The following is a 60948-nucleotide window of genomic DNA, read 5'->3' on the forward strand; positions in this document are numbered from 1 at the left end:
CTGCCCTACAAAACTGCCCTAACACAGCCCTACAACACTGCCCTACAACACTGCCCTACAACACTGCCCTAACACAGCCCTACAACACTGCCCTAGAACACTGCCCTACAACACCCAGAGCGGTCTCCTCCAAGTCCCCAACCATTAACGGGAAGAGAACCCGAATGTGGATCTAAATGTGTCCCCAAAATGCCCGAAAACTTTTCCACTTTCATATCCTAAACAATAACAATAAAATAGTAATATGTGGGATTTAAAGAGCCTTTCAGAAGGCTGTGTGGGTCGTGATTGCCACAACTGGGGCTGGGTGCAGGCTGGGGGACATCTGAAACTGCTGTATTCCATTTTTGACTGAAAAAAAGCCCAGACATGTATTACAAGGCTGTAAAGAGCCAGCGAGGGGGAGGAATCCAAAGGCCTGAGTAGTCTGTTGATGGTGGAGAAAGGGGTTCTGGGATTGCCTTGGCCGTTATTGATGAGGTTGGAGTAGTAGATTGATTTGGCCTGGGAGAGAGCACCGTTTAGTCCTCCAGGTCTCTGAGTGGACTGTGTGACCAGATTTTTTATAGAGCCTCTCCAGTTGTCGGCCAGTGGACTTCACAGAATGCAGCTCAGAGGTAAACTAGGGAGCAGAGAAGGAGAAGGACACAGTCCGTGTTATCAGAAGTGCAACAGAGTCAAGGCTGGAGGAGAGGAGTGTGTCGTAGGGAGAACCCAGCTCCTCGGCCGAGGAAAGAAGATAATCAGAGCTGTTGTGTATTTGAACCGCAAGATGGTTGGAGATGGCAAATCCAGACCATGTGGATCGAGGGGGCAAAGCCTGTCGAGCATCCTGTATGAATACTTTTCATCCTTTATATTTCTGTTCAAGCTGGGCTGAAGCACGTTTGGGTACACCTTTCATGACACAATATTTGTTTTGACCGTATCAGCGACTGCAAAACTCCCTTACCATGCAGGACAAATGTAAGGCCATTATTTTTGGCAGCGATGCATCACAAAGTAGCAATGTAACACCGACAGCATGCTGATATAAGATGAAAACTAACTCTCCGTGCTAACTCTGTAGCCGCCAAGTCTGCAAGGTTTTGAGGCATCAGTCAAACGCTTCCTGTCACACATTAACTATTCCTCGTGAAATAATCTGCATCGTTTGACTTGTGTTTTGTTTTTCCATCTGTCTGTTGATTTCTCTAGATCAGGGCGGCTTATTGTGACAGGAAGGAAAGGTGCTTCACTCGCTCAACGACTCGGTACTTTCTAGAAGGGCAGATCAACACAAAAGAGCTGAATCCTTGAGTAAGAGGCCAATACGAAGCTCTACAAAGTTCGGAGTGGAATTTCACTCACGGCTACCGCTCTGATCCAGAGGAATGCCTTCACTGAATTAAATTAGAGTAGTTAGTCAGGTATTGAAGTTCCTGGTTTTGGTGCTTGACCATAGTAGAGTTCGTATTTGATGACCCCTTCCACAGGTTTCATGGTCTTGTATAGGAAATAATCATATGTGACTTGATGGGGTTTGAACACAAGACTCTGTTAGCCCTCTGAGCTGAAGCCTAGGCATTACAGCTACCATAAGTCTTTAGTCTCAGACAAGGTTACTCACCACTCATTCTCCAATGTCTCCGTTACACAAAATGGATACCCCCCCCCATTCTCTTCCCTATTCTAGTGTGACTCAGACATGGCTTCCCATCAATATGAAGCGTATGGCAGTTTGTAAATCCCTCTCTCTGCTGACTTGACACTCAGCAGTTGTGATTGTGTATTCTGCTGGACCGAACAGGACCCCGGTTGTACTGTTAGGAGGGGGGCATAAAAACACAGTGACAGCCATGGCTCTGGGCCCTCCGCTCCTCTGTAACCAGGAGAGGAAAAAACAGGCGGGTTGCCAGGTTTGCCACCACTTTGAGAATGAATGAGGACCAGAAATGGCGTGTTGCCAGATTAGTTTCCTTTTGCCTTTAAAACTAAGAAGAAGTTTCCTGCTGCACTAGCCTAATGTATCTGCTGTATGGGTCTAATTACATTAAGGTTCTTTACAGTTATTGTGTCAAAATAGATTCAATGATCAATTATTATAGTCGTAGATCTGAATTAAAGACTATAGAGTGGGCTACCTTGATGCTTTTCACCATTGGATATGTCAATCAGGCCGAGCCCGAGGGCCTTGTGCTACAGTGTACTGTTCAGAATAGACGGAGGAAGTGGAAAGATGAATATTCTCTCTGTCCATAATAGGGCTGTCAGAGCTCATCAGTCAACTCCAGTTAACTTGTTTAATGTTATTGTACTAATATTGTGGCAGTGACTAAACGGCATTGTCTGAAATAGTTGAAAATACATTCAAAACATCCAAAATACATCATCTATACAGCTAAAAACAACAATACAATGTCAAAACAAGTTGACTTTGAGGTTAAAGAAAGTGGGCTTTTTTCAATTTACCTGATTTTCATTTGGACAAAATCATGACACCAATATTCTTGTAATGGTCCTTCTATAAAAAATCTTAAATTACAGCTAAACTGGGTTGGCTGGATCCTGACAATAGGGTATATTCTTGTATGTGAGTTGAACCTTTCCTCCACTTCCTGTAGAAGTGATGGAAGTGTCAAGGGAGTCCTCCATCCACTATAACTCCTATCAGATAGTTTACATCCTGTTGCATCACGTTGTTGTGTCTCTGTCTGCCTGTTTTCATGTCTGCCTGTCTGTCTGTCTGTCTGTCTCTCTCTCTCTCTCATATCCCAGTCAATTGGTAAATCCAACTCGAAACACCAAAGAGAGACCCACTGCTCACAGGCACCTGCTCATACATATGCGTGCGCACGCAAAATATATGAGCCATCACAGTACGGTTGGTTTGGCCAGCAGAGCTTCCTAGACCCCTTCAGATACAACAGTCCAGGGACCTCCCCTGGGAAACCTCCCCTCACTTTCCTCTCCAGAGGCATCAATGGAGCCCTTGTCTGACAGCATAGCACTCCACTGTGAGCCAGGGGCCTCGCACACCAAAATATTGTCTTTGACTTTTACTTCAAACATTGGGATAACCTGACTTCAACAAGCGTGGCTGTGTAGCCTTTGACCCACCTCTTGGGAGTGTCAATGTTTATCTTGTTACTCTGGTAATATAGCCGCACATACACACACACACACACACACACACACACACACACACACACACACACGCACACACACACACACACACCATATTTAGCTCACTGATTGTTACTCATTTAAAGTTCAAATTAAATGCTGAGATTCGATACCAGGAGACATTAGTGTTGGCTAAAGTAAGCTGATTTATATCAGAGTAAAAATCTATTTCAGCTGAGTATGGATTATTAAACACACAGGCAATCCCTAATATCCATATCTCTTTAAGTGCTCACTAAACATTATTTACTGTTGGGACGGATCCTGGACTGATGAGTCAGCAGAATCTGCCGTTTAAGTCATTGGCACTGATTTCTTCCACTGCAGACAGAAATAGATTTGGGCTAAGTAGGGGACTGATGAGGGGACAAAACGTAATCACTCAGGACAATACTTAATCACTTAGGACAATACTTAATCACTCAGGACAATAGTTAGTCACTTAGGACAATACTTAATCACTTAGGAAAATACTTAGTCATTCAGGACAATACTTAGTCACTCAAGACAATACTTAATCACTCAGGACAATAGTTAGTCACTTAGGACAATACTTAGTCACTTGATACAATACTCAAGACAATACTTAGTCACTCAGGACAATACCCAAGACAATACTTAGTCACTCAGGACAATGCTTAGTCACTAAGGACAATACTTAGTCACTTAGGACAATACTTAGTCACTCAGGACAATACTCAATTCAATACTTAGTCACTCAGAACAATACTTAGTCACTCAGGACAATACAATACAATACTTAGTCACTCAGAACAATACTTAGTCACTCAGGACAATATTTAGTCACTCAGGACAATACTTAGTCAGGACAATACCTAGTCACTTAGGAAAGTACTTAGTCACTCAGGACAATTCTTTGTCACTCAGGACAATTCTTAGTCACTCAGGACAATACTTAGTCATGTAGGACAATGGTTAGTCACTTAGGACAATACTTAATCACTTAGGAAAATACTTAGTCACTCAGGACAATACTTAGTCACTTAGGACAATACTTAGTCACACAGGAAAATATTTAGTCACACAGGACAATACTTAGTCACTTGATACAATACTCAAGACAATACTTAGTCACTCAGGACAATACCCAAGACAATACTTAGTCACTCAGGACAATGCTTAGTCACTAAGGACAATACTTAGTCACTTAGGACAATACTTAGTCACTTAGGACAATACTTATGTCACTCAGGACAATATTTAGTCACTTAGGACAATACTTAGTCACTCAGGACAATACTCAATTTAATACTTTGTCACTCAGAACAATACTTAGTCGCTCAGGACAATACAATACAATACTTAGTCACTCAGGACAATATTTAGTCACTCAGGACAATACTTAGTCAGGACAATACATAGTCACTTAGGAAAGTACTTAGTCACTCAGGACAATTCTTAGTCACTTAGGAAAATACTTAGTCACTCAGGACAATACTTAGTCACTCGGGACAATTCTTAGTCACTCAGGACAATACATAGTCACGTAGGAAAATTCTTAGTCACTCAGTTCTTAGTCAGGACAATACTTAGTCACTCAGGACAATACTTAGTCACTTAGGACAATACTTAGTCACTCAGGACAATATTTAGTCACTCAGAACAATACTTAGTCACTCAGTACAATACTTAGTCACCCAGGACAATACGTAGTCACTTAGGAAAGTACTTAGTCACTCACGACAATTCTTAGTCACTCAGGACAATACTTAGTCATTTAGGAAAAGACTTAGTCACTCAGGACAATACTTAGTCACTCAGGACAATTATTAGTCACTCAGGACAAAACTTAGTCACTTAGGACAATACTTAGTCACTTAGGACAATACTTAGTCACTCAGGACAATACTTAGTCACTTAGGACAATTCTTAGTCAGGACAATACTTAGTCACTCAGGACAATACGTAGTCACTTGGGAAAATACTTAGTCCCTCAGGGCACTATTTAGTCACTCAGGACAATACTCGAGACAATATTTAGTCACTCAGGACAATACTCGAGACAATATTTAGTCACTCAGGATAATACTTAGTCACTTAGGATATACTTTGTCACTTAGCACAATACTTAGTTCGGAAAAGCTGACCACGACTCCATTTTGTTGATCCCTGCCTACAGACAGAAACTAAAACAAGAGGCTCCCACGCTGAGGTCTGTCCAACGCTGGTCCGACCAAGCTGACTCCACACTCCAAGACTGCTTCCATCACGTGGACTGGGACATGTTTCGTATTGCGTCAGATAACAATATTGACGAATACGCTGATTCGGTGTGCGGGTTCATTAGAACGTGCGTTGAAGATGTCGTTCCCATAGCAATGATTAAAACATTCCCTAACCAGAAACCGTGGATTGATGGCAGCATTCGCGTGAAACTGAAAGCGCAAACCACTGCTTTTAATCAGGGCAAGGTGTCTGGTAACATGACCGAATACAAACAGTGCAGCTATTCCCTCCGCAAGGCTATCAAACAAGCTAAGCGTCAGTACAGAGACAAAGTAGAATCTCAATTCAACGGCTCAGACACAAGAGGCATGTGGCAGGGTCTACAGTCAATCACGGACTACAGGAAGAAATCCAGCCCAGTCACGGACCAGGATGTCTTGCTCCCAGGCAGACTAAACTCAGGCCCGCTTGAGGACAATACAGTGCCACTGACACGGCCTGCAACGAAAACATGCGGTCTCTCCTTCACTGCAGCCGAGGTGAGTAAGACATTTAAACGTGTTAACCCTCGCAAGGCTGCAGGCCCAGACGGCATCCCCAGCCGCGCCCTCAGAGCATGCGCAGACCAGCTGGCCGGTGTGTTTACGGACATATTCAATCAATCCCTATACCAGTCTGCTGTTCCCACATGCTTCAAGAGGGCCACCATTGTTCCTGTTCCCAAGAAAGCTAAGGTAACTGAGCTAAACGACTACCGCCCCGTAGCACTCACTTCCGTCATCATGAAGTGCTTTGAGAGACTAGTCAAGGACCATATCACCTCCACCCTACCTGACACCCTAGACCCACTCCAATTTGCTTACCGCCCAAATAGGTCCACAGACGATGCAATCTCAACCACACTGCACACTGCCCTAACCCATCTGGACAAGAGGAATACCTATGTGAGAATGCTGTTCATTGACTACAGCTTGGCATTCAACACCATAGTACCCTCCAAGCTCGTCATCAAGCTCGAGACCCTGGGTACCTGCCCTCCAGGACACCTACACCACCCGATGTCACAGGAAGGCCATAAAGATCATCAAGGACATCAACCACCCGAGCCACTGCCTGTTCACCCCGCTATCATCCAGAAGGCGAGGTCAGTACAGGTGCATCAAAGCTGGGACCGAGAGACTGAAAAACAGCTTCTATCTCAAGGCCATCAGACTGTTAAACAGCCACCACTAACATTGAGTGGCTGCTGCCAACACACTGACACTGACTCAACTCCAGCCACTTTAATAATGGGAATTGATGGGAAATGATGTAAATATATCACTAGCCACTTTAAACAATGCTACCTTATGTAATGTTACTTACCCTACATTATTCATCTCATATGCATACGTATATACTGTACTCTATATCATCGACTGTATCCTTATGTAATACATGTATCACTAGCCACTTTAACTATGCCACTTTGTTTACATACTCATCTCATATGTATATACTGTACTCGATACCATCTACTGTATCTTGCCTATGCTGCTCTGTACCATCACTCATTCATATATCCTTATGTACATATTATTTATCCCCTTACACTGTGTACAAGACAGTAGTTTTGGAATTGTTAGTTAGATTACTTGTTGGTTATTACTGCATTGTCGGAACTAGAAGCACAAGCATTTCGCTACACTCGCATTAACATCTGCTAACCATGTGTATGTGACAAATAAAATTTGATTTGATTTGATTTGATTTAGTCACTTAAGAAAATACTTAGTCACACGGGACAATACTTAGTCACTCAGGACAATACTTTGTCACTCAGGACAATACTTAGTCACTCAGGACAATATTTAGTCACTCAGGACAATATTTAGTCACTCAGAAAGGCCTTAAAACACTTTTGATCTTGACTAAGGGCCTATAATGCTGTCCAGTTCTGGACTGCATTGTTGCTATTACAGTATACACATAAACTTGAAGTAGGCTGCACCACCTTTCCTCCAGTTTGGAATTCTCATGAGACATTTTTAGGTAATATCCGATGATATAAATGCAATTAAAGTGGTCTATCATGGTCCACTGAGCGATTATGCTGACACATAGGAGGATGACAAGCTTACAGACTAAATCTGCAGACAGTTGATTCCCAGATGTGTCTGCTCGGGGTTAGGATGGGGACTGCCATATCGACTCATCATCAGTGTGTGGTGGTGTGTGTGTGTGTCTGTGTGCATGCGTGTGAGTGTGTATACAGTATTCACTTCTGTATGTGGGGTTCATGAGGGTTTCACGTGAGTTCCATGCGTGTAAAATCAAATGAAATCAAATTTCAAATGAAATCAACAGGTAACCCTTAACCAACAATGCAGTTCTAGAAATAGAGTTAATAAAATATTTACTAAATAAAATAAAATAAAAAATAAAATAAAATGGGTATAGGTTAGTCGAGGTAATTTGGGGGGTGGCGTTCCGGTGACGCTTGCCGTGCGGTAGCAGAGAGAAAAGTCTATGACTTGGGGGACTGGAGTCTTTGACAATTTTTTGGGCATACCTCTGACACTGCCTAGTATATACTGTGTGTCCTGGATGGCAGGAAGCTTGGTCCCAGTGATGTACTGGGCCATACGAAATACCCTCTGTAGTGCCTTACGGTCGGATTCCGAGCAGTTGCCATACCAGGAGGTGATGCAACCGGTCAGGATGCTCTCGATGGTGCAGCTGTAGAACTTTTTGAGGATCTGGAGACCAATGCCAAATCTTTTCAGTCTCCTGATGGGGAAAAGGTGTTGTCATGCCCTCTTCACGACTGTCTTGATGTGTTTGGACCATGATAGTTGGTTGGTGATGTGGACACCATGGAACTTGAAACTCTTGACCTGCTCCTTTGTCTTCCTCACGTTGAGGGAGAGGTTGGTGTCCTGGCACCACACGGCCGGTCTTCGACCTCCTCCCTATAGTCTGTCTCATCCTTGTCGGTGATCAGGCCTACCACTGTTGTGTCGTCAGCAAACTTAATGATGGTGTTGGAGTCGTGCTTGGCCACTCAGTTATGGGTGAACAAGGAGTACAGGAGAGGACGAAGCACGCACCCCTGAGGGGCCCCTGTGTTGAGGATCAGCTTGGCAGATGTGTTGTTGCCTACACTTACCACCTGGGGGCAGCCTGCCAAGAAGTCCAGGATCCAGTTGCAGAGGGAGGTGTTTAGTCCCAGGGTCCTTAGGTTAGTGATGAGCTTTGTGGGCACTATGGTGTTGAACGCTGAGCTGTAGTCAATGAACAGCATTCTCACATATGTGTTCCTTTTGTCCAGGTGGGAAAGGGCAGTGTGGAGTGCAATTGAGATTGTGTCATCTGTAGATCTGTTGGGGCGGTATACATTGGTGGAAAAATAACTCAATTGTCATACTTGAGTAAAAGTAAAGATACCTTGATATAAAATGACTCAAGTAAAAGTGAGTCACCCAGTAAAATACAACTTGAGTAAAAGTAAAAAAGTATTTGGTTTTAAATATACTTAAGTATCACAAGTAAATGGCATTGCTAAAATGTACTTAAGTATCAAAAGTAAAAGTATAAATCATTTCAAGTTCCTTATATTAAGCAAACCAGACGACACAATTTTCTTGTTTTCTTTTGTTATTGCCGGATAGCCAGGCACTCCAACATTTACGAACAAAGCATTTCTGTTTAGTGAGTCCGCCAGATCAGAGGCAGTAGAGATGACCAGAGATGTTCTCTTGATAAGTGTGTAAATTGGACCATTTTCCTGTCAAAATGTAACGAGTACTTTTGGGTGTCAGGGAAAATGTATGGAGTAAAAAGTACATACTTTCTTTAAGAATGTAGTGAAGTAAAAGTAAAAGTTGCCAAAAATAGTCAAGGAAAGTACAGATACCCCCAAAAACTACTTAAGTAGTACTTTGAAGTATTTTTACTTAAGTACTTTAAACCACTGGCGGTATGAGAATTGGAGTGGGTCTAGGGTTTATGGGATGATGGTGTTGATGTGAGCCATGACCAGCCTTTCAAAGCACTTCATGGCTACCGACGTGAGTGCTACAAGGTGGTAATCATTTAGGTAGGTTACCTTTGCTTTCTTTGGCACAGGGGCTATGGTGGCCTGCTCGAAACATGTAGGTATTACAGACTTGGTCAGGGAGAGGTTGAAATGTCACTGAAGACACTTGCCAGTTGGTCCTCCGCATGCTCCGAGTACACGTCCTGGTAATCCGTCTGGCCCCGCGACCTTGTGAATGTTGACCTGTTTAAAGGTCTTGCACACATTGGCTGCGGAGAGCATGATCACACAGCTGTCCGGAACAGATGGTGCTCTCATGCATCCTTCAGTGTTGCTTGCCTCAAAGCGAGAATAAAAGGCATAAAGCTCATCTGGTAGGCTTGCGTCACTGGGCAGCTCACGGCTGGGTTTCCCTTTGTAGTCCGTAATAGTTTGCAAGACCTGCAGGTGTAGTAGGATTCAATCTTAGTCCTGTATTGACGCTTTGCCTGTTTGATGGTTAGTCTGAGGGCATGGCGGGATTTCTTATAAGCATCCAGATTAGTGTCCCACTCCTTGAAAGCGACAGCTCCAGCCTTAAACTCGGTGCGGATGTTGCCTGTAATCCATGGCTTTCGGTAGGGATATGTACGAACGATCACTGTGGGGACGATGTCTTTGATACACTTATTGATGAAGCCGGTGACTGAGGTGGTATACTCCTCAATGCCATTGGATGAATCCCAGAACATATTCCAGTCTGTGCTGGCAAAACAGTCCTGCAGTGTGTGTGTGTGTGTGTATGTGTGTGTGCGCATTTGTGTTTGTGTGTGTGTGCTCACGTGCCTCTGTCGCTCTCTCTCTCTCTCTCTCTCTCATCCTCATTCAAATTTGACTCTCTGCCTTATATTCTGATGGTGATGGTGTTCGCTCATCTGAAGGGGATTCACAGAGGAATGAGCAGGAGGTCAACGTTTCTCTACTTTGAGTGTTTTACCTCTCCCCCAACCCCTATGGCTCTTAATAATTCACACTAAAAGACAGGCGGAAGGTACTGAGGCGAGACAAAGAGGGGTAGCTGAATGGACGGGCATGGGTCCACTGTTTGAACGCTTGCACGAGTTCTAAAAATGTTTGTATTCATATTTTATGAAGACGGTTACAGGGATGTGGACTCTTGAAAGTTCTCACTCTCCACATGGGCTGTGTCCTCTGTCCACACAGTTTCATGTGTTTTGGTACTATGTTTTACGTCACTTTTTGGAAACCGACGGCTCTTGTTCATGTAGGCTACTGTGAGAATGTTTGGATTCATGTCATTGATAAAACAGTGTTTAATGTGTGAAACAAAAATTAACCTGAACTGTATGACGATTCAAACATGCTCTAACCCCCACAATGTTTTCGTAATTACCGGCAAACAGTCATTGTAGATTAATGAAATTGAATGTAGACGATCAAAATCCATTCTTATTTCCCATGACCTTCTGTTCATTACATAACAGTGCATAGACATGCATGACCCTTCTGTTCATTACATAACAGTGCATAGACATGCATGACCCTTCTGTTCATTACATAACAGTGCATAGACATGCATGACCTTCTGTTCATTACATAACAGTGCATAGACATGCATGTCATTGAGGTCACGTTAAAGATTCCTATTTCCTCCATCCGTTTTTTCATTTGGTTTAAAGGAAAGCTCCTACATTAGTAATAATAGAATTACAGTGCCTTGATCGAGTTCATCCCCGGCGGGATTAACACTCCTGTGGGATAAAAGGGAACGTCGGGAACGTCTGGCTCCGGTCCAGTTCTAGGAAATCCAGCTTTCCCTAGACAAGGCCTTAACCCACGGTTTGTGTTTCCTATAGACACTGGACAGGTGGCTTAGAGGAGAGGCTCAGCCGTGGCCATTCAGATGTACTGGCTTTCACTTGGAGACTGGCATAAAGTACTGACTCACACACACTCTCCTACCTAGTATAACTTTACCTGGTAAACTCTCCTACCTAGTATAACTTTACCTGGTAAACTCTCCTACCTAGTTTAACTTACCTGGTAAACTCTCCTACTTAGTATAATCTTATAATCTTGACTCACACACACTCTCCTACCTAGTATAACTTAACCTGGTAAACTCTCCTACCTAGTATAACTTAACCTGGTAAACTATCATACCTAGTATAACTTACCTGGTAAACTCTCCTACCTAGTATAACTTAACCTGGTAAACTCTCCTACCTAGTATAACTTACCTGGTAAACTCTTCTACCTATAGTATAACTTAACCTGGTAAAGTCTCCTACCTATAGTATAACTTAACCTGGTAAACTCTCCTACCTAGTATAACTTTACCTGGTAAACTCTCCTACCTAGTTTAACTTACCTGGTAAACTCTCCTACTTAGTATAATCTTACCGGGTACATACCCACTCCTGCCCAGTATAAACCTACCACACATACTGCTGTCTAATATAACTTACCACACACACACACACACACACAGTCCTACCCAGTACATCCCTACCATGTAGGATTATACAGGGCACAAATACTATTCTTTCAGCCTTACTCTTGCAGGGAAAATACCATATAAATGCTAACTTTTGTTTGAAATGAAAACAATAAAACATGTCTGGAAGTCATTATGGGTTACCATGGAACCACTTACAGTTTGTCCCAACACCACACCATCACTAATTTGTTCATCAGTGTTTAGTGACGCTATCACCTGCGGGGATGGTAGAGAACTCCATGGCACCGGTGCTGACCGGCCTTAACTACAGTACGTTCCTCTATCCCCATGAACCGGTGAGGCTGATTTTGGGGTTGTTATGGCACTATTCCCAGTCCTCATTCCCTAAGGACTTGACACAAATGGCACCCTAATCCCTACATAGTTCACTACTTTTGATGAGAGCGCTATGGGTCCTGGTCAAAAGTAGTGCACTATATAGGAAATAGGATGCCATTTAGGACGCAGACCCTATCTCTGTGCTGGGATTTGGTCCTGAAGTATGACATCATCAGAGGAGAGGGACTCAAGAACACAGCAACAACCAAACCTGGTCTGAATCATCGATCCACCAGTGAGACAGAGTTCACTTTTATACAGGAGATGTGTGTGTGTGTGTGTGTGTGTGTGTGTGTGTGTGTGTGTGTGTGTGGTTTTGTGTGTGTGGTTTTGTGTGTGTGTGGTTTTGTGTGCGTGTGTGTGTGTGTGTGTGTGCCCTCCAGGCGGAGCTCTCATGGATGAGCAATAAGAACTCAGAATAAAGTTCTTTACCTTCTATCAGATAATTTAGTTGCTGGCCTGGCAGCAATATAACCAATAGAATAGTCCCAAAGGTACAAACTGCAACCCCCCCCCCCCCCATCTAGCACTACAGTCTGGCTCAATCAAATGCTTGAGCGAAAAAACAAACTATTTGAAGTCCAAACTTTGCAGAACTTTTGAAATGGCACCAGAGGAAGGTCAGTGAGTGAGATGATTTGTTCCATTGGACGAGGATGGTGCTCGATATCGTAAGTAAACAATAGGTCGACCTACAATGCAATCACCCTGCAGTAGTGTGTTAATGGACTTTCTATTTACGGTGATGATGCTGTAATGACCCTCTAATTACCAACTTAATGGAGTGGAGATGGAGAGATGGGGTTGAAAGAGAGAGAGAGGGGGGAGAGAGAGAGAGAAACAGAGAGGGGGGAGGGGGTAGAGGAGGAGGAGAGAGAGAGGGGGAGGAGGAGAGAGAGAGGGAGGAGGAGGAGGAGAGGGTGGAGCAGGGGAGAGAAAGAGAGAGGGGGAGGAGGAGGAGAGAGAAAGAGAGAGGGGGAGTGGAGGAGGAAGAGGAGGAGGAGAGAGAGAGGGGAGAGGAGGAGGAGAGAGAGGGGGAGAGAGAGGGGGGAGAGGAGGAGGAAAGTGAGAGGGGGAGAGAGAGAGAGAGAGAGAGAGAGAGAGAGAGCTGATGGCCCCAGTGTCTGAGTCACATTAGTGGGGTTTAGGGACTTTGTGAAGGACACAGGTAGGACTGAGTGCCTCACCTGACCATTCATTAACAAGTCTCTCTGACAATGTGGACACACTCCTAGGATAAACACATATCCAATTATTTGAGGAATTAGTCAAATAAACACAGCTAATTGGAGAAAATGGATTAGGTGATTGGGTGGTGTTTGATATGGAGATAAGGTTTACTCTTTGCAGAAGAAGTGTGTGTGTCTGTGCTTGCATGTGTGTGTGTGTGTGTGTGTGTGTGTGTGTGTGCGTGCGTGCGTGCGTGTGTGTGTGTGTCTGTGTGTGTGTGTGTGCTTGCGTGTGTGTGCTTGCCTGTGTGCCTGCCTGTCTGTGTGTGTGTGTGTGTGTGTGTGTGTATGTGTGTGTGTGTGTGTGTGTGTGTGTGTGTGTGTGTGTGTGTGTGTGTGTGTGTGTGTGTGTGTGTGTGTGTGTGTGATAACAGGATGCTATCAGAATGTGGTTGTGATTAAGTGTGTGTTGATATGATGTGCCTCTGTAAGAGAAGACCAATACAATCAGCAGATCAAGATTAAATATCACCACAACCCAGTCCTTTACAACTGTCTCATCACCAGTACATTGGTAGTATGTGACCAGTACATCACCACAACCCAGTCCTTTACAACTGTCTCATCACCAGTACATTGGTAGTATGTGACCAGTACATCACCACAACCCAGTCCTTTACAACTGTCTCATCACCAGTACATTGGTAGTATGTTACCAGTACATCACCACAACCCAGTCCTTTACAACTGTCTCATCACCAGTACATTGGTAGTATGTGACCAGTACATCACCACAACCCAGTCCTTTACAACTGTCTCATCACCAGTACATTGGTAGTATGTGACCAGTACATCACCACAACCCAGTCCTTTACAACTGTCTCAACACCAGTACATTGGTAGTATGTGACCAGTACATCACCACAACCCAGTCCTTTACAACTGTCTCAACACCAGTACATTGGTAGTATGTGACCAGTACATCACCAGTACATTGGTAGTATGTGACCAGTACATCACCAGTACATTGGTAGTATGTGACCAGTACATCACCACAACCCAGTCCTTTACAACTGTCTCAACACCAGTACATTGGTAGTATGTGACCAGTACATCACCACAACCCAGTCCTTTACAACTGTCTCAACACCAGTACATTGGTAGTATGTGACCAGTATATCACCACAACCCAGTCATTTACAACTGTCTCAACACCAGTACATTGGTAGTATGTGACCAGTACATCACCACAACCCAGTCCTTTACAACTGTCTCAACACCAGTACATTGGTAGTATGTGACCAGTACATCACCACAACCCAGTCCTTTACAACTGTCTCAACACCAGTACATTGGTAGTATGTGATCAGTACATCGCCAGTACATTTGTAGTATGTGACCAGTACATCACCAGTACATTGGTAGTATGTGACCAGTACATCACCACAACCCAGTCCTTTACAACTGTCTCATCACCAGTACATTGGTAGTATGTGACCAGTATATCACCACAACCCAGTCCTTTACAACTGTCTCAACACCAGTACATTGGTAGTATGTGACCAGTACATCACCACAACCCAGTCCTTTACAACTGTCTCAACACCAGTACATTGGTAGTATGTGACCAGTACATCACCACAACCCAGTCCTTTACAACTGTCTCATCACCAGTACATTGGTAGTATGTGACCAGTACATCACCACAACCCAGTCCTTTTCAACTGAGACATCACCAGTACATTGGTAGTATGTGACCAGTACATCACCACAACCCAGTCCTTTTCAACTGAGACATCACCAGTACATTGGTAGTATGTGACCAGTACATCACCACAACCCAGTCCTTTACAACTGTCTCAACACCAGTACATTGGTAGTATGTGACCAGTACATCACCACAACCCAGTCCTTTACAACTGTCTCAACACCAGTACATTGGTAGTATGTGACCAGTACATCACCACAACCCAGTCCTTTACAACTGTCTCAACACCAGTACATTGGTAGTATGTGACCAGTACATCACCACAACCCAGTCCTTTACAACTGTCTCAACACCAGTACATTGGTAGTATGTGACCAGTACATCACCACAACCCAGTCCTTTACAACTGAGACATCACCAGTACATTGGTAGTATGTGACCAGTACATTGTTAGTATGTGACCAGTACATCACCAGTACATTGGTAGTATGTGATCAGTACATCACTAGTACATTGGTAGTATGTGACCAGTACATCACCAGTACATTGGTAGTATGTGACCAATACATTGGTATAATATGAGCAGTACATCACCAGTACATTGGTAGTATGTGACCAGTACATTGTTAGTATGTGACCAGTACATCACCAGTACATTGGTAGTATGTGATTAGTACATCACTAGTACATTGGTAGTATGTGACCCGTACATCACCAGTACATTGGTAGTATGTGACCAATACATTGGTATTATATGAGCAGTACATCACCAGTATATTGGTAGTATGTGAGGTAATATACTGTGGAACAAGGACACCGATGGCTAGTTCACAGTCAGATTAGCCCTACTGTAATACAGTACATATTTACAACTTTAACCCTCCTGTAAAGTACAGTACATATTTACAACTTTAACCCTCCTGTAAAGTACAGTACATATTTACAACTTTAACCCTCCTGTAAAGTACAGTACATATTTACAACTTTAACCCTCCTGTAAAGTACAGTACATATTTACAACTTTAACCCTCCTGTAAAGTACAGTACATATTTACATATTTACATATTTGCTGTCTCTGACAGCAAAAGACAGCAAGGGCGGTTCGTTGCTCCAGAGCCTTTCCGTTCACCTTCCCACTCCTGGGCCAGACTACACTCAATCATATGACCCACTGAAGAGATGAGTCTTCAGTAAAGACTTAAAGGTTGAGACCGAGTTTGCGTCTCTGACATGGGTAGGCAGACCGTTCCATAAAAATGGAGCTCTATAGGAGAAAGCCCTGCCTCCAGCTGTTTGCTTAGAAATTCTAGGGACAATTAGGAGGCCTGCGTCTTGTGACCGTAGCGTACGTGTAGGTATGTACGGCAGGACCAAATCAGAGAGATAGGTAGGAGCAAGCCCATGTAATGCTTTGTAGGTTAGCAGTAAAACCTTGAAATCAGCCCTTGCTTTGACAGGAAGCCAGTGTAGGGAGGATAGCACTGGAGTAATATGATCAAATTTTGGGGTTCTAGTCAGGATTCTAGCAGCCGTATTTAGCACTAACTGAAGTTTATTTAGTGCTTTATCCGGGTACCGGAAAGTAGAGCATTGCAGTAGTCTAACCTTTGCAATGTTACGTAGATGGAAAAAAGCTGTCCTTGAAATGGTCTTGATATGTTCTTCAAAAGAGAGATCAGTGTCCAGAGTAACGCTGAAGTCCTTCACAGTTTTATTTGAGACGACTGTACAACCATTAAGATTAATTGTCAGATTCAACAGAAGATCTCTTTGTTTCTTGGGACCTAGAACAAGCATCTCTGTTTTGTCCGAGTTTAAAAGTAGAACGTTTGCAGCCATCCACTTCCTTATGTCTGGAACACATGCTTCTAGCAAGGGCAATTTTGGGGCTTCACCATGTTTCATTGAAATGTACAGCTGTGTGTCATCCGCATAGCAGTGAAAGTTAACATTATGTTTTCGAATAACATCCCCAAGAGGTAAAATATATAGTGAAAACAATAGTGGTCCTAAAACGGAACCTTGAGGAACACCGAAATTTACAGTTGATTTGTCAGAGGACAAACCATTCACAGAGACAAACTGATATCTTTCCGACAGATAAGATCTAAACCAGGCCAGAACTTGTCCGTGTAGACCAATTTGGGTTTCCAATCTCTCCAAAAGTATGTGGTGATCGATGGTATCAAAAGCAGCACTAAGGTCTAGGAGCACGAGGACAGATGCAGAGCCTCGGTCCGATGCCATTAAAATGTCATTTACCACCTTCACAAGTGCCGTCTCAGTGCTATGATGGGGTCTAAAACCAGACTGAAGTTTGTCTTCAGGAAGGCAGTGAGTTGCTGCGCAACAGCAATTTCTAAAATTTTTGAGAGGAATGTAAGATTCGATATAGGCCGATAGTTTTTTATATTTTCTGGGTCAAGGTTTGGCTTTTTCAAGAGAGGCTTTATTACTGCCACTTTTAGTGAGTTTGGTACACATCCGGTGGATAGAGAGCCGTTTATTATGTTCAACATTGGAGGGCCAAGCACAGGAAGCAGCTCTTTCAGTAGTTTAGTTGGAATAGGGTCCAGTATGCAGTTTGAAGGTTTAGAGGCCATGATTATTTTCATCATTGTGTCAAGAGATATAGTACTAAACAAATTGAGCGTCTCTCTTGATCCTAGGTCCTGGCAAAGTTGTGCAGACTAAGGACAACTGAGCTTTGAAGGAATACGCAGATTTAAAGAGGAGTCCGTAATTTGCTTTCTAATAATCATAATCTTTTCCTCAAAGAAGTTAATGAATTTATCACTGCTAAAGTGAAAGTCATCCTCTCTTGGGGAGTGCTGCTTTTTAGTTAGCTTTGCGACAGTATCAAAAAGGAATTTCGGATTGTTCTTACTTAATTCCTCAATTAAGTTAGAAAAATAGGATGATCGAGCAGCAGTAAGGGCTCTTCGGTACTGCACGGTACTGTCTTTCCAAGCTAGTCGGAAGACTTCCAGTTTGGTGTGGCGCCATTTCCGTTCCAATTTTCTGGAAGCTTGCTTCAGAGCTCGGGTATTTTCTGTGTACCAGGGAGCTAGTTTCTTATGGGAAATGTTTTTAGTTTTTAGGGGTGCAACTGCATCTAGGGTATTGCGCAAGGTTAAATTGAGTTCCTCAGTTAAGTGGTTAACTGATTTTTGTCCTCTGGCGTCCTTGGGTAGACAGAGGGAATCTGGAAGGAATCTTTGTGTTGTCTGTGAATTTATAGCACAGACAGTACACATTTACAACTTTAACCCTCCTGTAAAGTACAGTACATATTTACAACTTTAACCCTCTTGTAAAGTACAGTACACATTTACAACTTTAACCCTCCTGTAAAGTACAGTACATATTTACAACTTGAACCCTCCTGTAAAGTACAGTACATATTTACAACTTTAACCCTCCTGTAAAATACAGTACATATTTACAACTTTAAACCTCCCGTAAAGTACAGTACATATTTACAACTTTAACCCTCTTGTAAAGTACAGTACATATTTTCAACTTTAACCCTCCTGTAAAGTACAGTACACATTTCCAACTTTAACCCTCCTGTAAAGTACAGTACACATTTCCAACTTTAACCCTCCTGTAAAGTACAGTACACATTTACAACTTTAACCCTCCTGTAAAGTACAGTACATATTTACAACGTTAACCCTCCTGTAAAGTACAGTACATATTTACAACTTTAACCCTCCTGTAAAGTACAGTACATATTTACAACTTTAACCCTCCTGTAAAGTACAGTACACATTTACAACTTTAACCCTCCTGTAAAGTACAGTACATATTACAACTTTAACCCTCCTGTAAAATACAGTACATATTTACATCTTGAACCCTCCTGTAAAGTACAGTACATATTTACAACTTTAACCCTCCTGTAAAGTACAGTACATATTTACAACTTTAACCCTCCACTTCTCCCTCTTCCTCCTGTCCCCCCTCTTCTTTTCCACTGACCACTCACTCACTCACTCACTCACTCACTCACTCACTCACTCACTCACTCACTCACCTTGTGTAAAAGTAGAGCACCGCCATATAAATATTGAACATGTGTTGGAGGACGTGGAGTGTTTCATTCAGCTGTTTTGTCTTCACTCTCCCTCCCTTTACTCTGAGTAACTTCATTGAGATGGATGGCCATACTACACGTTGCCCTTGGACAGGATTGTATATCAGTCTATAAAGCTGGAAGCACCACTGTCATCACTCAGAGTTTCACTGTGTCGTTCTCCTGCGTTTAAATGTTAGTTTAGCGCTTGTCCTCCTTGAAACTCGTGTCAGCACTTCCTTGACAAGTACGCACACACGCACGCACACACGCGCACACGCGCGCACACACGCGCAAACACGCACACACACGCACACGGTCAAAAGCAGAGAGGAGCGCAATAAAGCTTTTTACTGCAGAGCCATTAGAAACCTAACCTGTTGTTGTTTACATAATGGCTGAGGTACTGCAGGTACAACAACCTTCCTTTTGCCTATGCACCATCTCCTGCCGTTATGCCCTTGAGCAAGGCACTTAACCCCCCCACAATTGCTCTGCATTCAAGGGCGCTGCATTGCTGCTGACCCTGTGCCTTTCAACGTGCTTCTCAACATGCCTCTCAACGTGCCTCTCAACGTGCTTCTCAACGTGCCTCTCAACGTGCCTCTCAACGTGCCTCTCAACGGGCTTCTCAACGTGCCTCTCAACGTGCCTCTCAACGTGCTTCTCAACGTGCTTCTCAACGTGCTTCTCAACGTGCCTCTCAACGTGCTTCTCAACGTGCCTCTCAACGTGCCTCTCAACGTGCCTCTCAACGTGCTTCTCAACCTGCCTCTCAACGTGCCTCTGAACGTGCCTCTCAACGTGCCTCTCAACGTGTGTGAATCCTGGGTTTATTGGGATAGGCAGAAGATGAACTGCCGTTCTAACCAGTGGACAATAAAGTAATATTCTATTCTGTTCTATTCTATGTCAAGGTTGACCCACTCACCTGACTGAGAGTACACCACACTGCCAGGGAGCGAGAAAGGGGATACTTGGTCAGTTGCACAATTGAATGCATTCAACCGAAATGTGTCTTCCGCATTTAACCCTCTGAATCAGAGAGGTGTTGCCTAGTCTATCATGGCTGAGTGAACGGAACAAATGTTTAATTTATGTTGTGGCACAGATTTCCACCTGTGCTTTGATCTGTGCTCTCAATTGTACAGACTAGTTACAATTTACAAAACAGCTGACACTTTGGCTATTGCATGTGTTAACATGTTGGCACAATGACTCCACTAACCCCACCGAAAGACTTTAAAAAGGAGAACAAAAACAGATTAATCCTTTACTTGGAAGTTGAGTAATCCACGACTCAGCATCCGCTTGTTAGCAAATGTGTCTGATCAAACGTTCTCTTAACATGGGAAGACATAATGCTCCCAGCACAGGAGGCTGCTGAGGGTAGAATGGCTCACAATAAAGGCAGGAAGGGAACAAATGGAATGGCATCAAACACATTGAAACCATGGAAACCATGTGTTTGATGTATTTAATACCATTCCACTGATTCCGCTCCAGTCATTACCACGAGCCCATCCTCCCCAATTATGGTGCCACCAACCTCCTGTGGCTCCCAGACAATTATGTGAATAGTGGAGAGAGGGTGCTATCCCCCCTCGCACAATAACAACGACCATGTTAAATCACTTGAAGGTTTCGGTTCTAGGGGATTTCTCAGCTAATTACATATTCCATGTCATTTTATTAGGCACTAACGTATGATTTGAGATCAAATTCAGTTAATGACTTTAAAAGGCTTAAAAATGGAGAATGGCGAGGCTGACCTCTAATGTGGGTTTGCTTTCCAGCAGCTTACCGATGTGTGGATTTCATTTAATTGAATGTGAATTTGTATCTGTTTTTTAAGGTAACTGAGGCCAGACTAGCTGTCTCACTCTTATCAGTATCTGGGGAAAAGAGAGAGGGGGGGTTGATGTGATCTTGGGCAGCTGTCATGTTGGATTGGATCATAAACCTAAAAGTAATGAAATCAAAAGGTGAGCAAAAAGACAGAAACAGCAGAGGTTCAGAGAGAAGACTTCATTTGACTATTTACAGCAGAGGTTCAGAGAGAAGACTTCATTTAACTATTTACAGCAGAGGTTCAGAGAGAAGACTTCATTTGACTATTTACAGCAGAGGTTCAGAGAGAAGACTTCATTTGACTATTTACAGCAGAGGTTCAGAGAGAAGACTTCATTTGACTATTTACAGCAGAGGTTCAGAGAGAAGACTTCATTTGACTATTTACAGCAGAGGTTCAGAGAGAAGACTTAATTTGACTATTTACAGCAGAGGTTCAGAGAGAAGACTTCATTTAACTATTTACAGCAGAGGTTCAGAGAGAAGACTTCATTTGATTATTTACAGCAGAGGTTCAGAGAGAAGACTTCATTTACCCATTTACAGCAGAGGTTCAGAGAGAAGACTTAATTTAACTATTTACAGCAGCGGTTCAGAGAGAAGACTTCATTTAACTATTTACAGCAGAGGTTCAGATAGAAGACTTCATTTAATTATTTACAGCAGAGGTTCAGAGAGAAGACTTCATTTGACTATTTACAGCAGAGGTTCAGAGAGAAGACTTCATTTGACTATTTACAGCAGAGGTTCAGAGAGAAGACTTCATTTGACTATTTACAGCAGAGGTTCAGAGAGAAGACTTCATTTGACTATTTACAGCAGAGGTTCAGATAGAAGACTTCATTTGACTATTTACAGCAGAGGTTCAGAGAGAAGACTTCATTTGACTATTTACAGCAGAGGTTCAGAGAGAAGACTTCATTTGACTATTTACAGCAGAGGTTCAGAGAGAAGACTTCATTTGACTATTTACAGCAGAGGTTCAGAGAGAAGACTTCATTTGACTATTTACAGCAGAGGTTCAGAGAGAAGACTTCATTTAACTATTTACAGCAGAGGTTCAGAGAGAAGACTTCATTTGATTATTTACAGCAGAGGTTCAGAGAGAAGACTTCATTTGATTATTTACAGCAGAGGTTCAGAGAGAAGACTTCATTTGATTATTTACAGCAGAGGTTCAGAGAGAAGACTTCATTTGACTATTTACAGCAGAGGTTCAGAGAGAAGACTTCATTTGACTATTTACAGCAGAGGTTCAGAGAGAAGACTTCATTTAACTATTTACAGCAGAGGTTCAGAGAGAAGACTTCATTTAACTATTTACAGCAGAGGTTCAGAGAGAAGACTTCATTTGATTATTTACAGCAGAGGTTCAGAGAGAAGTTTTAATTTGACTATTTACAGCAGAGGTTCAGAGAGAAGTTTCAATTTGACTATTTACAGCAGAGGTTCAGAGAGAAGACTTCATTTGATTATTTACAGCAGAGGTTCAGAGAGAAGATTTCATTTGATTATTTACAGCAGAGGTTCAGAGAGAAGACTTCATTTGATTATTTACAGCAGAGGTTCAGAGAGAAGTTTTAATTTGACTATTTACAGCAGAGGTTCAGAGAGAAGACTTAATTTAACTATTTACAGCAGAGTTTCAGATAGAAGACTTCATTTGATTATTTACAGCAGAGGTTCAGAGAGAAGACTTCATTTAACTATTTACAGCAGAGGTTCAGATAGAAGACTTCATTTGACTATTTACAGCAAAGGTTCAGAGAGAAGACTTCATTTGACTATTTACAGCAGAGGTTCAGATAGAAGACTTCATTTGACTATTTACAGCAAAGGTTCAGAGGGAAGACTTCATTTGACTATTTACAGCAAAGGTTCAGATAGAAGACTTCATTTGACTATTTACAGCAGAGGTTCAGATAGAAGACTTCATTTGACTATTTACAGCAAAGGTTCAGAGGGAAGACTTCATTTGACTATTTACAGCAAAGGTTCAGATAGAAGACTTCATTTGACTATTTACAGCAGAGGTTCAGATAGAAGACTTCATTTGACTATTTACAGCAGAGGTTCAGATAGAAGACTTCATTTGACTATTTACAGCAAAGGTTCAGAGGGAAGACTTCATTTGACTATTTACAGCAGAGGTTCAGAGAGAAGACTTCATTTAACTATTTACAGCAGAGGTTCAGATAGAAGACTTCATTTAACTATTTACAGCAGAGGTTCAGATAGAAGACTTCATTTGACTATTCATAGCAAAGGTTCAGAGGGAAGACTTAATTTGACTATTTATATTTCAGACGGATATGTGTCTGGATCGGACAGAAGCCTCATTGTCAGGGAGAGAGACGTAGGCAGTAGTTAATTACATTTTTCTACTTAAGAAATGAAGAACCTTTCTATGAACGGGCTCTTTCAATCAGACTTTTGTCTCTATTCTCTCCTGTATCTAAGACATCCTCTTACAACAAAGATCATGGCTCCAGATACACACACACACACACACACACACACACACACACACACACACACACACACACACACACACACACACACACACACACACACACACACACTACTCAAGTCTCTTATACATCACCAACTCTACTAATAACCCAACTCCTTTCACCTCTGGATCACTCTGTCATTCCTAGAACCTTTGGTATTTGGTATTTTATTAGGATCCCCATTAGCTGTTGCAAAAGCAGCAGCTGCTCTTCCTGGAGTCAGTGGATATGACTAGCTTGTATAGTAACACACCAGGCACACCAATCACACCTCTTATAGTCATCTGGCGAAGTAGGCCAATTTATCTGGCAAAGTCCCTCCCTAGTGCTCTTGAGAGGTGGAGGGATACAGTCTGAGCTCCTAATAGACTGGACAAAGCACTGCTTTTGTGTTCCTCCTCACATTGTCACAGCAGCACACTGTGCAGGGACTGAAGCCAATGGAACTTTTTTCTCTCACTGAGATGATTAGATCAGACCATCCACAGGCAGACCTCCAGTCTAAGACATATTGGTTTTGGCCCTTTACTTATCTGGTCAGGGTGTGAGGTTCAGTTTTGAGTAGAACGGAGGGCTCACACAGCCTAATAGAAATGGCACCCTAAAAGTGTAGACTCGGGGGTGTCAAACTCATCCCATGGAAGGCCGAGTGTCTGCTGGTCACGTTCAATCTGTGTCCAATTAAAACCTAGACAACCAGGTGAGGGGAGTTCCTAACCAATCAATGACCTTCATTGACCAATTAAGCACAAGGGAAGAGTGAGAACCCGCAGACACTCGCCCCCCCCCCCCCCCCCCCGTGGAATGAGTTTGATACCCTAAAGGTGCAAGGGGACTCAAATCTTCTGACAAAAGTCAGAAAATGATGTCTTTCAACAGATGTCTTGATGTCATCATGAAAACTCCAGTTTTTGGGACTTTTCTGAGAGTAAAGGAATAGATTTCTTCACTCGGTTTGATTAGCTTTAATCTAGAGCACAAAATGGTTGCTTGGTAAAACACAACATGCCTTTTCTACAGTATATACAGTATGTGAAGCCATGCCAGGCTTTATAGCCTACACATAACACAACTTTATAGCCTACACATAACAACACAACTGTATAGCCTACACATAACAACACAACTTTATAGCCTACACATAACAACACAACTTTATAGCCTACACATAACAACACAACTTTATAGCCTACACATAACAACACAACTTTATAGCCTACACAACTTTATAGCCTACACATAACAACACAACTTTATAGCCTACACATAACAACACAACTTTATAGCCTACACATAACAACACAACTTTATAGCCTACACATAACAACACAACTTTATAGCCTACACAACTTTATAGCCTACATATAACAACACAACTTTATAGCCTACACATGACAACACAACTTTATAGCCTACACATAACAACACAACTTTATAGCCTACACCTAAACAACACAACTGTATAGCCTACACCTAAACAACACAACTGTATAGCCTATACATAACAACACAACTTTATAGCCTATACATAACAACACAACTGTATAGTCCACACATAACAACACAACTGTATAGCCTACACAACTTCACAACTGTATAGCCTACACATAACAACACAACATTATAGTCTATACATAACAACACAACTTTATAGTCTACACATAACTCAATCCTCTTCCAATTCCTCTTTCTTTGACTATTTTCAACTGTCCCAGACAGTGAGAGCAGGATCAAACGTAGCTTCTTCTCAGAATTCATGTGAATAATACTGTCAAGACAAAAATGGCCCCTCTGAAACAAGCAGGAATTTTATAATAAAGTCAGTCTTTGTTGGGCCTTTTAGAGTAAGAGAGTCACTCTACGGAGTGCAGACATTGCACCAGCAGTCCATAGCGAAACCCCTCTCCCCAGTCAGTGAAAGGCAGACCAAGTTCAGCTACGGTCCCCCTCTGACAAACACCCAACTGTGTGAATATAAATACACACCCAGTCCCCATCACACTAAATAAGACATGGACTAGACCTGTCATCTCTACTCAACCTGACACACTCTGTTAAAGGAGCAATCTATGAATTCTACATCCATTTTTGGACTTGTAAATGATTTATATATTAGCCATGATTCTTCAGGAATATAACCTATAAACAAACGTCTCGTTAGCTTTGTTCAACTGTCTAACCCCCCTAGAACCAAACATATAAACATGTTTTACTCCTTTGTTTGTAAACAATTGAATTGTAAACAAGCACTGTATATTTTTTTTTTTACTATAACTTTGATATTATGGAGTCAGTCCTTGCATTCATAGCTCAAATCAAATCAAATCAAATGTATTTGTCACATACACATGGTTAGCAGATGTTAATGCGAGTGTAGCGAAATGCTTGTTCTAGTTCTGACAATGCAGTAATAACCAACGAGTAATCTAACAATTCCACAACTACTACCTTACACACACAAGTGTAAAGGGAGAAAGAATATGTACATAAAGATATATGAATGAGTGATGGTACAGAACGGCATAGGCAAGAGGCAGTAGATGGTATAGAGTACAGTATATACATATGAGATGAGTAATGTAGGGTATGTAAACATTATATTAAGTAGCTCTGTCTATGAATTTGAGAGTGGTTACATTTCTCCAGCTCCATCCCCATGCTTTTTTCCCCCAAAATAGTGGCAGGGTGGTGCTTTGTTATTGTTTGAATTGGAGATTGCCCCTTTGAAGGGACAATCAGATTCTCTAGCCCATCGCTCATCTTACCAAGCAAAGGGGTGGGGTAAAGGCTGTTGAAATTGAAGATCTTGGTTATCACTCCTCCTCTGATAAATGATTTAATTGTGTTCTTCTACAGAGAAAGAAAAGAGTCTCCCTGTCAAAGGGGAGTGCATTGATCCTATTTCTATGGTGGCAGACTTAAGCCCTAGGCTGGAGGTTCAGCCAGTCATATTACACTGTGATACATTGGCCTACTTTGCCAGCTTACCTGACAAAAGTTAATTAATCTCAAATCAAATCAAATGTTATTGGTCACATACATGTGTTTAGCAGAGAATGCTTGTATTTCTAGCTCCGACAGTGCAGTAATATCTAGCAAGTAATATCTAACCCTTTCACAACAATACACACAATACGCACAAATCTAAAGTAAAGGAATGGAATTAAGAGTATATAAATATTTAGACGAGCAATGTCAGAGCGGCATAGACTAAGATACAGTAGAATAGAATACAATACAGTATATACATATGAGATGAGTAATACATAGACTAAGATACAGTAGAATAGAATACAATACAGTATATACATATGAGATGAGTAATGCAAAATATGTAAACATTAAGTGACTAGTGTTGCATTATTAAAGTGGCCAGTGAGTTCAAATCTATGTATATAGGGCAGCAGCCTCTAATGTGCTAGTGATGGCTATTTAACAGTCTGATGGCCTTCAGATAGAAGACATTTTTCATTCTCTCGGCCCTAGCTTTGATGCACCTGTACTGACCTCACCTTCTGGATGATAGCGGGGTGAACAGGCAGTGGCTCGGGTAGTTGTTGTCCTTCATATTTTTTTTGGCCTTACTGTGACATTGAGTGATGTAGGTCCTGGAGGGCAGGTAGTTTGCCCCCCCCCGGTGATGCGTTGGACAGTGCGGTTGCGGGCAGTGCAGTTTCCGTACCAGGCTGTGATACAGCCCAACAGGATGCTCTCAATTGTGCATCTGTCAAAGTTCGTGAGGGTTTTAGGTGTCAAGCCAAACTGAGGTTGAAGAGGCTGAGCCTCCTGAGGTTGAAGAGGCGCTGTTGCGCCACCCTCTGGAGAGCCCTGCGGTTGCGGGCAGTGCAGTTTCTGTACCAGGCTGTGATGCAGCCCGACAGGATGCTCTCAATTGTGCATCTGTCAAAGTTTGTGAGGGTTTTAGGTGTCAAGCCAAACTGAGGTTGAAGAGGCTGAGCCTCCTGAGGTTGAAGAGGCGCTGTTGCGCTTTCTTCACCACACTGTTTGTGTGGGTGGACCATTTCAGTTTGCCAGTGATGTGTACGCAGAGGAACTTGAAGCTTTCCACCTTCTCCACTACGGCCCCGTCGATGTGGATACGGAGGTGCTCCCTCTGCTGTTTCCTGACGTCCACGATCAGCTCCTTTGTTTTGTTGACGTCGGGTGAAAGGTTATTTTCCTGGCACCACACTTCCAGGGCCCTCACCTCCTCCCTGTAGGCTGTTTCATCAACTGCAAAGTTGCCTAGGAACTAAAATCACGGCTGCCCTACCTGTCGGCTCAATTTTACTCCATCTTACTCCACCACTCCATTAATTACTCCATTACTGGACAAAACAAAGATTAAACCCATTTTCCTCAGATCTTAGTGTTTATAGCAAACAGTCATTTTTAGCCTTGCAATAAACCAAAACCATTATTAGATACTCTACTGCCATCTACTGAGTATGGTTCCCATTGTCACAGTCGTCAAACAATACATTTAGCATGTCCTTTAATAGCTTTTGTAATACTGCCCTCTTCTGGCAAAAAGGTTTGGCCTAAATCGCCAATATTGGGGGAAAATTGAAGAAAGAAAACCTTCTCTCCAAACCTTCACAGCAACTGCCAAATAAGAAATAAGCTAACAGACTAAAAAAGGAAATCTCCCAGGGCAATGTCTCCCAGGGCAACGTCTCCCAGGGCAACGTCTCCCAGGGCAATGTCTCCCAGGGCAATGTCTCCCAGGGCAATGTCTCCCAAGGCAATGTCTCCCAAGGCAATGTCTCCCAGGGCAACGTCTCCCAGGGCAATGTCTCCCAGGGCAATGTCTCCCAGGGCAATGTCTCCCAGGGCAATGTCTCCCAGGGCAATGTCTCCCAGGGCAACGTCTCCCAGGGCAATGTCTCCCAGGGCAATGTCTCCCAGGGCAATGTCTCCCAAGGCAATGTCTCCCAGGGCAACGTCTCCCAGGGCAATGTCTCCCAGGGCAATGTCTCCCAAGGCAATGTCTCCCAGGGCAATGTCTCCCAGGGCAATGTCTCCCAGGGCAACGTCTCCCAGGGCAATGTCTCCCAGGGCAATGTCTCCCAGGGCAACGTCTCCCAGGGCAACGTCTCCCAGGGCAACGTCTCCCAGGGCAATGTCTCCCAGGGCAATGTCTCCCAGGGCAATGTCTCCCAGGGCAATGTCTCCCAGGGCAATGTCTCCCAGGGCAACGTCTCCCAGGGCAATGTCTCCCAGGGCAATGTCTCCCAGGGCAACGTCTCCCAGGGCAATGTCTCCCAGGGCAACGTCTCCCAGGGCAAACACCAGACTAGGCCCTGATCCAGTGCTCTATCTGAGTCAATAGATGGATCAACATAGGAGTGAAATACATTGGATTCAAGGATATGATTTTGTAACAGGAAAAATAATTCAGGCATTACATTTCTACAATACCATTATAGACCTACATTTAACAAAAATATATGTTTAATAAATGCACAATCTGAACGATGTTCTATTGATATTGACATTGATTAAGAATTACTTGGCTAATGATCTTAGTACAAGTAAGCTAAGGAGGCCTGCACCTACACTATCATAAACAATATATGAAATGTTATTATGAGTCTTTATGCCTATTGTTTGTTTGTTATCCTCAGACATTTGTAAACAATGTCTACTCAGGTTAATCTCGTTGGCACTCCTATCTATAGATGCGCAATTAGCCAGGGGAACAGTTTAGGCTACTTATAGCCTATGTTTAAAACAATCATGTTGATCTCATGGATGGACTGTCAGTCCTTGTATCCATACAAGCTGTCTATGACTTTGAGCATGGTTAGGTTACAATTCCACAGCTCCATCTCTCAGCTTTATAGCAAGTGGCAGGGCCGCTTTGGGGCTGAAACAGACAAGGGATTGTCAATTGTTTAGGAAGATGCCTTCGGCAAACCGATAATAATTAGCCTAGTGACAAAATGTACAACTTTTTCCACAAGAATAAACCCACTGACGCGCACAATGGGATTAAATCCCAAAAGACGCTGCTAACCATATTTTCTCCGGTGAAGATGTAAAGAAGTCATCTCCTCTCACTTCCGCTGTAGAGGCTCGAGCGAGTTGCAGTGGCGCGAAGCAGCAGTTGCAGCCAGTGCGCGCGCGCCGTGAGCACCTGTCACAAGGTGAAGAGCAGAACGAGTTGTTCGACTAGTACAAGAGGATATTGCAGGGGCTTGAAGCTGGAGCAAGTACACCACACTCCACCACACTTCCACTGGGCTGGGCCAGAGAGGCAGCAACCACCCATTTGGACCGATGTTCTGGCCGAAATGCAGTCTCGACACATCTACATTCGGAATAAGATCGGCGAGGGCATCCAAGCGACCAGCTTTCAGGTAGGTCACACCAACGGGAGAAGATAGACAGTTGTAACTATTCTCCTCAGAAACAGTTTTGTTTTCAAGCAAAACAACTTTGGCACTTTTTTAATTCCTTGTTTTACTACACACCGTGCCTCATGCTGTTTTGGAATGTTTTATCATACAATCTCAATATTTAGTGTCTAGGCTACTGAGTGTTGTTTTAAATCAAAGAAGAGTATCCAACATATCCTAGCTTCACCTAGTAATTACTAGACTAAGTAATACATGTGTTCTAAGTCACATTTGGTAAGGTGTTGAACAGACAACATGCCCTATTTTCTATTTTCTGGTTTTATGAAACATGTAACGTGTTATTTCCTCCCCTAGCCTATGTGATTTCTAACCAAGTGTTTTCACCTAATTATGGCCACACCGCAGCAAGATGCAATACAAGACAAAGGGACACCCAGTGACTAACGTGACCCAGTTAAGATGGCCCTATTTGGTGTAGATTCATGGGAAAAGTAGGTTCTGATATTTTAATAGTGACATTGCTACTAACTCTGGAGACTTAGCCATAAGTGGAGCAAATCACTGCTAGATAATTAACCTGCCCCTTAGAGGTTCAGGATGGGCCTATATTTGGCCCTTTTAGAGACTTGCTAATGAAAGTCGGAAACAGTGAAAGTCTTCATTATAGATAGGGTTGAAAATTTCCGAAAATCTTCCCAAAATCCTCAGGGTTTTCATAAATCCTGATTGGAGGTTTTTGGATTTCTTGCATTTTCCCTCCTGATTCCAGGAATGTTCCAACCAGGATTTTGGGAAAGTTACCAGAATTTTGCAACCCTTATAGATCATTATGTTTCCTTGAATTTCAATGTTATCGTGGACATATTGCTAGCCTACATAACATTACTAGTACTACTACAGATCTACAGTAAGTTACATCTCTCCTATGTTGGGATGACATTGGCTGGCTAGAGACAGAGTGGGGGGTTGTGATTGGGGGGTTGTAATTGGCCTGTAGGTGTCATGTTGCCGTCAGTGTCATGTCTGCCCTATGGGGGGCGATGTCACCGGGCTGCTCTGATAGTTCTCACACTGAGACTCCCCTGCCTCATGTGCACACACACACACACACACACACACACACACACACACACACACACACACAGTCTTCCATAGCCTGACAGGATCACAGAGGACAAATGCGACAGGAATCTCCTGACATCAATATATAGAATAGATAGACTAATTGATACTCCCAGTTGGTATTAAATAGAATGTTGCGGCCCCGCCCACCAGTGGGGAAAACAACCCATGGTTACCTTGGTTACCCCATTGGTTCACAGGAAAAACTAGACTTATTCAAACACAATTATCTTGTTGTCTGCTTGTTTTAAACAATTACAAAACTACATTTAAGAAAAGTACAACATGTCTAATGATAACTTTTCAACATTGCCTGCTCCGAAGCATTCTCACTACTTAGAAAAACCTAATATTGTAGAACTTCCCTCATCAATCAATCAATCAATCAATCAATCAATCAAATGTATTTATCAAGCCCTTTTTACATCAGCAGATACATACAGAAACCGAGCCTAAAACCCCAAACAGCAAGCAAAGCAGATGTAGAAGCACAGTGGCTAGGAAAAACTCCCTAGAAAGGCAGGAACCTAGGAAGAAACCTAGAGAGGAACCAGGTTCTGAGGGGTGGCCAGTCCTCTTCTGGTTGTGCCGGGTAGCGATTATAACAGTACATGACCATTAAGGCCAGATTGGCTTTTCATAGCCCGGCATTCAGAGGTTGAAACAGCAGGTGCGGTAGAGCGAGAGAGTTGAAAACAGCAGGTCTGGGACAATGTAGCACGTTCGGTGAACAGGTCAGCGTTTCATAGCCACAGGCAGAACAGTTGAAACTGGAGCAGCAGCATGACCAGGTGGACTGGGGACAGCAAGGAGTCATCAGGCCAGGTAGTCCTGAGGCATCGTCCTATGTCGCTAACGTTAGCCATGTGACTGAGTGCCAGCTAGCTACCAACCAGAACATTAAGCTATCCAAGACCAACAACACAAATGAATGGACTATAAATTTACAAGTAGTGAGTGGAGATAAAAACGGACTACTAAACAAGTTAAATGTCTTACCTGTGATGAAATGTTATCCACACACACACACGTGTCGTCTACTTGGACACTGGGTCTCCACAATTCCCCACTCTTCCACAGTGAATAGCCTGAAGCCACAGAGGTCTTCTCGCAGGCTCGTTTTCCATACATGGGAGCATTGCAAACCATAGGCCAGGATTTTTGACCTGGTTACTTGTACATTGAACAACACAGCAGCTCTTCAGATTGTTTTGTTATTTCTGTATAACAAAAAAATGGTGACTAAGTTGACTCTTTTACATTGGGGGTCAATGGGAAATACTGTTTTCCCCAATTTGTGGTCATGTTTGAGGGGAGTTCATTCTTAGGACATGAATACCGACTCGGAGTACACATACCAAGTTATAGAATAGAACAGAATATAATATAATTAAATAGAATACAACTATGTAATATAGGTAAGATGTAACACGGAAAGCAAGTCCATCAGCAACTGCTGTCTACTGTACCAATATGTATTGGTTTTTTTTTTCTGTTCATGTTTGTGTTGTTCTTTAGCTTGATTCCCCTTGAGAAGGACTTGGTTGGTTGTGCTGTTTGTCTGATCCCACACAGGTGAACCGAGGGACCTACTCCAGGCGAAGCCGATTGAAGAGGTCTGATGGCAGCACCACCTCCACTAGCTTCATCCTCAGACAGGTAGGGCCCCTGGGGTTTCCCCTAGGTACAGATCTAGGATCCCCTCCCCCAATCCTAACCTTAACCATTAGTGGGGGAAATGGAAAACTGACTGAAGATCAGCGTAAAGGGGCAACTTCACCCTATACCACAGGTAGGCTGGGATGGGTTAAATTCCAGAAAGATGATCCCTTCCCAATGTCCTCCTTCACTACCTCTTCACAGATCTGATAGGACTGGATAGGTGAAAGCAATATGGCGGAAACTAGCTGGAGCTGTTGCTAGCTTACACCTAGCCATGTCTTCTCGGATCTGTGATGGGGAGTGACCAAGGGCATAGGGGAGTGGACAACTTTCTGGAAGGAAACACAACTTTCTGGAAGGAAACACAACTTTCTGGGATGAAACACAACTTTCTGGGATGAAACACAACTTTCTGGGATGAAACACAACGTTCTGGGATGAGAACCCACACTGACAGAGAGACAGATTCAGCCACAAACAAACACGCACACAACAAGGACACACATCTTGGAAGCATCTGAGTAGTGCTTTTACATAGCCCAGTTGAATTGAACCATGAATTGGTCCTTGAGGCATACTACAGCAGGGAGTTAACAGCTAACCAGGATGAGGGAACAGCCAGAGAACAGTCACTGGAAAAGCAGTCATCCGTTCAGTCATCCATATGTTGCTGACCTGGGGAAACCAACCAAATCACCTTCATTGTGCAGCCCCAGGACAGATCCTTCTAGAGCAGGGGTGGGCAACTCCAGTCCTCCAGGGCCTGATTGGTGTCACACTTTTTCTCCATCCCTAGCAAACACAGCTGATTAATCAAATGTCATTCTAAACTGAAGATCACGATTAGGTGATTATTAGAGTCAGGTGTGTTAGCTGGGGCAAAACTGTGACACCAATCAGGCCCCCCGAGGACTGGAGTTACCCACCCCTGTTCTAGAGAGATAGAGAGCAACAGAGTATGCAGGTTGTTTCTTCAACCCCACTCTAACGCAGCCGATTCAGCTAATCAAGGAGCTGATGAGCTGCTGATTAGTACAATGATGTTTCATCAAGGCTGGAGCAAAAGCTTACTGTACCTATCTCTCTAGGAGGAGGGTTGGCCAGCACTCATCATTTTGTTATTATTTCATGAACTTATTATGCAGATACACTTACATATATTTTTATAATATAAATACTGTGTAAAATATATCTACAGGCCAATGTCTTTATTTAAAATATTTCTACTAGTGTGTCTTTCCATAAGAAGGTCCAGTAGATTTTATGAACCTGCTATTTTCTTATTTGTCTTTTGCCCCTTGTTTATTTTAGAAACGGATACACTTAAATAAGCATCAAAATGATAATGTGACTATCAGAATGAAAGCTTACAATTATAACATGCAATACATTGTGGTACAGAAAAACATTTTGGACTGAGTAAATTATATTCTGGTTATCCACTATACTCTATACAGCTCCTTTTGTTTTATATTCTGGTTATCCTCTATACTCTATACAGCTCCTTTTGTTTTATATTCTGGTTATCCTCTATACTCTATACAGCTCATTTTGTTTTATATTCTGGTTATATCTGTGGTGCTTAGCCTATACACTGGAAGAGAGAGAGAGAGATGGATAGAAAGAAAGAAGGGAGAGAGAGAGATAAATGGATAGAGAGGAAGGGATAGAGATAGATGATAGAGAGAAGAGGGGAGAGAGAGAAAGATGAGGGGAGAGAGAAAGATGGATGATAGAGAGAAAGAGGGGAGAGAGAGAAAGATGAGGGGAGAGAGAAAAAGGGGAGAGAGAGAAATATGAGGGGAGAGAGAAAGATGGATGATAGAGAGAAAGATGAGGGGAGAGAGAGAAAGATGAGGGGAGAGAGAAAGATGGATGATAGAGATAAAGAGGGGAGAGATAGAAAGATGAGGGGAGAGAGAAAGATGGATGATAGAGAGAAAGAGGGGAGAGAGAAAGATGGATGATAGAGAGAAAGAGGGGAGAGAGATGGATAGAGAGAGAAAGAGGAGGCGAGAGAGCGAAAGACAGATGATAGAGAGAGAAAGAGAAGGGGACAGAGAGAGATGGATGGATAGAGAAATAGATGGATAGAGAGAAAGAGAGGAGGGGACAGAGAGATGGACAGAACGAGATAGATGGATAGAGAGAAAGAGGGGAGGGAGAGAGAGATGGGTAGAGAGAGAGAGAATGATGCTGCTGTCATCCCCCTCTTCCTATACTCCCTCAGTCAATGAGAGAGTGCGTGTGCGTCCAAGCTGAGTGGAGGGCAGCACAGCCAATCGGCTTGCTGCACAGCCAATCGACTTGCTGCACATTGGCTTTGTCATCGGGTGCTGATATTGAGGAAGGATTCTCTATGCTGCTCCGTTCGGTGTGCTTAGAAGGGCTGATGAAATGCCAGGATTGGGCTGCCTCTAGGGAGAGCCTCTCTGCTTTATAATGTGAGCCAGTAGCATCCAGGCTCGGGCTAACGCACAACCATCGACCAAGCAGGCCTAGGGAAAACCAAGCAGGCCTAGGAGAAACCAAACAGGCTGGCTCTGCTACTGCTATTACCCCTTCTCCTCTTCCAGCCGAAAAAGGAGGGATTTGTTTTTTACCGTCATCCCCCCATCCATCCTGTGTTCTGTGGTGGCTCCCTCCTCCTCCTCCTCCTCCTGTTCCCCCTCCTCCACTACAGCCTCCTCCGCTCTCTCGGTTTTTTCCCCCTCTTCCTTTTATTCTTCTAGAGGTGCTTTTGGAAATAGCAGACCTCCATGTATGACAATTTGTACCTGCATGGATTTGAAGACTCGGAGGCGGTGAGTGGTGGGGGGGTTTAGCTTCAGATCGTGTGTGTGTGTGTGTTTGAGCATGTGTGTGTGTGTTTGTGTTTGTCGATGGAGGTGGCTCAGCTGTGGTGCACACACAAACACAGGGCTTACTGTAGGTAAGCTGACGGTCTCATGCTGTAGATGGAAGGATCGCGGTCTCCGCTGGGGGGGGTTCAATGTAAGGAGAAGACAGAGTCAGACGTGTGTGTGTGCGCGCACACAGTCGTGAGAGTGTAATTAGTGATGATGTGTATAAGAATAAGTAGCAATATGTGTCTGTCAGCATCAGCCCAATGCATCTGAATAGCTGCATCATATCATCAGCACATTTCAATGGGTGATGATAGCTATACAATGTACACTGTAGCCATCCATTTAATGCACAGCACACGTAGGAGCACAAAGATGGAGATAGCATTATATAGCGAGAGAAGAGCAGTGTGTAAATGCTAATTCCTATCCCCCAGAGGGCCGTGTCGCTCCCTGCGTGAGGTTATGATTGTATAATGTATCCTCATATCACAGCCTCTCCAAATGTAGGGTATAGCCCTGCTGCATTTACTGCCTTTGTTTAAAGGGCCAAAGCTTCTATTTTTACACCCGGCAACAGCAGTGTGTTGTATTTCTGCTGCTGAGGACAGAGAGGACAGAGAGGAGCGTGCGTTGTGATGTCATATACTGGAGTCAGATAGACATGAGTCACGTCAGTGCTCCGTTGGAAGCCCGGCAGTCATACAATATGGCCGTGAAGAGATTCTGTACCTCAAAATGCACCCATCTAACTACCCATATACCCCGTTATCCATTTTGTATATATCGGCTGATCAGCAACCGGCTATAATGATTTATTCAGATATATAATGAATATATATAAAGGAACATAGTATTTGTTGAGGGGGGCGTGAGAATAAATGTTTACAAAAACACTAGAAGAGCTGGGTGGTAGTATGTGTGTGTGTGGTGTGTGTGTGTGTGTGGGGGGGGGGGTTGTTCTAACAGGGTGTTCTTATAATATACTGTATGTCAATTGGGTGCTTGTGAGTGCTTCACAAATAGCACACCGTTATAAGACAGAGTGTGAAAACAGGGAGCTTTTACTATTACTAACAGAAATACTTTGAACAAGAGCCGTGCAGGTTGATTTGTGTCGTGTGTTTGTGCCATAAAGGTTACACCCGGTAAAAAACATTTAATGATTGTGATTAATAATTAGGCTCATAGTACTTTTATCACAGAACCTTAATGTGATCTATTAATTTATATCAGCATCTGTTTCTTAATAGCATTGACTCAAGATGCAATTTCTTTTTTTTTTCAGAGCAATCACTTATTTTTCTAAATAAGCAAACCTCCTCGTTTTTTGTTTCCCAGACCTGGCATTTAGTGATTGGCCCACACAATTCAATAGAGCCCGTGCTGAAGTAAGCCCAAGAAATAGCTTGTCTGTTGTAAAAAAAGTGCTGTACTATGACTAGCGTCTGTGGATTTTAGCAGACTGCGAGACTTTCTACGTTCCTAAAGCGATATTGACACACATACACAGGCACACACATACACACACACTTGAGTTAATGTTGTTCCCCAATTGGATTATCTTTAGTAGATTCACTCTCTGTTCTTCTAAGGCCAAGGCTTGGGTCAATACTTTAACTCACGCTCCAGTCACAGCCAACCTTTGGGGACAGTTTGCCTAGTGGTTAGAGTGTTGGGCCAGTAACCGAAAGGTTGCTGGATCGAATCCCCGAGCTGACAAGGTAAAAATCTGTCGTTCTGCCCTTGAACAAGGCAGTTAACCCACTGTTCCCTTGGCGCCGAAGATGTGGCTGTCGATTATGGCAGCCCCCCGCACCTCTCTGATTTAGAGGGGTTGGGTTAAATGCAGAAGACACATTTCAATTGAATGCATTCAGTTGAACAACTGACTAGGTATCCCCCTTTCCCTTCCTGGTCAGTCTGGCTACCTATGGGCCACTGCTCACATATGAGCGTAACCGGTGGTAATGTGTAAGCAGTGGTCATGTGTAACCAGTGGTAATGTGTAACCAGTGGTCATGTGTAACCAGTGTGTAACCAGTGGTCATGTGTAACCAACTGGTGGTCATGTGTAACCAACCAGTGGTCATGTGTAACCAGTGGTCATGTGTAACCAACCAGTTGTCATGTGTAACCAACCGGTGGTCATGTGTAACCAACCGGTGGTCATGTGTAAGCAGTGGTAATGTGTAACCAGTGGTCATGTGTAACCAGTGGCCACCAACTGGTGGTCATGTGTGGTAATCAAACATCTGGGCAATCAAGTCTCAGGTGGTGCTAGCTCATCACGAGACATGCTCTTCCTGGTACAAAAGTGCCCCCAAGATAATTAAAAATAAACTGCAGTCATCTCAGAATATATTAGTCAGGATTATTCTGAAACTTCCAGCACGTACTCATCTTGACCATTCCCACTTTGAAAGCCTCCGATAGGTCAAAGTGGAGGAGAGAGTCTCTCAGATTAAAGTGAGTCTCGTACATCAGCTTGTCCACAGACCCAACAGTATTGTCCCCAGGTACCTATTTAACTACTTTAACTTAGTCCGGGATAACCATAACTATTCTACTAGAAGGAGTGAAGCTGACGTTGTTCTTTTTAGATGTAATAGTGGTATTAATTAGTGGTATTAAATAGTGGTATTTGTACTCAGCTGCCATTCTTTGAAATAGTCTTCCAAATCATTTGAAACTATAAACTCCATGGGCAGTTTCAAGTTCTCACTGAAAAAAGTCTCAAAAGTGACCTTTTGTACGTGGGTGAGAAGAGTAGAAAATGCTCCCCCCACATTTTTTTTTTTTAATGAATCAATCAATTCCAAATCACCTCACCTCTGTTTAGTAAGATAAACTGGATACAGTTACAGAGCATTATGGGTACTGTAGAACGTCATCCTACAACCTCCTCCACCTGGTGACGTCCTGGTGATGATGATGCTGGCTGTGTGATCATGGTGACAGCTGCTGTCTTCCTGTCTGTCCCTGTCCTGTTGTATTGTAGGGCTCAGCTGATTCCTACACAAGCAGACCATCGGACTCGGATGTCTCTCTGGAGGAGGAGCGGGAGGTGCCGGGGCAGGTCCAGGGCCAGAGCCCGAGCCAAGGGGCCCCGGGGACCCAGGCCCCGGCCCAGACCCGAGAGCAGAAGGAGCAGCAGGCCACCGTGCAGCTGGAGAGAGCCAAGGTGAGACCCAGAGAGAGAGATACCTCACTAGGTTGTGTTCAGTAAGGATAAAACATTTTTTTTAAGTTTTAAGTGAAATATGAGGGTAGTAGCTGGACTTGTGCAGCAAGAAGACTGTACTATGTAAAGGATGGTAGAAGGGTTATGCCACAATTGGCAAAGAAGCAGATGTAAGGATCTGTTATAGCACCCTTATATTGTATGACATTTGCTTATAAATGATTTGTGAATCATCCATGTAGGCATTATAAAGGGTTTATGAAGGCTTTATTAAGCCTTGTAAGCCATAGTTCATTCATGTGAACTGAAGTTCATACTTTGCGGCTCTCTGACTGAATCTTGTCCCTCTCTCTCTCCCAAAGGCTAAAGCCGTGGCCTTTGCTGTGAAGACCAACGTCAGCTACTGTGGAGCATTGGACGAGGACGTGCCGGTGCCAGCAACCGCCATCTCATTCGATGCTAAGGATTTCCTTCACATAAAGGAGGTAATGTTTTTTGTCAGAAGAGGCAAGGTTGAACTGTGGCACACAATCAACCAGATTTTAATAAAATACATTTGTGAAGTACTTTTCAATGTCAAATGATGTAGGTCAGAGTGTGCAGTTTTCGGACTATACCATTGTACCAGACAAGCTAGATTTAGCATAGCAATCAGAATCAACGGAGGCTGCTGAGGGGACGGCTCATAATAATTGCCGGAATGAAACAAATGGAATGGTATAAAACACCTGGAAACCATGTGATTGATGTATTTGATACCATACCTCTCATTTCACTCCAGCCATTATCACGAGCCTGTCCTCCCCAATTAAGGTGCCACCAGCCTCCTGAATTTGATATGTATTTGACCCAGGGCCGTTATCAACCACTATTACAACAGTGTCGTGACTTGACTTTAACATTAATCTGAAGACATTTATCTAATTACCTAACTATGTTTAATTGTTATCCGATTAAATTTGTCATGTAACAATTAACTCATTAGGATCTGGGGCACCACGAGAGCGGTTCTTTAAAGAGTTACCATCTCCCGAATTAAACACTGAAGGTCTTTACCTATCACATCTATAAACTTATTAATCATAACCTCGTATCATATCTTCATTCTGAACAGTCGTAACCTCCATGCATCTGCAAAAACCCCATCCTTACTTATGATTCAGTACTACACAAATTGGTTAAATTATTTATTTACTAGCTAATTAAATGAGAACTCAGGATAAACATACACACTTTGCATCGGTTATTGACTGGAAACCTAATACGCTCAAAACAGGTCCCTAGCGGAATGACAACAACGTGGCTGCTTGTTACAAAAGAGATGGAGGGAGAGGGGGGGACAGAGACACTTAACATTGGTACTTTCAGAAACTATTCTCACTTACAGTAACCATATACTTTGCACATGACCCGCCGCCCGCTTGGTTTGCCGGATCTCTCGGTGGACATGGCCGACTTGCAAAAGGAGTTGGGCCTTTTTGTGACATGCTTTTAAGGCTCTGATTTTCCAAAAGGGTTCCAACAAGTCTACTGTTGTTCTTCTTTGTAGTTTTCTGGTATCCGGTGACTTGTCGTGCAGTCCTGCACAGAACTACACAGTTTATTTTCATTACATTCGATATTGAATATGCTTCTTTGAAGATAGGCTAGCCAGCCATGTCGATGGTTCCCATTGGGGTGATGAGAGTAGCATAATACGATGGTTTGAGCAGAGTAGTATAATGGTCCTACTTAAATTCGCTTTCGAAGATACTTTACTTAGGACAGCTAATCAGCCGTACCAGTGATTGTCCAGGAGGTGACTATCGTCTCTACCTCGTGTTGATAGTCACAGTTCAAACCACTTTAAACGTAAAGCTGCAGCTTGACGCTTTTCTGGTCTATTGTGTTCATTTATATAGTTTGTTGCAAAAGGGGTGGTTCCGTCATGCTGACCCGCTCTCACTCTGGGGCATTACTTGTCATTTGTACAAAGTTGTGTAAAACAATGATCTCATATAGCTTCTCGAATCACATCCCTCTCTTAACAAAAACACGTATCATTTTTTATATTACATGCACAACGCATAGTATGGAAACTTCATACATGTCGTGGGTTTACTTTCCAAGTTACAGTAACATTTAACATTTTTTAATGACATCACAAAATAACAAACAAAATGACATTAGTGTTCTATATATCACCTCTGACCATTCCCCACGTTCTATGTTAGAAAGTAGTTGCTTTTGAACATGTTAGAGTTTCAGCGGGAAAAAGGTCTGTTGAGACAAAGCACAACACTATGGTGAATTTGGAGAGGGAGACCTAAATCTTTACAACAGGACTTGAATTGTTAATCCCGTTCTAGTTCTTTCCTCCCGCCCACTGCGGATGAGAGGGGGTCTGACCTATTTGGATTCTCGTGGACAGTCATGACAACAGCAAGGCATATACACTGAATTTAGTACCTGTGTTCTGAAACACACTCACTGTCTGTTCAAACTAGATAAAACTGCTTATTTCCTTATGTTCATGTCATTTTGGCTGCGTTTAGATAGGCAGCCCAATTCTGATCTTTTCTTACACTAATTGGTCTTTTGACCAATCACATCAGATCTTTCACATCAGATCTTTTTCAGAACTGATCGGATTGGTCAAAAGACAAATGAGGACTGCCTGTTTAAACGTACTGAAACTGATTTTTCAACCACACCCCCAACCCATCCAGAAGTTCAACAACGACTGGTGGATCGGCCGGCTGGTCAAGGAGGGCTGTGAGATCGGCTTCATCCCCAGTCCCCTAAAGCTAGAGAACATCCGCATCCAGCAGGAACAGAAGAGAGGGCGAGTCCAAGGGTAAGGCAGCCCATCACCAGTCCTCTCTCGCTCAGTCAGAGACCTTGTTACCCAGGGAAGGGGGTTAGGAAGGGGCCAGCAGTGCTATGTTTAGTTTAGTAAAACTGATTCGGGTTACGACAAATGAGTCAAATTAGTACAACTCATTTGGTTATAAATGTGCTTATGATGTGTTATAAAGAGGGTACTCATAGGAAGTGTTACAGATCATTATGAATAATTACATTTCTCTCCATCCATATCCACAATAGAACAACCTAAATATTTCTAAGGTCTCTGACCTTAATAATCAGTAATGCTTTGGTTCTTCTAGCGACCTAGCTGCTCTGTCTGTTTAATCGCTCTGGAAGCTCCCGTCACCAGTGGTTTGTCTCGTGTGCGTACTAGCCTTCAGAGCCATTCTCGGCACTAGGCCTGTTCAGTTTTAACACTAATTCAGCGTAATGAGAGGACTAGACTTGGGATGAGTTGAGAGGCTCACCTCGAGTCCTTCGTTCACCCTATAAGGCCTGGATTCTGCATTTAGAACCCTGTCGCCGTTCGCCACATTAATTCTGTGATTCTTGTGTTTCTTTTTATCTCCCTCTTGTCTTTTCCAGTAAGTCTGGAGGCAATTCTTCCTCAAGTGTAGAGGATGAGGTGTCCGCCTCGATCAGACCCCTTATCTCCTCTGCAGGTGAGAGCCTCTTAGACATGATGGGGGGACGTTGTCCGCCCCTACTGGCCCTCCGCTAGGTTAGAGAAGAACTAGACAACTTTGTCAAGGCAACATGAGACGTAGAACAAGGATTGCTTAAGCCTTCCCATGTCTCTCCATAGAACCTAAGATAAATGATTCCCAGCGGGCAAAACTGGTTGCAACAACATCGTTGTGACGTCTTTTTGTGACATCATGGTCAAGTTGTATTATGGCTGTAAAAGGACGTTTTTCTGGACGTCTTTTTAGCAATCGGAGAAAGACGTCTTTAACTGGTTGTAATCTGAACAGATACCAACCAAAGTATGAAAGTTTACAACCAGAATATGATGTCAATTTAACATTGGTTGTAATCCAGTTATCAGACTTCTCAACAACAACAAAACCAGTTTACAACCAGAATATGATGCCATTATAACATCCCATACCAACTTTTGCCTGCTGGGTTGTGGATCCATAGAGTGTATATATATAGTGTATTCTCCCATCCTCTTCCTCCAGTTGAGGACTGCAGGCGCTCTGAGACTTGGCTTACCACAGGGTGAAACCATCGACAAGACTTTGACCCCCCCTGAACTTCAGTCATGTGACTTTGTGAATATGCCTCATAGGATATTAGGATCATGTTTATATGTTTGATGATGAATCTAAAGGGTATATGTTTATTTCGTGTGTCAGTTATAATCCTCGGTTGAAAATGTATTTCCTGTAAATCACATTCTGATCATCGCAGGATCATCAGGTCTCTGACCTGACAAGTTATGGTGACTTATGATACAGTACAATACTACAAGACATTGACAATTCTGTTTTGTTTTACTCCACAGGAAAGCAGAAACAAAAAGTGGTAAGTGGGTGATGGTAAAACCAAACTGTCTCCATCAACTATAGCTGTCTACATTACAATAGTACAGTGCACATCCTACATCTCATCTAACATCCCTTCTAACATCCCTTCTAACATCCCTTCCCATCTAACATCCCATCTAACATCCCTTCTAACATCCCATCTAACATCCCATCTAACATCCCTTCTAACATTCCTTCTAACATCCCTTCCCATCTAACATCCCATCTAACATCCCTTTTAACATCCCTTCTAACATCCCTTCCCATCTAACTTCCCTTCTATCATCCCATCTAACATCCCATCTAACATCCCTTCCCATCTAACTTCCCATCTAACATCCCATCTAACATCCCATCTAACATCCCTTTTAACATCCCTTCTAACATCCCTTCCCATCTAACTTCCCATCTAACATCCCATCTAACATCCCTTCCCATCTAACTTCCCATCTAACATCCCATCTAACATCCCTTCCCATCTAACTTCCCATCTAACATCCCATCTAACATCCCTTTTAACATCCCTTCTAACATCCCTTCCCATCTAACTTCCCATCTAACATCCCATCTAACATCCCTTCCCATCTAACTTCCCATCTAACATCCCATCTAACATCCCATCTAACATCCCTTCCCATCTAACTTCCCATCTAACATCCCACTCACTGACTTGCCTAGTTAAATAAAGGTAAAGAAAAAAACAAAATTTGAAATAGATTTGAGTCAGATTGTGCTGTCCCAATGATCCATACATCCCATACTGTGGTGTGCATCGATCCCATTTTATTACTGTGGGAAAATCTCAATTGCATTTCCTTGACTCCTTGCGTCCTCTCTCCTCATCTCATTCTCAAAACCCATTGGATGAGAAGGTAAAAGGTCCCTCCCCTCTGACTTCTCATCCAATGGGTTTTGAGTAGAGGCCCCCTCCCCCCTGCTCCACTGATTCCTTTGTTACTTTGTTACAGACTGAACACGTCCCCCCTTACGACGTGGTGCCATCCATGAGGCCTGTGGTGCTGGTGGGGCCCTCCCTCAAGGGCTATGAGGTAAGCAGCAGCAGCGGCGGCCATCGAGTCACATGATCATCCTCTGACTCCTCCCACGGGGCCCATCCTAGAGCTCCCATTGGTGGAATGACATTAACAGTGCATTATGTTAAATGATTGTTGTTGCGGCTGTCATGATCACATCTCATTGAGAAAAGATCTCCTCATGGCTGGATGATGTTTCTATTGACTTCATGTTTATAATCATTCATGTTTATATGCACGCAATGTTTTTCTAATATTGTGTTGACACAGGCCTGTTAGAGCTCTACTAGAGTCTATATTTAGACTGCTGAGTGAGGTGCTTTGTTGATGTTTTTTCTAGTCATTCTCAGAACACCATAGTACAGGGAGTTTCTTTCCTCTCGCTCTTTCTCTCCTTGCATGGAGGGTACACAATCAGTTGCCTCATCCCACAGTGTGCTCTGTTGCCACGGTAACAACCTTCTGGGTGCAAATGCTCAGCATCAGAAGTAGAGTAACGTTTGAAATTAGAAGGAGAGGAGAAGAGAGAGAAGAGAGAGGAGGGATAGAGTAGAGAAAGGAAAGAAGGGAGAGAAGAGAGAAGAGAGAGGAGATAAGAGAGAGGAGAAATAGAGAAGAGAGAGGCAAGAGGAAAGAGAAGAGAGAGTAGAAAGGAGAACCCCTGAAAGCAGCATCACTGTGTGTCTAGATTAGACTGCTGTTAAACCAGCCACTAAAGGATCTTTGTATAGGCCACCATCCTTACTGGCAGGCCTCTGACCAGTTCCATGATACCATCTAACTTCAGTCATTTCAGGAGATCCATTTTAGGCTGAAATTAGTCTATTGTTGACTATGAGGATTGTCCTTTGCATTTCAGTAACATAATATGAATCTATCTAGTGAGTTGACTGATAGTGATTTGCTCAGTTAAATAAAAAATGTAATATCATGGAATTGACCCCAAATCCTGCTTCACTATTGCACTCATCCAGTAGAAGTTGTAGTTGTTTAGTATCAGGGTAGAACTCTATTAAATGAAATAGCATGTTTGATATGATTTTCAGTATCCCCCTGTCAAATTACTGAATATCAGAACTACTAGAATAGAATTGTTAGAATGATAAATGGTTCGTTGCACGTAGGCTGTCGTCATGGGACATCTTAGCACCATGTTTTCCCAGGAAGTTTGCTTGATGTCATGGCTGTTAGAGTTAAATGTTCTCTTTTTTAACCATACTCTCTTTCTCCCTCTCTCTCTCTCTTTGTCTCCCTCTCTCTCTGTCTCTCTCTCTTTCTCCCTCTCTCTCTCTTTCTCTCTCTGTCTCTCTCTCTTTTTCTCCCTCTCTTTCTGTCTCCCTCTCTCTCTGTCTCTCTTTCTCCCTCTCTCTCTCTCTCTTTCTCTCTCTGGCTCTCTCTCTGTCTCACTTTGTCTCCCTCTGTCTCTCTCTCTCTGTCTCACTCTCGTTCTCACTCTCTCCCAATCTCTCTCTCTCTCCACTATTTCCCCTCTTTTGGCTTCTCTTTCTCCACAGGTGACGGATATGATGCAGAAAGCACTCTTTGACTTCCTCAAGCATAGATTTGACGGCAGGTAAAATGAAAGCGTGCTCTTCCTTCCTTCTTTATTTTTTTATTTTGTCTGTTTATTTTTAAACTCGGTTCCACTCAAATGAGTGGACTTATGAAGCCCTTCGAGATAGATTGGCCTCGAAATTTACATGGAATAGAGCTTCAGTAAAGGAGTGTCTGTCTGCAAAATAAGGTTTACAGTATTTATCCACTGAATGCGGCAGGGTAGCCTAGTGGTTAGAGCATTGGACTAGTAACCGAAAGGTTGCAAGTTCAAATCCCCGAGCTGAGAAGGTACATATATGTTGTTCTGCCCCTGATCAGGCAGTTAACCCACTGTTCCTAGGCTGTCATTGAAAATTAACTGACTTGCCTAGTTAAATGAAGGTAAAAAAAATATGTTAAAAAAAAAGCCTAAATTGGTGTCTTTGTTTGACCATTTCAGGATATCTATCACACGAGTCACAGCAGATATATCATTAGCCAAGAGGTCTGTTCTGAATAACCCCAGCAAGCGGGCCATCATCGAGAGATCAAACACCAGGTCCAGTTTAGGTATGTACCTCCAAAATGTATCTATTTTACTGTAGGAGTCTTTTGAGTTTTACTTGTGTATCGAAGACGGTTGCCTACTCTCCTCTGTAGCTAGCATCTCTATGAGACCCGGCTAAAGACGAATGATTTAGCTTGATTGAGCTTACCTCCCACAATGGAATCAATGGAATAGTCCCAAAAGTGCAAACTCCGCCCATCTGGCTCTCCAGACAGGCTCAATCAAATGCTCAATGTATTCATTGGCTTACGTTCCAGTGTCCATACTAGACATACTAGACACCACTTGAATGAATCAATGTATTGGGAATGCAATGAAGGAATGGGAGTCAGTGTGTACCGTTTGTTTACGTATATATAGTGTACTAGGCTGACTGTTTTCAGTGTGTAGGATTCTTGTACGGTGATGCCAAAGTAAAATGTCCATCCTGAATGGACAATAAAGTTGTATTCTAAAGTCTTGTGTTGTTTCCATCCTGTTCCCCAAGCGGAGGTGCAGAGTGAGATAGAGAGGATCTTTGAGCTGGCCAGGTCCCTACAGCTGGTGATCCTGGACGCAGACACCATCAATCACCCAGCCCAGCTGCTCAAGACCTCGTTGGCTCCCATCATTGTCCATGTCAAGGTCTCCTCGCCCAAGGTAGGGACTGGAGGGTCATGTGATTTGAAACACATCCATGTCTACTATAGGTAATGATACTATTATATGACCAGGAAGCAGACACATCATCTAAAACAACTCACAGAACCGTCAACATTGTCAATTATACAGTACGCTATAACCTACTGAGCCACTGTGACCTTTTGAAAATGAATGTCAACATGCTTAGACTCTGATTGGTTTATCAGTGGAGGGCTTTTAGAGTTATACATGTGTATTGTTATCAGACAAATACACTTTAATCTATCTAACGGATGATTAATTTATTTTAAATGATTCTATTTGACCGGTTTGCCTGGTTAAAGATGTGAAAAGCAGTGTTCCCGTAAAAAACGTGTGTAGATATAACATTACGTTAGAAAAGAGCAGGACCATTTGAACAGAGGTCTGACACTATCTAACACATATTTAAATGTCTTCCCACCGTCTAGGTTCTGCAGAGGCTGGTCAAGTCCAGAGGGAAGTCCCAGAGCAAGCATCTGAACGTACAGCTGGTGGCAGCTGACAAACTGGCCCAGTGTCCTCCGGTGAGTGACTCTCTAACAGCATGTTGTATCTTTAGTCTACACCACCCAGTATACTGTCTTTTTGATCTACACCACCCAGCATACTGTGTCTTTAATCTACACCACCCAGCATACTGTCTCTTTAATCTACACCACCCAGCATACTGTCTCTTTAATCTACACCACCCAGCATACTGTCTCTTTAATCTACACCACCCAGCATACTGTATCTTTAATCTACACCACCCAGCATACTGTCTCTTTAATCTACACCACCCAGCATACTGTCTCTTTAATCTACACCACCCAGCATACTGTCTCTTTAATCTACACCACCCAGTATACTGTCTCTTTAATCTACACCACCCAGCATACTGTCTCTTTAATCTACACCACCCAGCATACTGTCTCTTTAATCTACACCACCCAGCATACTGTCTCTTTAATCTACACCACCCAGCATACTGTCTCTTTAATCTACACCACCCAGCATACTGTCTCTTTAATCTACACCACCCAGCATACTGTCTCTTTAATCTACACCACCCAGCATACTGTCTCTTTAATCTACACCACCCAGTATACTGTCTCTTTAATCTACACCACCCAGCATACTGTCTCTTTAATCTACACCACCCAGCATACTGTCTCTTTAATCTACACCACCCAGCATACTGTATCTTTAATCTACACCACCCAGTATACTGTCTCTTTAATCTACACCACCCAGCATACTGTATCTTTAATCTACACCACCCAGTATACTGTCTCTTTAATCTACACCACCCAGCATACTGTCTCTTTAATCTACACCACCCAGCATACTGTCTCTTTAATCTACACCACCCAGCATACTGTCTCTTTAATGTACACCACCCAGCATACTGTCTCTTTAATCTACACCACCCAGCATACTGTCTCTTTAATCTACACCACCCAGCATACTGTCTCTTTAATCTACACCACCCAGCATACTGTCTCTTTAATCTACACCACCCAGCATACTGTATCTTTAATCTACACCACCCAGCATACTGTCTCTTTAATCTACACCACCCAGCATACTGTCTCTTTAATCTACACCACCCAGCATACTGTCTCTTTAATCTACACCACCCAGCATACTGTCTCTTTAATCTACACCACCCAGCATACTGTCTCTTTAATCTACACCACCCAGCATACTGTCTCTTTAATCTACACCACCCAGCATACTGTATCTTTAATCTACACCACCCAGCATACTGTCTCTTTAATCTACACCACCCAGCATACTGTCTCTTTAATCTACACCACCCAGCATACTGTCTCTTTAATCTACACCACCCAGCATACTGTCTTTAATCTACACCACCCAACATACTGTCTCTTTAATCTACACCACCCAGCATACTGTCTCTTTAATCTACACCACCCAGCATACTGTCTCTTTAATCTACACCACCCAACATACTGTCTCTTTAATCTACACCACCCAGCATACTGTCTCTTTAATCTACACCACCCAGCATACTGTATCTTTAATCTACACCACCCAGCATACTGTCTCTTTAATCTACACCACCCAGCATACTGTCTCTTTAATCTACACCACCCAGCATACTGTCTCTTTAATCTACACCACCCAGCATACTGTCTCTTTAATCTACACCACCCAGCCTACTGTCTCTTTAATCTACACCACCCAGCATACTGTCTCTTTAATCTACACCACCCAGCATACTGTCTCTTTAATCTACACCACCCAGCATACTGTCTTTAATCTACACCACCCAGCATACTGTGTCTTTAATCTACACCACCCAGCATACTGTCTCTTTAATCTACACCACCCAGCATACTGTCTCTTTAATCTACACCACCCAGCATACTGTATCTTTAATCTACACCACCCAGCATACTGTCTCTTTAATCTACACCACCCAGCATACTGTCTTTAATCTACACCACCCAGCATACTGTGTCTTTAGTCTACACCAACCAGCATACTGTCTCTTTAGTCTACACCACCCAGCATACTGTCTCTTTAATCTACACCACCCAGCATACTGTCTCTTTAATCTACACCACCCAACATACTGTCTCTTTAATCTACACCACCCAGCATACTGTATCTTTAATCTACACCACCCAGCACACTGTCTCTTTAATCAACACCACCCAGCATACTGTCTTTAATCTACACCACCCAGTATACTGTCTCTTTAATCTACACCACCCAGCATACTGTCTCTTTAATCTACACCACCCAACATACTGTCTCTTTAATCTACACCACCCAGCATACTGTCTCTTTAATCTACACCACTCAGTATACTGTCTCTTTAATCTACACCACCCAACATACTGTCTCTTTAGTCTACACCAACCAGCATACTGTCTCTTTAGTCTACACCACCCAGCATACTGTCTCTTTAATCTACACCACCCAGCATACTGTCTCTTTAATCTACACCACTCAGTATACTGTCTCTTTAGTCTACACCACCCAGCATACTGTCTCTTTAATCTACACCACCCAGCATACTGTCTCTTTAATCTACACCACCCAGCATACTGTCTCTTTAATCTACACCACCCAGCATACTGTCTCTTTAATCTACACCACCCAGCATACTGTATCTTTAATCTACACCACCCAGCATACTGTCTCTTTAATCTACACCACCCAGCATACTGTCTCTTTAATCTACACCACCCAGCATACTGTCTCTTTAATCTACACCACCCAGTATACTGTCTCTTTAATCTACACCACCCAGCATACTGTCTCTTTAATCTACACCTACCAAATATTGTCTCTTTAATCTACACCACCCAGCATACTGTCTCTTTAATCTACACCACCCAGCATACTGTCTCTTTAATCTACACCACCCAGCATACTGTCTCTTTAATCTACACCACCCAGCATACTGTCTCTTTAATCTACACCACCCAGCATACTGTCTCTTTAATCTACACCACCCAGTATACTGTCTCTTTAATCTACACCACCCAGCATACTGTCTCTTTAATCTACACCACCCAGCATACTGTCTCTTTAATCTACACCACCCAGCATACTGTATCTTTAATCTACACCACACAGTATACTGTCTCTTTAATCTACACCACCCAGCATACTGTATCTTTAATCTACACCACCCAGTATACTGTCTCTTTAATCTACACCACCCAGCATACTGTCTCTTTAATCTACACCACCCAGCATACTGTCTCTTTAATCTACACCACCCAGCATACTGTCTCTTTAATGTACACCACCCAGCATACTGTCTCTTTAATCTACACCACCCAGCATACTGTCTCTTTAATCTACACCACCCAGCATACTGTCTCTTTAATCTACACCACCCAGCATACTGTCTCTTTAATCTACACCACCCAGCATACTGTATCTTTAATCTACACCACCCAGCATACTGTCTCTTTAATCTACACCACCCAGCATACTGTCTCTTTAATCTACACCACCCAGCATACTGTCTCTTTAATCTACACCACCCAGCATACTGTCTCTTTAATCTACACCACCCAGCATACTGTCTCTTTAATCTACACCACCCAGCATACTGTCTCTTTAATCTACACCACCCAGCATACTGTATCTTTAATCTACACCACCCAGCATACTGTCTCTTTAATCTACACCACCCAGCATACTGTCTCTTTAATCTACACCACCCAGCATACTGTCTCTTTAATCTACACCACCCAGCATACTGTCTTTAATCTACACCACCCAACATACTGTCTCTTTAATCTACACCACCCAGCATACTGTCTCTTTAATCTACACCACCCAGCATACTGTCTCTTTAATCTACACCACCCAACATACTGTCTCTTTAATCTACACCACCCAGCATACTGTCTCTTTAATCTACACCACCCAGCATACTGTATCTTTAATCTACACCACCCAGCATACTGTCTCTTTAATCTACACCACCCAGCATACTGTCTCTTTAATCTACACCACCCAGCATACTGTCTCTTTAATCTACACCACCCAGCATACTGTCTCTTTAATCTACACCACCCAGCCTACTGTCTCTTTAATCTACACCACCCAGCATACTGTCTCTTTAATCTACACCACCCAGCATACTGTCTCTTTAATCTACACCACCCAGCATACTGTCTTTAATCTACACCACCCAGCATACTGTGTCTTTAATCTACACCACCCAGCATACTGTCTCTTTAATCTACACCACCCAGCATACTGTCTCTTTAATCTACACCACCCAGCATACTGTATCTTTAATCTACACCACCCAGCATACTGTCTCTTTAATCTACACCACCCAGCATACTGTCTTTAATCTACACCACCCAGCATACTGTGTCTTTAGTCTACACCAACCAGCATACTGTCTCTTTAGTCTACACCACCCAGCATACTGTCTCTTTAATCTACACCACCCAGCATACTGTCTCTTTAATCTACACCACCCAACATACTGTCTCTTTAATCTACACCACCCAGCATACTGTATCTTTAATCTACACCACCCAGCACACTGTCTCTTTAATCAACACCACCCAGCATACTGTCTTTAATCTACACCACCCAGTATACTGTCTCTTTAATCTACACCACCCAGCATACTGTCTCTTTAATCTACACCACCCAACATACTGTCTCTTTAATCTACACCACCCAGCATACTGTCTCTTTAATCTACACCACTCAGTATACTGTCTCTTTAATCTACACCACCCAACATACTGTCTCTTTAGTCTACACCAACCAGCATACTGTCTCTTTAGTCTACACCACCCAGCATACTGTCTCTTTAATCTACACCACCCAGCATACTGTCTCTTTAATCTACACCACTCAGTATACTGTCTCTTTAGTCTACACCACCCAGCATACTGTCTCTTTAATCTACACCACCCAGCATACTGTCTCTTTAATCTACACCACCCAGCATACTGTCTCTTTAATCTACACCACCCAGCATACTGTCTCTTTAATCTACACCACTCAGTATACTGTCTCTTTAATCTACACCACCCAACATACTGTCTCTTTAGTCTACACCAACCAGCATACTGTCTCTTTAGTCTACACCACCCAGCATACTGTCTCTTTAGTCTACACCACCCAGCATACTGTCTCTTTAGTCTACACCACCCAGTATACTGTCTCTTTAATCTACACCTACCAAATATTGTCTCTTTAATCTACACCACCCAGCATACTGTGTCTTTAATCTACACCACCCAGCATACTGTCTCTTTAGTCTACACCACCCAGTATACTGTCTCTTTAATCTACACCACCCAGTATACTGTCTCTTTAATCTACACCACCCAGCATACTGTGTCTTTAATCTACACCACCCAGCATACTGTCTCTTTAGTCTACACCACCCAGCATACTGTCTCTTTAATCTACACCACCCAGCATACTGTCTCTTTAGTCTACACCACCCAGCATACTGTCTCTTTAATCTACACCACCCAGTATACTGTCTCTTTAATCTACACCACCCAGCATACTGTCTCTTTAATCTACACCACCCAGCATACTGTCTCTTTAATCTACACCACCCAGCATACTGTCTCTTTAATCTACACCACCCAGTATACTGTCTCTTTAATCTACACCACCCAGCATACTGTCTCTTTAATCTACACCACCCAGCATACTGTCTCTTTAATCTACACCACCCAGCATACTGTCTCTTTAATCTACACCACTCAGTATACTGTCTCTTTAATCTACACCACCCAACATACTGTCTCTTTAGTCTACACCAACCAGCATACTGTCTCTTTAGTCTACACCACCCAGCATACTGTCTCTTTAATCTACACCACCCAGCATACTGTCTCTTTAATCTACACCACTCAGTATACTGTCTCTTTAATCTACACCACCCAGCATACTGTCTCTTTAATCTACACCACCCAGCATACTGTCTCTTTAATCTACACCACCCAGCATACTGTCTCTTTAATCTACACCACCCAGCATACTGTCTCTTTAATCTATACCACTCAGTATACTGTCTCTTTAATCTACACCACCCAACATACTGTCTCTTTAGTCTACACCAACCAGCATACTGTCTCTTTAGTCTACACCACCCAGCATACTGTCTCTTTAGTCTACACCACCCAGCATACTGTCTCTTTAGTCTACACCACCCAGTATACTGTCTCTTTAATCTACACCTACCAAATATTGTCTCTTTAATCTACACCACCCAGCATACTGTGTCTTTAATCTACACCACCCAGCATACTGTCTCTTTAGTCTACACCACCCAGTATACTGTCTCTTTAATCTACACCACCCAGCATACTGTCTCTTTAATCTACACCACCCAGCATACTGTCTCTTTAATCTACACCACCCAGTATACTGTCTCTTTAATCTACACCACCCAGCATACTGTCTCTTTAATCTACACCACCCAGCATACTGTATCTTTAATCTACACCAACCAGCATACTGTCTCTTTAGTCTACACCACCCAGCATACTGTCTCTTTAATCTACACCACCCAGCATACTGTCTCTTTAATCTACACCACTCAGTATACTGTCTCTTTAATCTACACCACCCAGCATACTGTCTCTTTAATCTACACCACCCAGCATACTGTCTCTTTAATCTACACCACCCAGCATACTGTCTCTTTAATCTACACCACCCAGCATACTGTCTCTTTAATCTATACCACTCAGTATACTGTCTCTTTAATCTACACCACCCAACATACTGTCTCTTTAGTCTACACCAACCAGCATACTGTCTCTTTAGTCTACACCACCCAGCATACTGTCTCTTTAGTCTACACCACCCAGCATACTGTCTCTTTAGTCTACACCACCCAGTATACTGTCTCTTTAATCTACACCTACCAAATATTGTCTCTTTAATCTACACCACCCAGCATACTGTGTCTTTAATCTACACCACCCAGCATACTGTCTCTTTAGTCTACACCACCCAGTATACTGTCTCTTTAATCTACACCACCCAGCATACTGTCTCTTTAATCTACACCACCCAGCATACTGTGTCTTTAATCTACACCACCCAGCATACTGTCTCTTTAGTCTACACCACCCAGCATACTGTCTCTTTAATCTACACCACCCAGCATGCTGTCTCTTTAGTCTACACCACCCAGCATACTGTCTCTTTAATCTACACCACCCAGTATACTGTCTCTTTAATCTACACCACCCAGCATACTGTCTCTTTAATCTACACCACCCAGCATACTGTATCTTTAATCTACACCACCCAGTATACTGTCTCTTTAATCTACACCACCCAGCATACTGTCTCTTTAATCTACACCACCCAGCATACTGTCTCTTTAATCTACACCACCCAGCATACTGTCTCTTTAATCTACACCACCCAGCATACTGTCTCTTTAATCTACACCACCCAGCATACTGTCTCTTTAGTCTACACCACCCAGCATACTGTCTCTTTAATCTACACCACCCAGCATACTGTCTCTTTAGTCTACACCACCCAGCATACTGTCTCTTTAATCTACACCACCCAGCATACTGTCTCTTTAATCTACACCACCCAGCATACTGTCTCTTTAATCTACACCACCCAGCATACTGTATCTTTAATCTACACCACCCAACATACTGTCTCTTTAATCTACACCACCCAGCATACTGTCTCTTTAATCTACACCACCCAGTATACTGTCTCTTTAATCTACACCACCCAGCATACTGTCTCTTTAATCTACACCACCTCAGCATACTGTCTCTTTAATCTACACCACCCAGCATACTGTCTCTTTAATCTACACCACCCAGCATACTGTCTCTTTAATCTACACCACCCAGCATACTGTCTCTTTAGTCTACACCACCCAGCATACTGTCTCTTTAATCTACACCACCCAGCATACTGTCTCTTTAATCTACACCACCCAGCATACTGTCTCTTTAATCTACACCACCTCAGCTCAGCTCTAATGCCACGTTACTCATCATGCGAGCCTGTTTCACCAAACCCTCTCTCTCTCACTCCCTCTCCATCTCCCTCTCACTCCCTCCCTCTCTCACTCCCTCTCTCTCTCACTCCCTCTCTCTCTCACTCCCTCTCTCACTCCCTCTCTCTCTCACTCCCTCTCTCACTCCCTCCCTCACTCCCTCTCTCTCTCACTCCCTCTCTCACTCCCTCTCTCTCTCACTCCCTCTCTCTCTCACTCCCTCTCCATCTCCCTCTCCATCTCCCTCTCTCTCTCACTCCCTCTCCATCTCCCTCTCTCTCTCACTCCCTCTCCATCTCCCACTCTCACTCACTCTCCATCTCCCTCTCCCTCTTTCACTCCCTCTCTCCCCTCTCTCTCTGTCCCTCTCTCACTCACTTGCCCTCTCTCACTCTCTCCCTCTCTTCACCCCCTCTAACAGGAGATGTTTGACATCATCCTGGATGAGAACCAGTTGGAGGATGCGTGTGAACACTTGGCTGAGTATCTGGAGGCCTACTGGAAGGCCACACACACCTCCATGGCCACGCCGCTCAACCCCCTGCTGGGACGCAACCTGGGCCCCACCGCCCTCACTCCTTACCCCACCACCATCTCTGGACTGCAGGTTGGTCATCAACAGATAGCTACAGCGCTATGGGGTTAAAGCGACATTACACTCCAAAATCAAAGTTGGTCCAAAAATGTTGAGTTTGGAGTGTGATGTCCCTTTAAAGGGAGACAGTTAATTGTCCTAAGTTAGATGAGTTGATTAGTGCCCAGTGTAACACACAGAAATGTAACAAAAAGGGGTTGTTTGTGTGTGTATGAGGTGAACCAGCAGACTCAAAGAATAAGACAACACAGCAACCACACGGGAGACCACTCCACGCCCAACGAGCGTCGCAACCTGATGACCGCCGACGAAAACTACCACAACGAGCGGGCGCACAAGGGACGCAACCGCATGTCGTCGGGCTCACAGCACAGCCGAGACCAAGACCCGTACCACCAGGACTACCAGGACCCCTACCAAGACTCCTACAAGCCCCACCGCAACCGCTCCTCCCCGGGTAGCTACAGCCACGACTCCCGGCACAGGCTTTGAGCCCGAATGACGTCCCAGCTTCACAACCCTTATAGGCCTCAAGTCAACTCTCTGGTGGCAACAGAGTCAAAATGGTTCCCGTTCAAAATATTGTGTCCAATTCTGTTGTTTTCGATTATTTGTTTTACTTCCCTCCTGAACAAAACCTCCAATCACCTCTCATTCCCATTCTGTCTCTCAGTCTTGCCTTGGCACTGGCAGGGACCCCTGTTAAGCAATGTGGTCAGATTGAGGAAGAAGGACATGATGCTAATGCTACATAACTGAGTTAATACAACTCATATGACTGATTTGCTTTCCCTCACAAGGGGACTTTCCTAGTTCCTGTGTTCCCCACACAAAGAGATGGGTGGAAGAGGAAAGCAGTATGAGATTGAGATGTGGACTTTGCTAAGCTAACAACAAGCTAAGCTATTTTAGCTAGCATGGTTAGATTGTGGGTACATGTGTACCCCCCCCCCCCCCCCCCCCCCATGAGTCGCCATAGCAAGTGGTGGAGTCACTGCTGAAAGTCCCCAGACCGTTCAGTTGTTTGCATGCTGACTGAGAGAGTTTCGCTAGTATCGTCAATATATTCACTTACAGTACATGTCTGTTGTCATGGGGAGTTGTATACGTAGACCTGCCCCACCATGACTGGCAGTGGTATTTTTCCAGACCTTTACTGATTCCTGAGAGGAGCATGTGGAGTATTTGGTTGTTTTGTTAACAAGTGCTTTCACATGTCAGATACTGTATGTGCCATTTGAACACCTGTCTAGCTTGGCCTTTCTTCGGCAACAGTCGATACTTTGCATATCTCAGTATTTTTCGCTGCTCTGATTCGGTTGTGTCAGAGACTCGTAGAGGTATTATAACAAGAAGCAGGGGTGTCAAACAATCAGAGTTCGCCTCATCTCTGGCCAGCCTCGTGATTGATTGACCGTCCATGCTGCTTCCTGTGTTTCTCTCTGGCCAGCCTCGTGATTGGTTGACCGTCCATGCTACTTTCTGTGTTTCTCTCTGGCCAGCCTCGTGATTGGATGACCGTCCATGCTGCTCCACTAACGTTGGATTGTGTCTTCCCAGGGTCCTTTGCATCATGATCATTGATTCTCTGTGTAGCTGGCATGTTTTCCCTGACTTAAAAAAGTAATGCTCCCTTTGGTAGTAATATCCCTGTGTAAAATAGAGGGTGTGTAAGGTGGGAGAGCACACATTGGTGAAAAATAGGTGCAGTCTAATTACTTGAGAGTGGGTTATCTGAACTTTTTGGGGGTATTTAAATAGATGAACATGGAAATTAAATAAATTAATTTGGTTAGTTTATTTCTAGCAACAATTTTTCTTCAGTAATTGTGGGTTTTTGGAGTTTTTGTTGAGATGAGAAGCATGCAGTTGTACCCAAGGGGGTTCGGTGACTAGTTGCATTGGCTCGCCGATCCAATGCCTAGGCTTTAGTTTAGTGGGCTAATACACACTTCTGGCGTGCAGGAGGCCCGGGTTCGAACCCGGTCGGTCACAGAGACACAACCACCCTCCAGGACCAGGGTTTTCCCTGCGGTGGATAGGTCATCTAAACTGGAGCTTTGACCATGATGGAGATGGTGGCCCCTCGCTGTGCATCCTGGGAGAGTGAGTTCTTGGGGCAGCGTATTCTGAGACATTGTTAGAGAGATGTGCAGAGTTAACTTGTTATAGCTGTCTTTTAGTGTAATTCCCTCCAATAGAGTCGAAGGTATTGTAGTGACATTTGTAGCACCCGCGGCAGGTGGTGCCTTAACATTCTAGAGCCAGTTGATTTCCTTGCTCATATCTATGTCTCTTATGCTAGTTTGTTCACGGACTGAAAACAATAGACTGCAAAACGAAGAAGAAAAGAAAGAATACAAGTACATCTGCTGTTGTTTATGAGCATGCTTCTCTGTCATATTGTGATTCAGGCCAAAGGGAGTGTTGGCTGATTGAATGGGGAGTTATTCACTGTCCATTAAAAACCAGAACCAAGAACCAGAACTAAGATTCAGCTCTGTTGCTTGAGACAATCAGAGGGATTTTCTAGCCCATTGACCTCTGTCCCACCAGAGTCCCCAGACCAGTCTGTGAGGGTTTGGTAACTTAAGGTCGGGTTACTGCTACTGGGTGTAGCATGTCTTAGCCCTTTTTGAAACATTGGGGGGGGGGGGATCTCCTTTTCTATTAACAATTAATTAACTGAATTCCAATAGATTTTCTGAATTGACTGGAAATGAAAATTTACCTCTCTCTTTTTCCTATGAATGCCCTGGAAAGAAAACATTTGTTCTTTGAATGGTGTAGATATAATTTCTAAAGGTCTCTGTTACTGATCTGAGAAAAAAAAAGCACGTGTCCTGTACTCTTCTTTTGTCTTCTTGTAAGAAATGAAGAGGCTACATTTTTGCCTCTAAATTAAGTTGAATTACAATTCTCCTTATTTGATGAAATAACATGGGTTTAAACTCGACCAGACCATTTAAAACAGTTAAATATTTTTTTCTTTGGTAAAAATGTACAAAAAATAAGAAAAAATCAAAAATGTATCTCAGTATAGGAAAAAGTAAAAGAAACATCTTTGCTGGTGATTATTTTTATAATAAATAAATACATGTACATAATGTCTTTGAGAGATGCTATTTGCTGTATACTTGCATTCTCATTAAGAAACTACGGTCCTCGACGGGACAACTTGGAACAACAAAACGTTTCAGTCTACAGAAATGTCAGTATGCTAAAGTTTCAGTAATGTGCAATACAAAAAGCATGCTGTTTTAAAATGAGGAAATTCCATGTACTATGCAACCACAACCATGTACATCGCTTCATGCTGTGACTAATTCTCCAACGGTCCTTTTCCAAGCAGCTTCATCAGAACTCTTTAAGGACATTTTGTGTTGATACTTTTTGTGGAAGACGAACAACTCAATGGCTAATGCGGTATTGCATGCATAATGTACCATTTTAATTTATTAAAACGAATGAAAATAAAATCATGTGAAACGCGAGATGATTGTGTCAAAGGCGAAGCTAGAAGTAACTTTAAAAGTTTTCTTTTACAAAATAAAAGAGTCGTTCTACAACAACTGTCTCAGGTAACTTTTTTATCATGTATTATCTATATAGGCTTTTATTATTGTTTTATCAATATTTTACGTAGCAACATGTACCAACCTACCAAATAGAATCTCATTCTGGTTCTGTGGTACCTACAATGAGGAATGCCACACTTAAAAGGTCCCTGTTGTTTATGATACTGTTGTGCAGTACACAAATCAACCACACAGTGGCACTGTCTAGTAACAAGAGAGTATATCAAGTCTCATTTCAGTCTCTTGCCCTGGCATAGCCTGGTGGAAACAGACCTATCGCTGCACTCACCATTCTCATTCACTTTACGTATTATCACTAATTAAAAGATGATTGATATATGAAGTGAAATAGAAAGGTGAACGGTGTGATCAGGGTGGTTCCACCAGGCTAACCCTGTCATAGGCTACCGCTCCAGTAAATCCATGTGTTCTCTTCACAGAGGAAAAGGTCTGATTCAGAGCTGATCCAACTCAAGATCCAGTAAATGTAGTACAGGACAACATTAATCAGATTTTAATCTGATTTATTTTGGACTGAGCTGTCAATGATATCCAGAGATCTGAGCTGCCAATGATATCCAGAGATCTGAGCTGTCAATGATATCCAGAGATCTGAGCTGTCAATGATATCCAGAGATCTGAGCTGCCAATGATATCCAGAGATCTGAGCTGTCAATGATATCCAGAGATCTGAGCTGTCAATGATATCCAAAGATCTGAGCTGTCAATGATATCCAGAGATCTGAGCTGTCAATGATATCCAGAGATCTGAGCTGTCAATGATATCCAGAGATCTGTGCTGTCAATGATATCCAGAGATCTGAGCTGTCAATGATATCCAGAGATCTGAGCTGTCAATGATATCCAGAGATCTTAGCTGTCAATGATATCCAGAGATCTGAGCTGTCAATGATATCCAGAGATCTGAGCTGTCAATGATATCCAGAGATCTGAGCTGTCAATGATATCCAGAGATCTGAGCTGTCAATGATATCCAGAGATCTGCTGTGCTTGTGAGTTTGACAGACGAAGAGGGAGTCATGCAGAAAGGATCCTTACAGAGAGGAACATCATGTTGAACTATGGGGGTTTGTCTTTGGATGCATCCATTTATTGCCAACCTACCTGTGTGTCTGTGTGTGTGTGTGTGTGTGTGTGTGTGTGTCTGTGTCTGTGTGTCTGTGTGTGTCTGTCTGTCTGTCTATGTCAGTGAGCATGTGAAACCCTGTACAGTTTTCTATAACAGTCCCTTTCAGAGTATGTGCAGAACTCGTTAGCTGCCTGAAGCAGGCTGATTATGTAACTGGAACGGAGGATGAGAGACGTCCTTATACACGTGTCTAAAAGGCGTGTAGTAGTGGTCAAGTGTGGAATTTCCACGAGT

At 43.1% G+C, this 60948-nt stretch overlaps 1 protein-coding gene across 5 annotated transcripts; it reads left to right on the forward strand.

Moving 5' to 3' along the window:
* Window positions 1-29626: 29626 nt before the first annotated feature.
* Window positions 29627-59555, forward strand: LOC149982199 (voltage-dependent L-type calcium channel subunit beta-4-like). 5 transcript variants are annotated; one of them, XM_090242253.1, is made up of 14 exons: window positions 29627-29891; window positions 32589-32672; window positions 38523-38705; window positions 39068-39190; window positions 41414-41541; window positions 42141-42217; window positions 43066-43085; window positions 44056-44136; window positions 45636-45694; window positions 46118-46227; window positions 46713-46864; window positions 47317-47412; window positions 55813-55998; window positions 56200-59555. In XM_090242253.1, exons 1-14 carry the CDS (start codon window positions 29826-29828, stop codon window positions 56476-56478), a joined length of 1644 nt encoding a protein of 547 aa, XP_090098379.1. In that variant the 5' UTR covers window positions 29627-29825; the 3' UTR covers window positions 56479-59555. The 5 variants fall into 5 exon arrangements, with proteins under 5 accessions (XP_090098379.1, XP_090098380.1, XP_090098381.1 ...); XM_090242254.1 differs by having other exon boundaries at window positions 56203-59555; XM_090242255.1 differs by lacking the exon at window positions 42141-42217 and having other exon boundaries at window positions 41414-41538; window positions 43064-43085.
* The last annotated feature ends 1393 nt before the right edge of the window (window positions 59556-60948 follow it).

The sequence above is a fragment of the Oncorhynchus mykiss genome, chromosome 7, assembly GCF_057628025.1.
Source record: "Oncorhynchus mykiss isolate SJ-2025 chromosome 7, ASM5762802v1, whole genome shotgun sequence".
NCBI classification, from domain to species: domain Eukaryota; kingdom Metazoa; phylum Chordata; class Actinopteri; order Salmoniformes; family Salmonidae; genus Oncorhynchus; species Oncorhynchus mykiss.

Coding starts and splice junctions, on each gene's coding strand:
- LOC149982199 (XM_090242253.1), top strand. CDS start 29,826: ATGCAGTCTCGACACATCTACATTCGGAATAAGATCGGCGAGGGCATC. Junction 32,673..38,522: donor CTAGCTTCATCCTCAGACAG/GTAGGGCCCCTG, acceptor GTTGTATTGTAG/GGCTCAGCTGATTCCTACAC. Junction 45,695..46,117: donor AAGCATAGATTTGACGGCAG/GTAAAATGAAAG, acceptor TGACCATTTCAG/GATATCTATCACACGAGTCA.